General features: G+C 39.1%; 2 protein-coding genes and 1 long non-coding RNA gene across 3 annotated transcripts; 2 read left to right on the forward strand and 1 right to left on the reverse strand.

Moving 5' to 3' along the window:
• Positions 1-14,325: 14,325 nt before the first annotated feature.
• Positions 14,326-16,199, forward strand: LOC138890836 (uncharacterized). Its single transcript, XM_070174028.1, has 3 exons — positions 14,326-14,406; positions 14,569-15,602; positions 15,851-16,199. The coding sequence occupies exons 1-3, from the start codon at positions 14,326-14,328 to the stop codon at positions 16,197-16,199; spliced, it is 1,464 nt and encodes a 487-aa protein (XP_070030129.1).
• Positions 16,200-16,451: 252 nt separating this feature from the next.
• On the forward strand, positions 16,452-17,231 carry LOC138878765 (uncharacterized). Its single transcript, XR_011402549.1, has 2 exons — positions 16,452-16,594; positions 16,678-17,231. It is a non-coding gene; the product is annotated as an uncharacterized lncRNA (long non-coding RNA).
• A 1,536-nt stretch (positions 17,232-18,767) lies between these two features.
• On the reverse strand, positions 18,768-37,595 carry LOC104227980 (uncharacterized). Its single transcript, XM_070174029.1, has 14 exons — positions 37,095-37,595; positions 36,720-37,004; positions 36,487-36,636; positions 36,296-36,394; positions 35,719-35,995; positions 35,453-35,635; positions 35,244-35,387; positions 35,013-35,159; positions 34,478-34,904; positions 34,090-34,219; positions 33,591-33,979; positions 22,455-22,676; positions 18,994-19,119; positions 18,768-18,864 (listed from the first exon to the last, which is right to left on the reverse strand). Exons 1-14 carry the CDS (start codon positions 37,593-37,595, stop codon positions 18,768-18,770), a joined length of 3,177 nt encoding a protein of 1,058 aa, XP_070030130.1.
• Positions 37,596-72,089: the final 34,494 nt, after the last annotated feature.

The following is a 72,089-nucleotide window of genomic DNA, read 5'->3' on the forward strand; positions in this document are numbered from 1 at the left end:
AATAGCTCATCACATCAAAATACCGAATATCGGTCATAAACACACTAAGGTGCATAATATCATTCCCAAGGAAACATATAGCGCTATAGGCTACAAACTCAAGCACAACTGAGGTGCGATACATGATCTAAGTCTCATCCTGCTCATATAACATCACCGCTGAGCGGAACCTCAACACATAAGGAATTTACCAAGCCGTCTCACAACTCATACGGTGCAATATATCTTTACATGAATTAACTGACCACGAAATAAGACTGCGACTATCCTTCCATAAAGAGCGCATTGCTGAAATAAACACAACTGGCCTGACGTAAGGCTCACTTCCACATTTAAATCTATCCACCGACCTCAAGTCGATCCTGATCGTGCCAAGCTAGGCCAATAATCTTTCACAGGTCCATAACCCAATAAACAGAGTGCCCTCCAGGCATAAATTCTCAAATGGATGATATTACCAAAATCCTCATACTTGGTTTAAATTTCTAATTAATCAAGTGACTACATGTCACACTTATACAATATTCCTGTGGGACAAGCTCCCACCATCTTCCGAAATAATTAACGGGTCTGCACATCCAAACCACCGGCTGCACTAACGCTGAAAAGCGATCAAGAATCCCTAACCAGGATGCAAAGCCTTTCTCACAGAACACCGACCTCAGGTGATACTGACGTCAATACCCATCTTACTCAAAACACTGAAACTCATATACTGCTCATCCGAGATCGTGACATCACAGTCATTGACCAAACTGCAACCTTGGTCCTTACTTCAAATTCCATACCACTCACTGCACCTCACGTGCCAATATACGATAGACGCGATTTCCATCACAACTCTGGAACCGCCGATAGGCTAATACTTCATCACATAAGACTTTCCATTTAACTCACTTCAGGAGAACTATAGCAGCATACAGGCGAATCCTCATAATCGTCGAATATGCCAATCTCTAAGTAGTTGTCCAAGCCACCATAACACTTTCTGGGATCCGCCTACTCATAATAGGCCCTAACAAAAGAATGCTTCAGAATAACATCAATCACTGCGGCCGACAAGCCTCACATGCATAACTCGATCACGCTGAACGAACCGATCACTGACACCAGTATACCAACTCAACTATGGCTAATCAATCTACTTCCTTCCAATTTATCCTTGATTGCCTTAGAAATAATAATATCTCCCTTTAACACCTAACTTATTTCAACCAAACTCACCCCGAGTGACCTTAAATCACGAGACCATGCTGTCTCAAATACCATGACCATTTCATGTCTCTCAAATGCTACACCGCAAGTCAAAACATCATAGAACATTCTGTGCCTTTCTTCATAAGCTGCTTCAAAAGCTTGACTCTTAACCGTACTTATAGACTCAAAATCATTAGGCACCACACTTTACCTCTTGAATTAACTAGGACCGCTATTGAGAGCCACCCAGCTCTGACTTGGCCCCGAATGCAACCAACTCTACTGAATTTTATAACATATGAATACCCTCTCGATAAAGCACCTAGAGGGATCACTTCCCTCGAAGCCTGCACCTATACGAGGCATAAATCATGAATCTTCCCTCAAGTCTGAACATGAGCCAATAAGGCTAACCATAGCATGCATCCAACAATTCATTTACTCAAATTACCACTCATGGTCCTTTTCCGTAGCTGCAATAACCCACCAATACGCCAATAACCAGAATTCACGCAGGTAATAAACCGTGCAATCAGCTAATCAACAGCAAGCTCCCCAACTTGGCTCGAAGCCATAGATCACAACACATATACTCTATTGCTGTCGTAATATCATGGTGAGATTAAACTCACTCCATCATAAGCTCATGGAAACATGAATCATCTGGAATTTTAACTCTTCTGCAATTCTTGCATTTACTCACACAACAGCTAAGCCCACTTACTAAGTCCTAAATTTTTCAAAAATTTTGGCAGAGCCTCCTTTGTAATTGGTCCTATCCACCTGCCAGAGAATCACCAAAACCATCCTAACAACACATCCACAACTTGACAAAGCATCACAATGCATATCAATTACATAAATCTAAATTGATACATGGACATGCGTTGCACCTATTTGAATCATAACACATAGAAAATACCCTTCAACCCTCCATTATTGGGCTATTCAACCAAGTAGGAACATATTCTTCCTTTAATATTTTCGACCTTCAAGGTGGTCTCCTTGACTCAACGATTTCGTCATAATACATTTACGGAAGCGATCTCAGCTCCCAGACTTATCTAACTAGGAGACACGAAAAATATTCTTCACGCGCCCATAACTCGGGCTACTCAACAAATCACAATAAGAAACGAATCACTTAACAGTTCATCTACTATCCAGTAGGCTTCTTCGCCACTACCAAGTCGTACAAATACACCTCGCAACACTAACATACTCATCACGTGGATATCCAACCGCCATTCCGGCTAACAAGGACAATAATGAACATATGAGTTCAAAACACTTGCTCACAAAATCAGCACCTCGGTGCTCAAGCCATTGGCAAAGATTTGGCCTCAAGTCCTCCAGACTGGTCTAACATCAAACTCACAGAGATTACACCTCGTCCCTCGATCGGGGAATCAAAAGCCATCGAGACACATCTGATACTGAGTGCCCGTTGGTGCATACGATCACGCGGAAGGAATTTCAAAAGTTTCTTTTCAAGCTGAATCAAGGACGCACAATAAGAATTCAAGAATGTGAAATTTTCCTAAAGGTTCGGCAGCCTCTCGAGGATAAGTACAGACGTCTCCGTACCGATCCGCGAGACTCTACTAAACTGGCTCATGACTCATGAGACCAAGTAACCTAAGCTCTGATACCAACTTTGTCACGACCCAAATCCCGGTCGTGATGGCGCCCAGCACACTACTAGGCAAGCCCGACCATTATTCAACACTTAACCCAATTTATCAAAAACAGCGGAAAGAAATATCAATTAAGCAAGATTCAAGTACTGAAGATTTTAACAAAATACACAATATAATCTCACTAGGACCCGGTGTCACGAATATGAGCCTCTAGAATACAGAATATCATCCTAATACACGGTATATCTAAAGTCCGATAATGCGGAAATAAAGAGATAGGATAGGAGGGAGAAGATCAATGGTTGCGAACGCCGTGCAGCTACCTCGATACTCCCAGAGGCTGGATCTGCTGATCAACTGGATCTACTGAGCCTGATACTGTCATGGATCTGCACACAAGGTGCAGGGAGTAAAGTGAGTACTCCGACCCAGTGAGTAATAAAAGTAACTACAGTCCGAAGATAAGAAAATCCAGTAAATACACAAAGTAAGCTACAATCCGAATATACAGCAACATATGGAACTGAGCAGCTAAACACCAGTATAAATACAAATACATGAATGCAATGCAATGCATATGATGGTACATTCCAGTACCCACTGCGGCGTGCAGCCCGAGCCATCCATATTTATTTATCGTCGACGGCGCTCACTGGGGGTGTGTACAGACTCCGGAGGGGCTCCTACAGCCCAAGCGCAATATCTTGGTCAGTCATTGTTACCTGACCGGTCAGCCATTGTTACCTGACCAATTTATATCATACAGTGCCATTGTTACCACTGTTCAAGTATATCATCCAGTGTCATTGTTACCACTATTTCAAGTATATCACACAGTGTCATTGTTACCACTGTTTCAAGTATATCACATAGTGACATTGTTACCACTGTTTCAAGTATATCACACAGTGTCATTGTTACCACTGTTTCAAGTATATCACACAGTGCCATTGTTACCACTGTTTCAAGTCACTTTATAATCAGTCCAGAAAATAATATAATAAGCCCCTTGGGCATTTACAAAACAGAAGTTCCCAGCCCGGAATACATTTAAAAATATCATTTAAGTTTTCAACACTTAGAATTATGGCTGAGTTTGCAAAACAACATTTAAAACCTTGGACTGAAATTAAATGATATGCAAATCATGCTAAGCAGTAATATCAATCCTCGAAGGATTTTACAAATCGGCACAAGGCCCCAAACATGGCATCAAGCCCAGTAATATCAATGAAGTATGTGTATCAATCACCAGTATAGTATAAACATCACACGGGATGGACCAAGTCACAATCCCCAATAGTATCTGACCCCGCACTCGCCATGGAGTGCGTGTCATGCCTCAATATAGCATTACGATGTGAAAGTCCGGGGTTTCAAACCCTCAGAACATCATTTACATCTATTACTCACCTTTAACCGGCCGTGGACTAGTCCGCAATGCCCTTTCCTCTTGAATCGACCTCTTCGCGCGTCGAATATAGTCAAAACCACAACGAATACGTTACAATATGCTAAGGGAATATAACCCAATCGAAAAGACTCGAAAAATGTCGAAAATCCCGAAATTAGCAAAACCCGAGCCCCGGGCCCACGTCTCAAAATTCAGAATTTTTTATATCAATACGACCCTTATCTCTCCACGAGTTTATACATACCAAATTCACAAAAATCGGAGTTCATTTGACCCCTCAAATCACCATTTAATTCTCTTAAGTTTCAAGCCCTAAACCACCATTTTTGTCCATAAATTACTTGAGTTTTCAGCTCTAATCCATGTATTTAACTTGGAAATAAGTAGAAACAACTCACCTTTGATGCTTGATGAAATCCCCCTTGAAATTCTCTCCAAAATAATCCAAGCCAAATGAAAGAAATGAAAGAAATAAGCCAAATCCGTGTTTAAAAGAATCTGTCCGTGCTTTCGAGTTGTACCTTGCACTTGTGCTATACACGTTGTACATCCTATTAAAATTGTTCCTTGTTGGACACCTTCTGTTTAAACACCCATAACGTCTTGTATAAATATCCAAATGACAAACGGTTTGAAGATTTAGAAACTAGACTCAAAGATCTTTAATTTGATAGGTTGTACACCATATAACTCTTTATATATCCCGAGATATGAGCTTCTAAATCGGCTCCATGAAATCAGAAAATTTCTGGAGAAACTGCTCCACCAGTCATCTTCAATCAATCATAACTTTCCCTACAAATGTCCAAATTACGATTTTAGCTTTCTGGAAACTAGATATGAAGGGTTACAACTTTCGTTTTTAACTCATCTCAAAATTTCTTGTAGATCAAAAGATATAGGTCTCCGAAGTACGCTCCACGACTGCACATTGCTGTCCAAAGACAGCTTAGCAGCAGAAATTGCAGCAGCTTTTATTTTCACTAAAAAGGCTCTAACTCCATCATACGAACTCGGAATTAGACGATTCTTGTTCCTATGAGTCATAAATAATAATAAAAACACAACCCTTCAATCGAAACTCAATTTGGAGCTCGTTTGCCCAGTTCAATACCCATTTCGCTCGTTAAACAATTAACTCACATTTCACGTCAAAAACCCAATCGCGACTTGATGAAATTAAACTAAAATTTCCAGATCAGTCCTATAATTCATGATTTATATTTTGGAAGTCTCAAAATCAAATTTGGATCTCTAAAACTTAAAATGGACCCTTGGATCATTACATGCTTATGCTCAAAACGGCAAAAATCTTCCAAAAACTCTTCCAAAACTTATCCGAGCCTCATGGGACCCTGACCAAAAATGCCAACATAATTCATAACATCATTAAAACCTGCTCAAATCATCAAAACACCTCAAACAACATCAAATTACCCAAAACTCATCGAATTCAAGCCTAAGATTCCAAAAACTTCCGAAAATACACTTTCGATCAAAAACCCGACCAAACGATGTCCGAATGACCTGAAATTTTGCACACACATCACAAATGACATAACAAAGCTACATCAATTCTCGGAATTCCATTTTGACTCCCGTATCAAAATCTCACCTATCAACCGGAATTCGCCAAAATACTAACTTCGCCAATTCAAGCCTAATTCTACATCGGACCTCCAAAATTACTTCTGATCACACTCCTAAGTCACAAATCATCCCCCGAAGCTAACCGAATCATCGGAATTCAAATCTGATCCCTCTAACACATAAGTCAACGTTCGATTGACTTTTCCAACTTAAACCTCCTTAAAAGAGACTAAGTGTCTCAAACCTTACCAAAATCATTCCGGAATGAAATTTTGCACACAAGTCACATTCGACATTACGGACTTGCCCCATCTTTCGGAACCGCATTCCGACCCCGATATCAAAATTTCCACTTCCGATCGAATTTTCTCAAAAACCTTCAAATTTTTATATTTAGCCAAATGACTCCAAAATGACCTACGGACCTCCGAATTCACTTCCGATCGCGCTCCCAAATCCAGAATCACCATACGGAGCTACTCCCAGTCTCGGAATCCCAAACGGACATCAATAACACTGAAATGCATTTTAAACCAAACTGATGCAATTTCTTCTAAAATGCTATCTTCCACAATAGGCGCCAAAACGCTCCCGGGTTATCCAAAACCCGATCCGGGCATACGCCCAAGTCCGAAATCATCATACGAACCTGCTGGAACCTTCGGATCCCAATTCCGAGGTCGTTTACTCAAAATTCCAATCCTAGTTCATTTCTTCAATTTTAAGCTTTCAAAATGAGAATTTCCATTTAGATTTGACTCCAAACTTCCTGAATTTTAATTCTGACCATACACACAAGTCAATATACCTGAGATGAAGCCGCTCATGGCCTCAAACTGCTGAATGATGCGCCGAAGCTCAAAACGATCGGTCGGATTGTTACAAAGACATCATATGGACCTACTCGTGCGAACACATCATTAAAATAACATGTAAAATCATGAATTAAATCTCAAAACTCAACATTTTCATCAAGAACTCTCAAAGTTCATAACTCTTTAACCGAAAGTCCAACTCACATCAAATAAACTCCGGTTTTCACCATACTTCACAGTTATCTTTCAAATACTATAACAAGTTTGTACCAGGCTCCGGAACCAAAATACGGGCCCGATAACATTTGTTTCAAACATTAATTCTTTTCTTTATTTCTTAGATAATTCAATAAAATAATTTCTTTCAAAAATTGATTTCTAAGGCTTGGGACCTTGGAATTCATTTCCGGGCATATGCCCAAGTCTCATATTTTACTGCGGACCTCCCGGGATCGTCGGAACATGGATCCGCGTCCGTTTGCTCAAAATGTTGACCAAAGTCAACCATAATCAAATTTTTAACTCTAGAAATTTCTATTTCTCATATTTTCACATAGCAGGCTTTTCGAATATAGGTCTAGACCACGCACGCAAATCAAGTTGAAGTAAAAGGGAGGTTTTTAGGCCCCAGAACACTAAATTCACTTGCAACACAAGTGATGACCTTTTGGGTCATCACACAAAATGTCAAGAATTTAAAAGAGAAAAATAAAGTAAAATACTTACCTTAAATCCAGAATTTAATCATGAAGGAATTTCATGGAACAATTGACAATCATTATGCTCAATCCAAAGCTTCTACTCAATTGGTTAGAGTCTCGTGCTGATAACGTGTTATAAAACAATAAAAGAAGAAGAAGAGTATTGCAGAGCAAAGTAGAGAAAGAGGATTCTTATTGATATAAGATGATTTACAATAGAATAGAACCCTCTATTTATAGTAAGAGGATGACTTAGCCACTAAGTAATAAACCCTAGAATCTCTCTAAATATAGACATTCACCATAAATAAAATTCGTATTTTCAGTTTTAATTTTACAAGATTTTCATTTCCTTCTCTATTAGAACACCTATGCACCATCCAAAAATCTCTGAGGCTTTCCCCAAGTTTGCTTCTTCTTCGTCAAGTTTTATTTATAATGTATCAGTGTGTGTGTGTGTGTGTGTGTATATATGTAATGACCCAAAATGTCATCTTTAAATTAAATAATCATCTTGGTATTTTAAGACCTTGAAAAGCAGTATCAATAATTCCTCGACTTGCGTGTGCAGTCCATATAATTTTCCGGAAGGTTTTTATGTGAAAAATGGATTAAATTGTGAATTAGAGCTTTAAAACTCAACTGAGTTGACTTCGGTCAACATTTTGAGCAAACGAACTCGGATACAAGTTTTGAACATTCCGGTAGTTCCGTATCGTGATTTGAGACTTGTTCATGTGTCCGAAATCGAATTCGGAGGTCCCTAAATCAAATTATCGGCAATTAATGGAATCTAGAAATCTAAGGCTAAAGATTTCTTAAGTTTGACCGGAGATTTGACTTTTGAGCAAACGACCCCAGATTAGATTTTTGATGATTTCAATAGCTTCGTATGGTGATTTTTGAATTTAGGCGCATGTTCGGATTTAGATTTGGAAGTCTATAGGATAATTTGGCGCATTTTGGCAAAAGTTAGAAAATAGAAGATTTTTGAAAAGTTTGACCGAGGGTTGACTTTTTGATATCGGGGTCAGAATCTAGTTCTAAAAATTTTTATAGCTTCATTATGTCATTTATGACCTGTGTGCAAAATTTGAGGTCAATCGGACTTGATTTGATAGGTTTCGGCATCGAATATAGAAGTTGGAAGTTCTTAGTTTCATTAAGCTTGAATTGGGGTATGATTCACGGTTTTAGCATTGTTTGATGTAATTTGAGGCATCAACTAAGTTTGTATCATATTATGGGACTTGTTAGTACACTTGGTTGGGGTCCCATGAGGCTCGGATAAATTTTGGAAGAGTTTGTGGAAGATTTTGGCGTTTTGAGCATAAACATGTAATGATCCAAAGGTTTATTTTCAGTTATAGTGATCGAAATTTGATTTTGAGACTTCTGGGATTTTGATAATGAATTATTGGAGTGATCTGGAAAGTTTGATCTAATTTCATCAAGTCGCGATTGAGTTTTTAACGCGAAACATGAGTTAATTGTTTAATGAGCGAAATGTGAATCTCACTAAGCAAATGAGCTCCGAATTGAGTTTCTATTGAAGGACTATGTTCGTATTATTATTTGTGACTCATAGGAACAAGAATCATCGAATTCTGAGTTCGTATGATGGAGTTAGAGCCTTTTTAGTGAAATTAAAGACTGCTGGTGCAACAGATCTGGTGTGCACTTTTAGCGACCAGATTTGACCACTTTTAGCGACGGGAGTTGACTTTTAGCGACCAGAATTGGCTTTTTAATGTTGTTTCTATTTTTAGCTCATTTTGACGTTTTTTTGGTGAAAGAACACGGCTTGGGGCGATTTTTGAGCAAGAAATTATGGGAAATCTTGAGGTAATTCAGTTGTGATCATTTCTACTCCATAATATTGAATTATCATCGAATAATCCGACTAGATTACATGTTTTTGAGGTGTAAATTGGGATTTAGACCTAGGGATTTGAAAATAAGATTTGAAGATTTGGAGGTCGTATTGTTATCGGAATTTAGTAATTTTTGTATGGTTGGACTCGTGGCTAAATGTGTTGTCGGATTCCAAGACGTGGGCCCCACGGGCGATTTTGAGTTAAATTTCGGATTTTGTTGGAAAATTAGTATTTTCATACGAAATTAATTCCTATAATTGGTATTGACTGAATTGAATTAACTGTGGCTAGATTCGGGTTGATTGGAGGCCGATTCGAGGGGCAAAGACATTTCAGAGTAGGAGTTTTGCTCGGATTAAGGTAAGTAACGGTTATAAATCTGGTCCTGAGGGTATGAAACCGTGGACATTGTGTCGTATAACTATTTTGGAGGTGACGCACATGCTAGGTGACGGGCGTGTGGGCGTGCACCGTAGGGATTGTGACTTGGTCTGTCCCGCGAGACTGTGGAATTAATTGGCCTACTGTTTAATACATGTTCCCTCAGTTTTTATAGAAATTGACTGTACTTCATATTAGAAATCATGTTTAGGCCTTATGTGATCATTGTTGAGACCTGCAAGGTCGTGTACTTACTTAATTAGCTGTTATTTGCTGTTTTGTACCCAGTTATAGCTTTTCTTGCTTATTATGCCTCTATCTTTTGTTGTTCATTGTTGATACATGACATTACCTCTATTTGGGCTGTTTATATGATTTGAGAGCCCGAGAGACTGGAGAGATTGATGACTGAGTGAGGTCGAGAGCCTGATCTGTGAGGATATTTATGGGATCGGGCTGCATGCCGCAACATGTTGTTACTGATTTATGACTGAGTGAGGCCGAGGGCCTGATCTGTGAGGATATTTATGGGATCGGGCTGCACACCGCAGCATGTTGTTACTGATTTATGATTGAGTAAGGCCGAGGGCCTGAGTGATTTATGCCACGAGGTGGCTTGTTATAACGCTTGGGCTGAAGGAGCCCTTTCGGAGTCTGTACACCCCCAGTGAGCGCAAGTACCTACTGAGTGCGAGTGCTGAGTGCGAGTGTCGAGTTCTAAGCGACTGGGAGGAATAAGTGAATGTGAGGAATGAGTGATTGTGAGGTTGGAGTGAATGGGAGGACAGAGTGACTGTTATTCTGAGAAAATACATTTACTTCATTACTGTTGCATCACAGATGTCACATCACTGTTTTGAAAATTATTGGAAGATATTATTTACTGCTCAGTCAAATTTGATATCTGGTTTATTGAGTACGTACTGATGTGACTTAAACTGTTAAATTGAAAGTGTGACTACTCTTATTTGAAAGTTATTGAGATAACTCTATTGTATAGCTCGTCACTACTTCTCAGTTCCTTATTTATTTCTGTTACTTACTGAGTTGGTGTACTCACGTTACCCCCTGTATCTCGTGTACAGATCTAGACACTTCTGGTCACGGCGGTTGCTGATTGAGGAGTCAGACTCAAGAGACTATTGAGGTAGCTGCATGGCGTTCGCTGACCTTGAATCTCCTTTCCTTTCATGTTGTACTATTCTATATTTCCAGATAGTGTTTTATCACTTGGATGTTGTTATCATTTAGATTCTCATGCACTCAGTGACGCCGGGTTTTGGGGATGGATTGTTTAGTACTTTTGGAGTTATATTCTGTTCTAAAAGGTTTTATTTAATATTAACTGCTTCCGCCTTTATTTAAAAGTTCTACTGTGTTGAGATGTTGAGTTGAGGCTTGCCTTGTACCATGATAGGCGCCATCACGACAGGTCAGATTTTGGGTCGTGACAATATATATATATATATATATATATATATATATATAGTTTTATATTACATAACAATGGTAGTTGCCTACTCAGCAGAGATGGAGTAATATTTTTAAAAATATTACACATACACCAGTATAAACAATAGAAACTGTAACCAGGATAAAGACACGATTGAGCGCAAACCAGAAAAACCTGCAAGAAAATAAGAAAATATGGAATAGAGCAATAAATATGGAATAGAGTCTTTAAAAATTTAAAATAGAGTCTAATAGAGTCTTTAGATTATAATCTTCTTAGTACCAATATGGAATAGAGCAATAAATATGGAATAGAGTCTTTAAAAATTTAAAATAGAGTAGAATAGAGTCTTTAGATTATAATCTTCTTCTTAGATGGTATGATTGATGATATGATAATATTAAAATTATCAGATGCAGTTGTTTTCTATATATATCTGAACAAATACTACTATTCTGTTGTAGATATATAAAATGTTCAGCTAAATCTATTATCGAATAAAATCCGATTTCCACGTCTTGTTTAAACTCTTCTACACTTGAGGTAAGACTTCTAGCAAATATTTCTGGAATATTATTGTTACTTAAATTAATAGACATTAAACATTTGTTTTTTGTTTTTATGGTACGGTAAAATTTGTAAGGTAAAAAGGTAAGGATTTTTTACGGTAAAGAAATTATTTTTTGTGATTAAAAACTTATGTTGTAAAATCCTACTCGGTACTCTCTCTCTTGTTCTATAGACCTGTATTGTTACAGTATTATCTAAATTATGAACTGAAATTACTCCTTCTATACTTTTTTTTTCACTTTACTCTGTTCATCTCTTCTTCCCAATCTTTTAAAGAAATAAATCTATTCTTAACTCTTTTTTCTTTAACCTTACCCTGGCCACAGTTAAACACATATACCCATTATTGGTTATTTTCGGATTTAACTTAACCGGTTTCTCCTAAGAATTTATAGGCTAATCTATCAAAATTGTTTAGAAATTGGAAAGATAACCATATACTAAGAGTGATGTCTGGTTATTTACAAACTAATTAATTGAAGGATAATAAACATAAAGCTATAATAACATAAAACTGTAAAAACCGGAGTAATATCTAGAAACATAATTTAGATAAAGATAAGTAACTTACATGTTTACAGGAGAGAGATTTCCCTTTCGGGAAACTCGAAAGAGTTTACTGGACTTGAGAATTAAAAACGAACATACTTAAGCCTAAGAATTTATTTATTTTACAGGCTTGAAGGAAGAACTACTAAGACATACATAAAGAAATATTTTACAAAGGTATAATACAAAGTGTTTGGAGAATGGTTGGTGATGGAGGAGGGTGTTTTGATGGTTTTATATATATATATATATATATATATATATATCATTGTATATCTTTTTGGGGATTTCCTTTGAATAAGGATTCCTTCAAAGTTTGCTAAAATTTTGGGTCCTCTTAATTCGATTGACTAATTTTGCACAGATGGAGAGAGAGATGAGATTTTTTTGATATATTTGGTAACCAATTACTTGTACCGACTATAATGTAAAATATTATAATAATTTCTGTTATAAGTTATTATAGTGGTAATCAATAATTAAGAAAATGGAGCATTTTTAGGGGCTAATTATATGGGATACGTTTCAGAATGTGATTCCCCTTAATATGTAATCTACCATATTTTTAAGTATATTTTTTGTATATTGTTGTAGAATATGTTATTTTTTTACTAGTTGTAAATTATGGAATATTTTATGAATTCAGAAGTAATTATGAAAATTTCCCTTTTATTTCGGCGACCTACTTGAAAGATTTAATTGGGCTTCAAGGCGGCCCAATTTCAGGCTGCAGCTTAGCCCATTCCCTTTTCCCTTTGTATTCATTTTTTTTTTGGGCTTATGATAGGATCATTTTGTGGGCGAACGGCACAAATAGCCACTAAAAGTTGTGGCTTTTATTTTAAAGCCACTGTTTTCAATGTATTTAGACTTTAGCCACTCCTTTTAAAAAACTTATACCTGACTGGACGAAAATACCCTTCTGGTATAACTTATACCTACGCTATCAACACAAGCAGCAGTTACACAAAGAGAAGAAGCGAGCAACAGCAGCAACGACGATCAACTGAGGACGAACCACCATTTCTCTTCCCGATTTCAAAAATTCAGCAATCTAATCCAAAAAAACAACATAGATAAACAGTAAGTTGTAATTTCATGTGTTTCTATCAATTTTTATTTCGCTATAGTTATACTTTTTTAGATCTGTATTGATTTGATTATATATTAGATAAGAATTTGATTTTTTTGAATTTCTGGATTGATAAATTTATAGACACCGTCTCCTATGATAATTCTGCATTCCGGACATAGTGTCTTCATTTTGGAAATTGAATTCAAAACAATAAGAACACTAGGTCCTTAACTTTGATTCTACTGACCTCATTTTGCAAATTGAATAAAAAAACTTAAGGACAAAATGTCATTCACTTTGTTGTTGTTCTTCTGTATACAAAGTCCTGTAGCTTGAGTTTCAAATTGTATGTTTTAATTTCTGGTTCAAATGTTAAGGACTGACAGTCCTTAACTCTTAAATACATGTTTAAATGTTAGGGACTAGCAGTCCTTAACTTTAAATTCCATGTTTAAATGTTAAAGGACATGCAGTCCTTAGCTTTTAATTTCTGATTCAAAAGTTAAGGACTGGTAGTCCTTAACTTTTAATTCCATGTTTAAAACTTAAGGACTGACAGTCCTTAACTTTTAATTTTAATTCCATGTTTAAATGTTAAAGGACAGACAGTCCTTAGCTTTTAATTTCTGGTTCAAAAGTTAAGGACTAGCAATCCTTAAGTTTTAATTCCATGTTTAAATGTTAAGGACTGACAGTCCTTGGCTTTTAATTTCTGGTTCAAAAGTTAAGGACTGACAGTCCTTAACTTTTAATTCCATCTTTAAAAGTTAAGGACTGGCAGTCCTTAACTTTTAATTCCATGTTTAAATGTTAAGGACTGACAGTCCTTAGCTTTTAATTTCTTGTTCAAAAGTTAAGGACTGATAGTCCTTAACTTTTAATTCCATGTTTAAAACTTAAGGACTAACAGTCCTTAACTTTTAATTCCATGATTAAATGTTAAGGACTGACAGTTCTTAACATTTAATTCCATGTTTAAATGTTAAGGACTGACAGTTCTTAACTTTAATTACATGTTTAAATGTTAAGGACTGGCAGTCCTTAACTTTAATTACATGTTTAAATGTTAAGGACAGACAGTCCTTATCTTGGTCTTGCACTTACAGTACACCTGTTCTTAATTCTACAAGGATTGCTTTATAACGTATGTCCTTTGTTTCCCATTCTCTTGACTTGTAGGATGGAAACAATATGCATAATAGTTGTTTTTAATGGTAGATGGACTGAAGACTATAAATATCTTGATCATCAAACAAAGCTTTTCCTAGCACCTGAGTCAATTTAGTTTGAAGATTTCGTTAAACAGATTTTTGAGCTTATTGAATTGGATAGAGAAAAGTTTGAAATAGTGATATGGTTTGATATCAACCTTGGAACAAGCAAAGGAATGCTTGTATCCAAAGATTTAGATCTTCACACATGTATAGAGTTGCTAAAAACTCATTCACTCTTCAAGAGCTGTCGTTTCATAGTTGATATTTCGGAAAGAGTTTTTGCATCAACAAGCAATGAACATGCCAACACAAAAACTCAACATGACAATCAAGAGCGATGCCAACAGATAGTTGAAGTAGATATGGTTGAAGCTCAACCATTAAATGAAGAGGTGCATCAAACATTTGATTCTATTCAAGTAGAAGGACAAAGCATTATAGAGATTGACAACGAACAAGCTTTGGGTATTCAAGTCTTAGAGAGTGCACCGGTAATCGAAGTAGTTGCTGACAAAACCTGCACTCAAATAACTAAACGAAGATCAAATTTGAAACAAAAAGAATCCCCAACTACGATATTAAGAGAAAATGCTTCTTTGGATCAAATAAAAGTCGGATCAGTATTTGACAAGAAGAAGAGCATAATTAATTGTTTTTCTAATGTAGCAATCAAAGGACATTTTGAATTCAAAGTTGTTAGATCAAGCTCAACAAGATATTCGTTGACATGCAATGATGATAGGTGTCGTTGGTGTGTGCGTGCTTTCAGAATTAAAGACTCAACATTATTCAAGATAGTAAAGCTTGAGAAAAAGCATGACTGCTCTGTTAACACTAGGAAAGTAGATCAAAGGCATGCTACTTCAAAGTTGATTAGTGGTTACATTATCGATAATCTTCGGGACCCAAGATTTGACGTTACACCAGTTTTTGTCATGGCAGAGATGCAAAAATTGCATGAACTAGACATTGGATATCACAAGGCATGGCGTGCTATTCAACATGCTTCCGCTTTAATAAGAGGAAGTCCCGAAGAAAATTATGGATTATTGTGTTCATACTTGTATATGATGACAAGTAAAAACCCGGGAACTTATACTAACATAAAGATAGACGACAACAACAGGTAAACTATTTAGGACATGCTGTCTTTAGCCTTGTTAACTTTTGAGTTATAACCAGAAGTTGAGGACTACCTATCCTTAAGTTTTGAACTTGTAATTAAAAGTTAAGGACTTCCAGTCCTTAAGTTTTGAACTTTGAAATAAAAGTTAAGGACAGCATGTCCTTAACTTTATAACTTGTAAATGTAAGTTAAGGACTGACTGTCCTAAACTTCGGGTATTTTAACCTTGTTTTATATTGTATTTTCAGGTTTCTTTATATGTTTTACGCATATGGATCATCGATAGCTGGTTGGAATCATTGTAGACCAGTGATTGCTATTGATGCGACTTTTTTGAAGTCAAAATATCGTGGTGTTTTAATGATTTCAGTTTCAAAAGATGCAAATAACCAAATTTTCCCATTAGCCTTTGGAATAGCAGAATCTGAAAACAACAATTCCTATGAGTGGTACTTTAGTCAGCTTCGCAATGCAATTGGGAGCCGTGAGAATTTGATTTTTTTCTCAGACATGCATCAAGCTATTGCAAATGGTATTGTAAAGGTATACCTGAAAGTCATCATGGGATTTGCATCTATCATTTGGAGCAGAACCTAAAGCGAAGAAAGGTGAAAAGTGAGGTCATAAAACTTTTTCAAAGTGCTGCAAGAGTATACAAGCGTAAAGAATTTGACATATACATGTTAGATATTGCAAATGTAGATAAGAAAACTTATGAATACTTGATGGAAGAACCACCAGAAAGATGGGCACGTTCTTGTAGTCCACAACGAAGATATGACATGCTCACAACAAATATAGTTGAGTTGATGAATTCAGTGCTATTAGAAGCAAGGGAGCTGCCTATACTAAGAATGATGGATTTCATTCAAGTGAAGCTACAACATTGGTTTTATGAAAGAAGAAATAAAGCAGAAGGAACATTTTATGATGTTTCTTGTTGGGTAGAGGAGGAATTGAAGAACAGAATAGATTTAGCATTTACTTTGAACGTAAGTATTATGTTTTATGTTTATATTATGATTTTGACATTTTTTAACATAATGTACTCACTTATAATTTTTCAACATTGAAGGTCTTCCCTGTTGATTCATGGCGTTCTAGAGTTGAAGAAGAAGGAATAACTTTCTTGGTGGACTTAAACAAAAGAACATGTGATTGTTTTCAATTTCAACTTGATGAATTACCATGCATACATGCAATTGCAGCTATCGAGAAGAGAAACATCAAGAAGTCTGACTTTTGTTCGCACTGGTACTTAAAGGAATCTTGGCTGAAAACATATGAAAGACAAATACATCCTGTAGGACATACTGATTCATGGATTGTACCAGAGAGTGTTAAGTCACAAATTGTTAAACCTCCAGATTTCAAAGTGCCACCAGGTAGAAGGCAAAAGAAAAGGCATATTCCTGCTACCGAGCCATCAAAAATAACATTCAAATGTGGTCGTTGCAGAAGAATTGGTCATAATAGAACAACTTGTATATATTCTCCGGCACTCCATCCATTTTCAAGAAAGCATAGAGAAGAGTAGAAATATACACTTATGTTTATCGACTCTTTTAAGTTTTTGCTATAGATTGTATTCATTATTATTCTAATTTGAGCGGATGCCTAGATTTTCAATATTTATATCTTGTTACGTTCTTTTAATTTCTTTTGAGTTCAACAATTAAAAGTTATTAACAGGAGTCAGTAAGTTCAACTTGCAATTTTGAAAACGTAATGACTGTCTGTCCTTAACTTTGAATTTCAAGTTCAAAAGTTAAGGACATGAGGTCCTTAAGTTATAGTCTCATGTTAAAAACTTAAGGACTGTCTGTCCTTAACTTTGAATTTTAAGTTCAAACGTTAAGGATATGAGGTCCTTAAGTTATAGTCCCATATTAAAAACGTAATGACTGTCTGTCCTTAACTTTGAATTTCAAGTTCAAAAGTTAAGGACATGAGGTCATTAAGTTATAGTCCCATGTTAAAAACTTAAGGACTGTCTATTGTCACACCTCCTTTTTGCGCGCCCGCCCCGAAGGATAAATGCGCGAGGGAGTTTTTCCAATTTAAGTGACAATATTTGAAATGAGATTATTTATTTAATTCAGAGTCGCCACTTGGGAAAGGTTTGGCTTTTGGTGTCCCAAGTCACCGGTTTATCTTGAATCCCAAATCGAGGAAATTTTTGACTTTCCAAATGAAGTCTGCGAACCAGAAATTCTAAGTAAGGAATTCTGTTGACCCGAGGGAAGGTGTTAGGCACCCTCGAATCCCGTGGTTCTAGCACGGTCGCTTAAATTGTTATAATGGCTAAATATCTGATTTTAATACATGTTGTGACTTATGTGCTTTTATTGAATTTAAAACCGCTTTTATTATTATCATTTTATTTTTGATAGAATTGCAACGTCGTGAAAATGCATCTCGAACCACGTCACAATCAATGCATCCGTAGTTGTTAACACACTTCGACTTCGTTGAGATTTGGATTTGGGTCACATAAATGCGCACCCTAATTTAGCAAAGTAATATTATTAAAAACGTGCTTAAAGAGACTAACACGTTATTATCTTTGAGGAAGGCCATGAAATTCGCTTAAACGACCCTTCCCAAATTCTAAGTATTTTTAATATATACATTTATGAGGGCCCCGCAGTTCGTGTCTTTCATTTGGTGAGGCTCGTCTCGTTATTTTCTACTGGATAATCTTGACATGATTACCTTTACTATTTTTTGGTTTTCTAAAAATAGATGAAACAAGTAAATACATTCTAATTAAGTTACATGTATGGCCTAACTAAAACTCTTGTTAGTCATCTGATTAATTATTTACGGGAATTATTTTTATGTCTTATTCCATGGGTAAACATGCTTTAATTTGATAAATATTACATACAAGATTGATGAAATGCTACACTTACTACAAGCGCTCCTCGAATTAAATTTAACTCATTTAAACAGGATTAATAAAACTACTTATTAGAGGATGCTACTAATGATATTTGGAACTAATCCTATAAACTGCCTACTGAAATTGAAACTCCCAAATTTAAAACTGTGTTGTATTCGGCAAGATTTTAAAAGCCATTCGCCATACATGCTCAAAACAACTGAAGAAAAGTTCGAATTAATGATTACATTAAATGGTTGCACATTCCATGAATTATATAGTTACATCCTGTATACCACTAAATGAATCATATATCGCGGTTTTAGATCAGCATAAGCTTCAATTAAGTACAAACTTACTGATGCATTCTCTATTGAACTACAGACTAAAATTTACACAATTTAACAACATTTATAAAAAAACTATAAGTAAAGCAACAGATGATTACAATTCCTTCAGATCTTTCAATTCATGCTTTTCATTGTTACATCAGTATGAGATGTGTACCTGGGACTGCTTACAATGGAAGAAGCAGGAAAGTCAGTAGAGCAGGAGTAGAAGATAGCAACAATGGCAACCAACACAGCAGTAACAAACAAGTAACAGCAGAACAAGTTCCAGTGCAAGATGCATCTATAGCCGATGGAAAAAGTAGCAAATGATAGCAGCAAACAGTGGAGTAGGATCAGAACTCAGATAGAACAAATCCAGAAATAAACCAATGAAACACACAACCAATAACCTCAGTTGGGACTTGAAAAAATCAGTATTGATTAAACAGGTCGAAACAAGTGAAATCAAAACAACAATAGGAAGAACAGTTTCTGATTTTGTCTGTGTGTTTTCTATCTCTCGCCCTCTATCTATCTGTGTGTTTCCTCTAACTGTCTCCTGTATATATGCCTCTCTCAATGTGTATCTGTATATGCCTGTCTATCTCTTTGTATCCTCTCTCCAAATTTTTTTTTCTTAAGTGGCAGCTCCTCTCTACTTATAACCTAGCATCAGGCCATTTTACAGCCTGTTAAACCAATCAGAAATCCCTCCTTTTCTGCTGTTTTTCCACTCAAACATTTAAAAGTAGAAACCCTCCCATGAGATTCCCTGACAGCTTTTTATCACCTTATTAAACTAAAACCAGACATGGGCAGCAAGAATATAATCTGACAGCACATACTGTCCAATTATTTTAATTCCTTAACAGCTGACCATACACATGCTGCCCAAAATCTAAACCAAGTGAACATGCTATCCATTTTAAAAACCAAAGTCTGAATTGCAACCATAACACCACCCTTAAATGTTTTCTGATTCAAATTGAACAAATCACAGGCAACATACTCAGTTCCTAATTGAATTCAACCAAAACATCAGCAGGAAAGCCAATAACATGAATCAAATTATCACCATTCAAAGCTGAACTAATTGACGACATATTGAATCGACTATGCGAATCACAACACATACAATCGAAGCCCAATGATCAGAATCCAACAGTATTAGCAGGGGGTTCAAGTTGTACTGACCAAAACAAAATTGGCCCTGGGAACTAATTAATCGACCCATTTCAATTTCAGTTGGTTGTACAGTTTACACATATATACATTATCAACAAATGAAGAAAGATTTGTCCAAATACAAAGGTCCGGGCAAGGTGGTCAGGAATAGTCGACAAACAATTCAAAAATAAAATCAACTAAACATTTGGGGCAATGAACATACATTCAATTACAACAAACACATGAATTGATAAGAAAAGGAAAGCAAAAATACCTTAAAATCTTGAAAAATCAACAAGCCCTAGCTCGGATTTGAATCGACCTTTCTTGGGGTTGAACGGACTTGAATCGAAGTGTTCCCAACTGAGAACACTTCGATTAAGGTCCATTAGACCCTAATCTTCATGGTTCAAACGGACACAGATCGGGCTTAGGGTTTCTAGGGTTCCTAAGGGGCAGATTTGGGATTTGTGTTTCCCTGGTTAGAGTCGGACCAAACCAAGCATGGTTTTGTCACAAGGGAGGTCAGGGGAGTGCCCGGTAAGAACCTGGGGTGGTTTGGTGTAGATCGAGTTTTGCTCGAATCTTCAAATGAAGATTCGAGAACCTAGGGGTTGATTCGAGGCAAAGGGACAACAAATCCATGTTCAGGGTGGTGAGGCGGTCCTATGGTGTTAAGGTGGTGGTCACCGGCGTCCGTGCCGCCGGGTTTTTGGTGAGGGGAAAGGGGGCGGCTCTAGGGTTCCGTGGTGGCTTGGGTTAGGTGAGGGGGATGAGGACGAAGGAGGGGTGTTTGGATAGGGGGCGGGGTACGAGAGGAAAGCTTATATATGGGGTGGATGGCTTGATCTCGGCCGTTAGATCAATCGAGATCAACGGCCTGGATCTGAAGGTTTAAACGAACGGTGTCGTTTGGTTTAGTATTGTGGTCGGGGTTGGTTCGGGTAACGGGTCGGGTAATGGGGTTATGGGTGAGAGATCTGGACCGTTAGATCAATTTGGTTTGATGGCCGAGATGGATTGGCCTTGAAACGACGTAGTTTTTGTCTCAAACTACGTCGTTTTGGTGGCCTGGGAGATGGGCTGCTTGGACCGGCATGCTTTTGGGCCTCAGGTTTAAAAATGAACACGGGCCCAATCCGACTTTAAACCAATTTGCACCCTTTTCTTTTATTTTCTAATTTTTAAAACACAAAACCTAATTAAACAAAATTAAACCCCATTAGTTAACACTTAATGCAATTATTACACACATATTAAAATATTTAAAATAGGTAAAATCACACAAGTTAAAAACTTAAGGACTGTCTGTCCTTAACTTTAAATTTTAAGTTCAAACGTTAAGGACATGAGGTCCTTAAGTTATAGTCCCATGTTAAAAACTTGAGGACTGTCTGTCCTTAACTTTGAATTTTAAGTTCAAACGTTAAGGACATAGGTCCTTAAGTTATAGTCCCATGTTAAAAACTTGAGGACTGTTTGTCATTAACTACAGGAGTCCTTAAGTTTGAAATACAAGTTAAAAACTTAAGGACTGTCTGTCCTTAACTTTAAATTTTAAGTTCAAACGTTAAGGACATGAGGTCCTTAAGTTATAGTCCCATGTTAAAAACTTGAGGACTGTCTGTCCTTAACTTTGAATTTTAAGTTCAAACGTTAAGGACATGAGGTCCTTAAGTTATAGTCCCATGTTAAAAACTTGAGGACTGTCTGTCCTTAACTTTGAATTTTAAGTTCAAACGTTAAGGACATAGGTCCTTAAGTTATAGTCCCATGTTAAAAACTTGAGGACTGTTTGTCATTAACTACAGGAGTCCTTAAGTTTGAAATACAAGTTAAAAACTTAAGGACTGTCTGTCCTTAACTTTGAATTTTAAGTTCAAACGTTAAGGACATGAGGTCCTTAAGTTATAGTCCCATGTTAAAAACTTGAGGATTGTCTGTCCTTAACTTTGAATTTTAAGTTCAAACGTTAAGGACATAGGTCCTTAAGTTATAGTCCCATGTTAAAAACTTGATGACTGTTTGTCATTAACTACAGGAGTCCTTAAGTTTGAAATACAAGTTCAAAAGTTAAGGACATGAGGTCCTTAAGTTATAGTCCCATGTTCAAAACTTAAGGACTGTCGATCCTTAACTTTGAATTTCAAGTTCAAAAGTTAAGGACATTTGGTCATTAACTTTGAATTTGAAGTTCAGTTGCACTTAGTCATGAACAAATACTAACAAACTCAATGGACAAATCAACAGTTGAGAGAAACAACGAAATAAATAACAAAATGCCTTGACATAACTTTTGAAATTGTAATTTTGCATAGCTGTTACAAAAAATTACGCTATGCCAACAAAACAAAATATAAGTGCCTTTTCACAAATTTACAGAATATTTCAGAACTATCCTAAACTGGCATAATTCAGATGTCACCTTTACAGCAATTTTATACAAAAATAACACCACAATTTCTTTACAACTCCTTTGGACAGAATGTTTCATTTTCACTCTCATAATCATCACCAACATTTTCTGGTGGAGTATCATAACCAGAATTTCTTTTCCATTCACCATGTGCCCAAAGATTTGCAGCAAGTTCTTTTCGAAAGTCTTTTATGTCTTCGGATTGGAATTGCTGCACGTCCTTTCCAATCATCAACAACTCGACAAATTTGATCAGGAATGCACCACAATCAGTCCTAAGAGAAATGTAAGATATGCAGTGAATTAAACAATAAATCTTAAGTACATATAAATAATATAACAAATTGTCACGACCCAAAATCCTAACCCAGTCGTGATGGCGCCTCTCGTGAGGACAAGGCTAGCCAATCAACAAAACAGTACATCTCTTTATAATAACTTAGCAGGAATAAGTCTAAATCATGGGCAATATAATCTTAAATGCGAAATAAACGTGATAGAATAAGGAAAACCATCCCAACTCAGCCCGAAATCGGGGTGTCACAAGTCATGAGCTACTACCGAGTTTACTAATATTTTACAAAGTCTGAAATTATCATAAATAACAAAGATAAGGGAGAAAACGGGGCTGCGGACGTCAACAGCTACCTCGTTACTCCTAGTCACCGCCTGGCCTGGAAAGAATCAGCGCTCAGGAGCGAACTTAGCTCTGCCTGTATCTGCACACATGGTGCAGGGAGTAATGTGAGTACTCCGACCTAGTGAGTAATAAAAGTAACTACAGTCCGAAGATAAGAAAAACCAGTAAATACACAAAGTAAGCTAAAATCCAAATATGCAGCAACATATGGAACTGAGCAGCTAAACAATAGTATAGATACAAATACATGAATACAATGCAATGCATATGATGGTACATTCCCGTACCCACTGCGGCGTGCAGCCCGAGCCATCCCTATTTATTTATCGTCGACGACGCTCACTGGGGGTGTGTACAGACTCCGGAGGGGCTCCTACAGCCCAAGCGCAATATCTTGGTCAGTCATTGTTACCTGACCGGTCAGCCATTGTTACCTGACCAATTTATATCATACAGTGCCATTGTTACCACTGTTCAAGTATATCATCCAGTGTCATTGTTACCACTATTTCAAGTATATCACACAGTGTCATTGTTACCACTGTGTAAAGTATATCACACAGTGTCATGTTACCACTGTTTCAAGTCACTTTATAATCAGTCCAGAAGATAATATAATAATCCCCTTGGGCATTTACAAAACAGAAGTTCCCAGCCCGGAATACATTTAAAAATATCATTTAAGTTTTCAACACTTAGAATTATGGCTGAGTTTACAAAACTGCATTTAAAACCTTGGACTAAAATTAAATGATATGCAAATCATGCTAAGTAGTAATATCAATCCTCGAAGGATTTTACAAATCGGCACAAGGCCCTAAACATGGCATCAAGCCCAGAAATATCAATGAAGTATGTGTATCAATCACCAGTATATGTATAAACATCACACGGGGTGGACCAAGTCACAATCCCCAGTAGTATCCGACCCCGCACTCGCCATGGAGTGCATGTCACGCCTCAATATAGCGTTACGATGTGAAAGTCCGGGAATTCAAACCCTCAAAACAACATTTACATCTATTACTCACCTCTATCTCGCTATGCCCTTGCCTCTCTAATTGGCCTCCTCGTGTGACGAATCTGCCAAAAATCACACAAACCTCGATGAAGTTCGATTTCTAAAAGACGGGGTTTTAACCATACATATCTGAAATTCGCCCCTTAATGATACTATAATGATCCCATACAGTTATGTAACTTCAATCTACCATATAACACTCAATATGGCCAATATTAGTACTAGATCCCATAAATTATGCCATTTAGGCATATTATCAAACATCTTGTAGGTATAAATATTTACACCTCTTAACTATAGCATTGGTTCCTCCAACTATCACCATTAACCAACAATTCATCACACTATTATTCTTTAACAATTTATACTCCTAACATCACATGTGTGATCAACCATTCACACCCAAACCAACAAAAATTCCATCAAATAAACACCTCTAAATCCCTACCATGTTCATGTATTTAAATAAGGAATTTATGGCTTCCAACCACCATACAATAAGTTGTAATACTTGACTCATACTCATATTTCCATAATATATCCATATATGTGAGTCTAAGGTGTAGGATTTACCTTTTGGAAGAAATCTTGCAAAACCCTTCTTTGAGTTCTTGAAGGAATTTCTTGAAAATCTAAGGATTTTTAAGATCAATCCATGTTAATATAAGTGTTTGGGAGTAGTAATCAACTCAAAATACTCCAAAAATCTTACCTTAGGAGTGCAATTGGGTGCCTTGGTCGAATTGGGGGTGTTGGGGAAGCCCTAGGCTTGAGAATGACTCAATTCCTCTCATTTCCGGTCTTTAGAGTACTTAAAAACCTTCAGTCGCGTAGTTCGTGCGTTGTTCGCGCGTTTTGCTGAGCATTCTGCCTCAGACGCGCGAAATGCGTGACTTCGCGCGATACTTCGCGCGATACTTCGCGTGCTCTGACACCTGACCTGCGAAATGGTCATAACTTCCTGTATACATTTCCAAATGACGAACGGTTTGTTGCGTTGAAAACTAGACTCAAAGGGCTTTAATTTAATAGGTTGTAACTCACACAACTCCTTATATAACGAGAGATATTATCGTTCAAAGTGAGGCCTTGTGCGCACTCATTTACAACTTTCGTCTATTATGAAATTTCCAACTTCAAAAGTTCCCGTTAGCCATCCGAAATCATCCCGAGGTCCTCGGGACCTCAACCAAAAATACCAATACATCTTATAATATTATTCAAACTTGTTCCAATTATCAAAACACCTCGACTAATACCAAAATTATCGAATTACACCGAATTCAAGTCTAAGTTCCTTTAAAACTTCCAAAACGCGCTTTCGATCAAAACTCGACCAAAATATGTCCGAATGACTTGAAATTTTGCACACATATCCAAAATGGCATAACGAAGCTACAGAAATTCTCGGAACTCCATTCCGACCGTCGGATCAAAATTTCACCTATCAACCGGAAATCGCCAAAATACTAACTTCGCCAAAATGAGCTAATTTCTTCACCGGACCTCCAAAATTAATTCCGATTGCGCTCCTAGGCCTTAAATCATCCCCCGAAACTAACCGAATCATCGGAATTCAATTCCGAGCCCTCTAACTCACAAGTCAACGTCCGGTTGACTTTTCCAAACTAATTCTTCCTTAAAGAGACTAATTGTCCCATTTCATACCAAACTCGATCCGAATTGACTCAAATTCACCAAGTACACATATTGAAACATGAATAAGAATTTAACCGGGAATACAGGACGAAAATACAGGAAACGACGGTTCGGGTCGTTACATTCTCCCCAACTAAAACAAACGCTCGTCCTCGAGCGTACCCAGAGTTGTCCTAGAAGCCAACCAAAAGCTGAATGACCTTATCAAGCATAAACCCAGAGATGATCCCACGTCACCCTATCTCACATGGGTCCGATAACACGTTGTAACCAAGATCACACAATCTAGTCTAGCCCATAAATCATAGAGCCACATTTCACCTTTTCGGAATCATACACAAGATCAGAACCTCACACCTACATTCAGAATAAATTTGAACCAGCTGTAATAGACCATGCCTGCAACCTTAGGTGCAATTGTATGATATACCAATAAATCAAACAAATGCAGCAATAACTTCCATTCACAGCAGCTGCCCACAACAACCAAATACCCATAGAAATCTCTTATTAGCCAATGTCTCGTTCCAACACTCTCATATACTGCCAATGATAATTGAAACACGCAATAAATCATAACCATTGCTCAAATCAACCATTCATGAGGCCATTTCTCCTCTAGCAATTATAGTAACATTTTTTTTTAAAAACCGAACCTCGATATTTACCCATCAAACATGCTGAAATCAAATCCGTTCGTTTTCATCAATGACCCCAATGATCACCTCGAATCCAACACACCACTCTGGTGATATGACACCTCAATACAGGCCTAAGCCACAACTTTCATAATACGCGCACCAATAAGAAACGGCCTGAACATACTCAAGTCATGAAAAATGACTCAAACGAAAGAGCCGTACCTCAAGCTCATCAGTACCATCAGCGGACCCAACAAGAACATGCCGCAATACTACCGAAATATCATTAGTTTAATAACATTACCTTTTTATGAGACATATACTCTCGTCAAGTCACTTTCAATTAGCAATACTATTTCCCCAATCATCCGAAGATCATTCGCCCTAATCATCTGAAGCCTTTTTTTTAATCACCTAGAAGAAAATCGCTACACATCTCATATTCTGCATGATGTACATAGGTATTGTTATAACTCTTACAATATTGACATGACGGATGAGGTATGCATAAATTCATGACCACTGTCGAGACAACGATTCGTTGATTCTATACTCTTGGCAAGAACTATCACCTCATTTTGAGAAAAATCATGGTCTTAGCTCCTTAATTTACTTTATATACTCAGATTGCACTAATTTCAAATTCAATGATCTCGTCTCACCCGGTACGAACTGCTCAGGCAATAAGCCACCCCAGACATAATCAAAAGTCGCATATGATGCCTCAATATGCCAATAAGCTACCAATTCGAACGCGGTACAAAAGGAAAACAAATTCTGGAAGGAATTACCAATCTCACACACTAATACAGACTTTCCTTAGAAAACAGGAAGCAAGGCATACAAAATAGCATATAGAAAACTATACTCAATATCACACTGTTGCGGCGTGCAACCCGATCCAGATAACATACCCATGGCACCGTGCCACCCGATCCACACATAGATCTCACATAAGGAGATGCACATCGAGCCAAATTTGCTCATTACAACAAAATACCGAGTATCGGTCGTAAGCATGCTAAGTGCATAATAATATCTCTGAGGGACATATAGCGTTATAAGCTACAAAACTCAAGCACAACTGAGGTGCGATGTACAATCTGAATTTCAAGAGCCAAGATGCTCATATAACGTCATTCCTACACAGATTCTCAACACATAGCAATTTCTCAAGTCGTCTCACAACTCACACGGCGCAATGTATCACTACGCGAAATATCTGAACAATGAAACATCAACCTAACTACTCCTCCATGAGGACCGCGTTACTAAAATGCACACATTTGGCCTGATATAGAGCCATTATTCACATTAAATCTATCCATCGACTTCAAGCCGATTCTGATCACACTGAACTAGTCTGATAACCTTTCAAAGGTCCATAATAACTCCCATTTTTCTCATAACACACAAGAACAACCATCACAATCGGGGTAATCCTCCCCAGTTCACAACCCAATATGCCAAGTGCCCTCCAGGCATGAATCTTTAATTTAACGACACCATCACAAACTTCATACTTGGTTTACATCTTTAATCAATCAAGTGATCACATGCCACACTTATATAATCTTCCCGTGGGACACACTCCCACAACCTACCACAACAATATCTGGAGCGTACCTCCAAACCACCGGCTGCACTAACGCTGAAAAGTGATCAAGAATCCCTAACCAGGATGCAAAGCATTTCTCACATAACACCGGTCTCAGGTGATACTGACATCAATACCCATCTTACTCAAAACACTGTAACTCCTTTCCTGCTCATCCGAGCTTGTGACATCACAGTCATTGACCAAACTGCGACCTTGGTCCTTACTTCAAATTCCATACCACTCACTGCACCTCACGTGCCGATATACGATAGACATGATTTCCATCACAACTCTGGAACCGCCGATAGGCTAATATTTCATCACATAAGGCTTTCCATTTAACTTACTTCGGGAGAACTATAGCAACATACAGGTGAATTCTCATAACCGTCGAATATGCCAATATCTAAGTAGTGGTCCAAGCCACCATAACCCTTCCGGGATTTGCCTCCACATAACAAGCCATAACAGAAGAATGCTTCTGAACAAAATCAATTACGGTGGTCGACAAGCCTCACACGTACCACCACAAATCACTTGCATAACTTGCTCACGCTGAAGGAACTGATCACTGACACCAATATGCCAATTCAACTATGGCTAATCAACCTACCTCCTTCCAATTTTCCCTTAATTGCCTTGGAAATAATACTTCTCCATTCAACACCTAACATACTCCATCTGCACTCCTCCGGAGTGACCTTGAATCATGAGACCATGTTGTCTCAAATCCCACGAACCATTTCATATCTCCCAAATGCTACACCACAAGTCAAAATATTATAGAACATTTTGGGCACCTTCTCATAAGCTGCTATAAAACTTGATTCTTATATGTATCTATAATATCGACATCATTAGGCACCACACTTTGCCCTTTGAATTCATGAGGACCGTTACTGAGAGCCACCCGCTCCGGCTTGGCCCCGAATGCAACCACTCCATTGAATTTTATAACATATGAATACCCTCTCTATGAAGCACCCAGCGGGATCACTTCCCTCGAAGCCTACACCTATACGAGGCATAAATCATGAATCTTCCCTCAGGTCTGAACATGAGCCAATAAGGCTAACCATAACATGCATTCAACAATTCATTTACTCAAATTACCACTCATGGTCCTTTTCCGTAGCTGTAATAACCCATCAATACGCTAATAACTAGAATTCACGTAGGTAATTAACCATGCAACCCAATCGTAAGCGGTGGGACTCTCCCACTTAGCTCAAAGCCACTATTACACGACTTTCGAACACATTAGAACCATTCTCTCAAGTCATTTACTCTTATTCAAAATGCAATTCACCTGATCCAAGGAACATAACCACACGTGCCTCATTAGCATTTTGACACCGCAGGGTATGACCTCATTCCACTACAACCAAACATCTTCCTGCTCCATGCACCGAGCATTCTTTACCAACGACAGCTTAAGACATACTGTGATTCTCACACATCTATAAAGCACCATGTAGCCTTTGTCCAAGTTTTCCCTCACTCGTGCCATCTTCGGACCAATTTCCGTAACCAGAGCTGATTCGCCAGCATGCCTCGAACCGGAACCAACATAGCATATGACCGCACAATTATCTAATCAATAGCAAACTCCCCAACTTGGCTCGAAGCCATAGATCACAACACATATACACTATTGCTGTCGTAATACCATGGTGAGATTAAACTCACTCCTTCATTCACTCACACAACAGTTAAGCCCACTATTAGGCGACAATATTTTTTTTTACTAAGTCCCAAATTTTTCAAAAATTTTGGCAGAGTTTCCTTTGTAATTGGGCCTATCCACCTGTCAGAGAATCACCAAAACCATCCTGACAACACATCCACAACTTGACAAAGCATCACAATGAAAAATCAAACATTTAATAGTCCACCTATCATCCAACAGGTCTCCATCATCACTTCCAAGTCATATAGATACATCTCGCAATTGTAACATACTCATCACGTAGCTATCCATCCATCATTCCCACTAATAGGGACAATACCGAACATATAAGTTCAAAACACTTGCTCACATAATCAGCACCCCGGTGCTCAAGCCATAGGCAATGATCCGGCCTCAAGTCCTCCCGACTGGCCTAACATCAAACTCACAGAGACTACACCTCGTCCATCGATCGGGGAATTACAAGCCATCAAGGCACATCTAATACTGAGCATTCGTTCGCGCATACGAATATGTGCAAGGAACTGTAAAAGTTACTTTTTCAAGCTGAATCAAGGAGGCACGATTAAGAATATGAAGTTTTTCCTAAAGGTTCTGCAACCTCTCGAGGATAAATACAGACGTCTCCGTACCGATCCGCGAGACTCTACTAAACCGGCTCATGACTCGCGAGACCAATTAACCTAGGCTCTGATACCAACTTGTCACGACCCAAAATCCCAACCTGGTCGTGATGGCGCCTCTCGTGAGGACAAGGCCATCCAATCAACAAAACAGTACATCTCTTTATAATAACTTAGCAGGAATAAGTCTAAATCATGGGCAATATAATCTTAAATGCGAAATAAACGTGATAGAACAAGGAAAACCATCCCAACTCAGCCCGAAATCGGGGTGTCACAAGTCATGAGCTACTACCGAGTTTACTAATATTTTACAAAGTCTGAAATTATCATAAATAACAAAGATAAGGGAAATAACGGGGCTGCGGACGTCAACAACTACCTCGTTACTCCTAGTCACCGCCTGGCCTGGAAAGAATCAGCGCTCAGGAGCGAACTCAGCTCTGCATGTATCTGCACACATGGTGCAGGGAGTAATGTGAGTATTCCGACCCAGTGAGTAATAAAAGTAACTACAGTCCGAAGATAAGAAAAACCAGTAAATACACAAAGTAAGCTAAAATCCAAATATGCAGCAACATATGGAACTGAGCAGCTAAACAATAGTATAGATTCAAATACATGAATACAATGCAATGCATATGATGGTACATTCCAGTACCCACTGCGGCGTGCAGCCCGAGCCATCCATATTTATTTATCGTCGACGACGCTCACTGGGGGTGTGTACAGACTCCGGAGGGGCTCCTACAGCCCAAGCGCAATATCTTGGTCAGTCATTGTTACCTGACCGGTCAGCCATTGTTACCTGACCAATTTATATCATACAGTGCCATTGTTACCACTGTTCAAGTATATCATCCAGTGTCATTGTTACCACTATTTCAAGTATATCACACAGTGTCATTGTTACCACTGTGTCAAGTATATCACACAGTGTCATTGTTACCACTGTTTCAAGTCACTTTATAATCAGTCCAGAAAATAATATAATAAGCCCCTTGGGCATTTACAAAACAGAAGTTCCCAGCCCGGAATACATTTAAAAATATCATTTAAGTTTTCAACACTTAGAATTATGGCTGAGTTTACAAAACAACATTTAAAACCTTGGACTGAAATTAAATGATATGCAAATCATGCTAAGCAGTAATATCAATCCTCGAAGGATTTTACAAATCGGCACAAGGCCCCAAACATGGCATCAAGCCCAGTAATATCAATGAAGTATGTGTATCAATCACCAGTATAGTATAAACATCACACGGGGTGGACCAAGTCACAATCCCCAGTAGTATCCGACCCCGCACTCGCCATGGAGTGCGTGTCACGCCTCAATATAGCGTTACGATTTGAAAGTCCGGGGTTTCAAACCCTCAGAACAACATTTACATCTATTACTCACCTCTAACTCGCTATGCCCTTGCCTCTCTAATTGGCCTCCTCGTGTGACAAATCTGCCAAAAATCACATAAACCTCGATGAAGTTCGATTTCTAAAAGATGGGGTTTTAACCATACATATATGAAATTCGCCCCTTAATGATACTATAATGATCCCATACAGTTATGTAACTTCAATCTACCATATAACACTCAATATGGCCAATATTAGTACTAGATCCCATAAATTATGCCATTTAGGCATATTATCAAACATCTTGTAGGTATAAATATTTACACCTCTTAACTATAGCATTGGTTCCTCCAACTATCACCATTAACCAACAATTCATCACACTATTATTCTTTAACAATTTATACTCCTAACATCACATGTGTGATCAACCATTCACACCCAAACCAACAAAAATTCCATCAAATAAACACCTCTAAATCCCTACCATGTTCATGTATTTAAATAAGGAATTTATGGCTTCCAACCACCATACAATAAGTTGTAATACTTGACTCATACTCATATTTCCATAATATATCCATATATGTGAGTCTAAGGTGTAGGATTTACCTTTTGGAAGAAATCTTGCAAAACCCTTCTTTGAGTTCTTGAAGGAATTTCTTGAAAATCTAAGGATTTTTAAGATCAATCCATGTTAATATAAGTGTTTGGGAGTAGTAATCAACTCAAAATACTCCAAAAATCTTACCTTAGGAGTGCAATTGGGTGCCTTGGTCGAATTGGGGGTGTTGGGGAAGCCCTAGGCTTGAGAATGACTCAATTCTCTCATTTCCGGTCTTTAGAGTACTTAAAAACCTTCAGTCGCGTAGTTCGCGCATTTGTTCGCGCGTTTTGTTGAGCATTTTGCCTCAGACGCACGAAATGCACGTCTTCACGCGATACTTCGCGCGATACTTCGCGCGCTCTGACACCTGACCAGTGAAATGGTCTTAACTTCCTGTATACACTTCCAAATGACGAACGGTTTGTTGCGTTGGAAACTAGACTCAAAGGGCTTTAATTTAATAGGTTGTAACTCACACAACTCCTTATATAACGAGAGATATTATCGTTCAAAGTGAGGCCTTGTGCGCACTCATTTACAACTTTCGTCTATTATGAAATTTCCAACTTCAAAAGTTCCCGTTAGCCATCCGAAATCATCCCGAGGTCCTCGGGACCTCAACCAAAAATACCAATACATCTTATAATATTATTCAAACTTGTTCCAATTATCAAAACACCTCGACTAATACCAAAATTATCGAATTACACCGAATTCAAGTCTAAGTTCCTTTAAAACTTCCAAAACGCGCTTTCGATCAAAACTCGAACAAATATGTCCGAATGACTTGAAATTTTGCACACATATCCAAAATGGCATAACAAAGCTACAGAAATTCTCGGAACTCCATTCCGACCGTCGGATCAAAATTTCACCTACAAACCGGAAATCGCCAAAATACTAACTTCGCCAAAATGAGCTAATTTCTTCACCGGACCTCCAAAATTAATTCCGATTGCGCTCCTAGGCCTTAAATCATCCCCCGAAACTAACCGAATCATCAGAATTCAATTCCGAGCCCTCTAACTCACAAGTCAACATCCGGTTGACTTTTCCAAACTAATTCTTCCTTAAAGAGACTAATTCTCCCATTTCATACCAAACTCGATCCGAATTGACTCAAATTCACTAAGTACACATATTGAAACATGAATAAGAATTTAACGGGGAATACGGGACGAAAATACAGGAAACGACGGTTCAGGTCGTTAAACAAATAATAACACGTACGATCCAGTTTGGTGTGGTGATCTTTGCCACTGTATATCAAATTTGTTGAAAACATTCCCAAAAGACTTGTGATTTTTGTCAAACTGTGAGAACTTAGCAAATGGGGGATCATGCGTGCATACATTTGCATGTAGTTCATTCCTGCTTCATATGGCTCACTGTATATGGAATCATATACATTAATCTTTTTTTGATTCAAGTCCAATACTCCCAACAAAAAGTGTGTCACAGCTTCATCATTTTCTGAAGGAAGCCGACATGGAAAAAAGATTTTGTCAACCTCAGTCCATGCAATTGCACATCTACGGCTGTCCCCCCACACATATGGTGTCAGAAATAACTGATTATCACCAGTACACCAAAACTCATCACTAGCATCTTCACTGAAATCTTTATACACAAGTGCCATATAATTATCAAAAAGAACATCAGTAGTTGTGCATCGAAAAGGATGATCGTGAGGGTGGTAGCATTCCTTCTTTCTCAGATAATAGAGAGCAATGTCAATATGCTTCATAAAAAGGCAAAAAATAAAACAAATCAATAACAAATCAGTCATAAAATGATGAAAAAATGATAAATTAATAATAGAAAAAATAAATGCCTTGTGAATTATCTAACCTTATCATCAAGAACAAATTTGCTATCTGAAAGCTCAATGAAAAATATTTTGCTACTGATTTTTTGATGATACAATTTGTATGGTGTTTTCCTCAAACTATTATCATCAACATATAAATCAATTTGTCCCCTGAAAATTTTGAAAATGTCACGTTAGAATTTTGAAAACTTTAATCTATAACTTAAGGACCAAGTGTCCTTAGCTTTTGAATTTGATACTCAAACTTAAGGACTGCATGTCCTTAGCTTATGAATTTTGAATTCAAACTTAAGGACAAGAAGTCCTTAAGTTTTAAACTTGAATCTATAAGTTAAGGACAGTTAGTCCTAAAATTAGTCTTACAATCACAGAAGTTAAGGATGTAGTGAAACACATTAAGAGACTTACTCTTTTTTGCGACCTCTCCTTTTCTCCTTGCCCAACCACACAATGAATTTCTTCACTAATTTTTCATCTTCTTTGGCATAATGAAAAATACACCTACGAGTATAGGTTGATTTTATCCAACCTGAACTCTTCAGAGTATTTTGATTGTCTGCCTTGGAACTTACTGCTTTTCCTTCCTTATCAAAAGGAGATTTCAACTGCCAGCTTAACTTCTTGTTCCTTTTACCTCGACCAAGTTCTTCTTCAACATTTCCTTCACCCTCCATAGTCAAAGTCGCATCAATGTCCATTTGTATACTTGGAGGAGTAGGAGTAAGAAGAGAAAATGACGGACCATCATAACCAATACTGTCTCTCTTTCTTTTCCTTGTATATTGGTTAAGATTGTCATCATTGGTGTCCTCTTTGTTTTCCTCTGTTGGCGACACTATATATATATATATATATATACATATTCATATTAGTTTTCTGCAACAGGTCAAATGAAGAGACAAAATTTCAATTGTACATATAATAATTGGGGCACAATCAGTACCTGTCTTCTCCGCAGTACCTTTTTGTATTTTTTCAAGAGACAACTCAGCTAAAATATTGTGTGCAGCATTTTCTTTTTCTTGAAATTCCACATTTTCTTTATCTTGCAGTTGTTCACCATGATCTTTAGATGCTTGTTGACAAGATTCTGGAAAAATATTTACAACAGCTAACATGTTAATAATCTTTAATTAAAACAAATATATATAAAATTAAAAAAGCACTGCCTAACCATTTGCAATATCCAAGATCATTCCAGCTACATCATCATCATCACATGTTGCATCTATAGATTTGGAACCAATCTCACTTCTGCCTATGTCTTGAGATTGTAGTCCAGTTTTCTCTTGATACTGCACTCCAGCTTCTTCGCTTGCTGCTTCAAAAGATACAATATATAATGAAATAAAGATACAATATATAATGAAAATTTTATCTAACCTTGACTGGCACAAGTTTGAACTCCAAATTTTTCTTTGTATGACAGCGGTGTAGAGAGATCATACGTTCCTTCTAAGCATTTGCATACAATCTCGCTGACACTTGTCCCCAATGGACTTGTTAAATCCTCCTGTGATTGCAATCCACAAACTCTACAAATTTTCTCCGGCACTCCACAAACTTCTGCATGCACATGCATAGTTTATATGTATTAATCTATTGAATATACATTTCAACGAAAATAAAAATCAAAATCTATAACTAACCTTTCCCAATATCAGTAACATTTTCAGTTTCATCATCTAGATGTGCATCTCTAAATTCTCTTTCATACTGACCCTCTGCATGCACATCCATATAATCACGTTCAACACCACCTGCATCTTGGTTGAATATGCCAGTACGCTCAGTAGCACGACAATGATCATCAACTCCATATTTTCTAATTGGAACACTAGATTCTCTATCTGTGTTCATCTGATCAGCTTTCCCAAACATGTTCATCAAAGTATCAAGCTTTGATCCTAGAGTTTTCTTTAAATCCTGAGAAAGCAACTAAGTTACAAAGAGAAGGACATGTTTAAAACTTAAGGACAGGCAGTCCTTAAGTTTGAACTTAAAGTTCAAAACTTAAGGAAATGCAATCCTTAAGTTTGAACTCCAAGTTCAAAAGTTAAGGACAAGAAGTCCTTAACTTTGAATTCCAAGTTCAAAACTTAAGGACATGATGTCCTTAAGTTTCATTTCAAAGTTCAAAAGTTAAGGACAAGAAGTTCTTATCTTTCAATTCCAAGTTCAAATTTTAAGGACACAAAATCCTAAAGTTGGACTAACTGAAATTACCTTGATTTCGTTCTCAATCTTTTTTTCTAATACAACAATTTTCTGATTAACTCTGGTAACTTCTGCTTGCAAATCCTTCTTAAAACTCTCTGATAATCTCTGAATCAAAAAACATAATATAAAAAAAGGTGTTCGTAAGCAAGAAATAATCAAATAAAAAACTAATACTATTCAAAGGCAGAAACACATACTCTAACAATTTCCTTAAGTACGCCTTCGTCAAATTGTGTGGAAGAAGACCTTGAGCCTTGATCTTGTGAAACTGGCTCCTCCACACAAAGAGGCTGTGTATCTTCTTCTTCCACGGGAATAAAGGGTGACACCTCAATCAACTTAAACACCTATTATATAAGAAAAACTAAACATAAGTATACATAACTAAAACAAATAAACAAAAAAAGAGATAGTAATTACATTAACTTACTTTTTTATTATGGAAATATTTTCTACAAAGAGCATCAAATTGTGGAGACTTCATTTCAGAATAACATAACATTCGAGGATAACCAACTTCTTTGAAGTTCACAAATTGTTTCTCTTGGAAAATAGGAAGTACTTCCATAATCCAGACACAAAACGCAAAAGGAAAGCCAACTAAAGTGTAGCTATCAATATCTTTTTCTTTCTCTTTCTCCTTCTGAACATCATTCTCATTTGATTTCAAGCAACTCTTCAATGATTTTAATAGCGTCTCATAAGCAAGAGAGCCCTAGTTGAAGGAAGCGCAAAGTGCATCATTGTCAACAATTTTCATTATTTCCTCCGATACATTCCTATTTTTCCTCTTGCCCATCAAAACCGACTCAACAAAATAGAGTGTTGCCAACTTCAAAGCATCATCATCACTGCCAGCAAATGATGAAGTTGTACCATGTGGGCGACTAGAAATAAAACTATACAAATCAGCCAACTCAATTTTGTCCTTTCCAGGGAAATAGACTCTTAAAAGCCTATTCTCTTTCTCATTTAAACCTTTCATGTCAAGCGACGAATAAGACTTCAAACCAGTAATAATATGGAATGCATCACGAGTAAACTTAATATCGCGGTCAAATACCTTGAAGGTCATCGAATCAGGTTCATTACTAACAATTTCAGAAAGCAATACACAGTGCATAAGTTTACCCGAGAACTTCACACTTTGTAATCTGAAGAAGTTGCCAAAAATATTTTCCCTCAATTTCTTCCATTGGCCATTCGACAGAAAACTTTTAATTGTTTCCTTATATTGAAAATCTCCTTTCCAATATACCAGAAAATTACGCCAATCGTCAAAATCAAAAAAATGATCGCCTTCCATTATAACACTAGAAAAGAAGGAAAAACAAACAAAGATTAGGACTTAACTTAAAATTTCAAGTTTAAAAGTTAAGCAAATACAATCCTTAACTTTAAATTTTAAGTGCAAACGTTAAAGAAATACAGTCCTTAACTTATACTTTCAACTTCCAAAGTTAAGGACACTTAGTCCTTAACTTCAAGTTTCATGTGCAAAAGTTAAGGACAATAAGTCCTTAACTTTAAATTGTAAATGCAAAGGTTAAGGAAATACAGTCCTTAACTTATACTTTCAACATCCAAAGTTAAGGACACTTAGTCCTTAACTTCAAGTTTCATGTGCAAAAGTTAAGGACAATCAGTCCTTAACTTTAAATTGTAAGTGCATAGGTTAAGGAAATACAGTCCTTAACATATACTTTCAACATCCAAAGTTAAGGACACTTTGTCCTTAACTTCAAGTTTCATGTGCAAAAGTTAAGGACAATCAGTCCTTAACTTTGAATTCCAACTACAAAATTTAATGTCGTTTCTTCTTTACATTTAATGAACACAGTTAACTGAAAATTCATAATCAGTAAGCTTATGAATTTCTACGACTATTTTTATGAAATATACCTACATAATCAAATATATTGAATCAACCACAAACACATTTCAAATTTCACACACTAAAAATTTATCAAAAACAGAATCACACAAAATATACTACACTGAATCAACATATAATGCTAATTTTTGAAATTTCACACATACTTCACACGGCATTGAACCAACTTACAAATAAAGAAAAACGAAGATGACGGAGAAGATGAAGATGAAGATGACGGAAGATGACGAAGAAGATGAAGGAGCAGAAGTTTAACTGAGATTGTAGTTTGCATACGAGGAAGATGAAGAAACGCAAAACTCTGAACGAATGAAATAAGGGTTTTCGTCGATTTTGGGATTATACAAGAAATAGAGAAAGGGTAATTGTGTCTTTCCCCCCTTAGTAGTGGCTATTTTTGATAAGCATTTTAAATAGTGGATAAAAATTAAATACACTCTTATTTAGTGGCTACTACACGCCATTTTCACCCATTTTGTTTTTGTAAAATAAAGATACAAGATGATTAAAGAACTCAAATTCAATGGTAAAAATATATAAACAATTAAAATAATTTACCAGTTGAAAAAATGTAATGTTATAATATGAGAATAGGACTATATTTTAATTTTGTGAATATTTAGACTAAAATAAGAATATAATTAATTACGAGTTCTTGTTTGGAAAAGTAGGAAGTAATACTAAATAATTTGAATGGAAATAATAATATAGTTAAAGAGGAAGATTAATACATGCCTTCAATATTCGATTTGAAGTAAAAATGTTGATGTATTGAGAAAAAGTTTAAAAAAATTAATCTCATAAGCAACCAAAAACAAATAGCTTTAAAATTTTAATACCTAGAGTTTTTCGACATAGTTTTGACTTATATGATTTTGAGCTAAATATCTTATATGAATGATATGAATTTTAGTTAAGTCCATGGAATTTAAGTAATTGCGAAAAGGAATGAACATAAGCTATCACAAGCACCAATCATGATCTTAGTTTTGGATCGTGACACAATGAATTTGATGTGTTTGAATATATTAGTCGTTTGTGGTCCTTCACTTGGTGATGGTGTAGTTTGAGAAGAACCATCAGATCTCAGGTTTAAATTCTTACGGGCACCAAAAAATGCTAAATAATTTATTTTCATATGCTCAAACTTTGACGGACAAAGTTATTTTATATATATACTGATAGAAGATAATAAATATCCATTAAAATTAATTCAGATATGAACAAAGTGGTTCGAGCACCATCATTAAAAAGTTTGGCGATGATGTGAATTTCTTCATGCATGTTCAAGTTGTCCGCGATAATGAGGCAAGAAATCGAAGATGTAATGACATGTAACCATTGATTCAAACAAACTAATGGGAGTTATAGCTAAATAAACTCGGATTTGAGCATTGGCAATGAGAAATTATGATATGAAGTTTTTTTCTCTTTAATGTGCCTCACGTGGTGAGAATATAAATTATTCGAACCTCAAAGCGGATAATGGACATCCAATGATAAATAGAAGAAAAAAAGAAGAAGAAGGAATTGCAAGGCCACAACAATTATTATTTTGGGAGTATTGTGCATTTGTTCGGCAAGAGAATGAATGATTATTTTGTTGTTTTTTTATTTTTATTTTTTTAACTTTGAAAAAGACAAATCAATAGACAACTGTGATGACTCACTTGTTTTTAAAAGGAATTCTGCCTTTTGAGGCTTTAAAAACCTCTTTGAACATTACCTCGATTTGCGTGCGCAGTTCGGGCGCGTAGCCGGAAAGCCTATATGTGAAAATATGTGAAAATTGACAAATTTTGACTATAAAATGAATCAATTTGACTTCGATCAATGTTTTGGGTAAACGGACCCGGACCCGTAATTTGACGGTCCAGGAGGGTCCGTAGGAAAATATTGGACTTGGGTGTATGCCCAGAAATCGAATTATGAGGTCCCAAGCCCGAGGAATGAATTTTTGAAGGAAATTATTTTCTGAAATTGTTTATAAAGTTTGGAAATGAATTTTTATTAGAATATGTTGGTATCATGCCCGTATTTTGGTTCCGGCACCCGGTACAGGTCTTATATATGATTTAAGATGATTCTGTGAAGTTTAGTAAGAAACGAAATCAGATTGACGTGATTTGGACCTTAAATGCAAAATTTGATGTTTAAGAAGTTTTGATAAATTTCATTGATATTGAGTTTAATTTGATGTTTCTGAATGTTATTTTGGTGATATGAGTACACGAATAAGTCCGTGGGATGTTTTTGAGGTTGTGTGTATATTTGGTTTGAAGCCCCGAGGGCTCGGGTGAGTTTTGGATAGGCCACGGGATGCATTTTGAACTTAGAAAAGTTGCAGATTTCAGTTGTGCATAGCAGGCTCGCAAATGCGATATCGCAAATGCGAGTGGCTGATTGCAAATGCGAAGGAAGCCATGCCAGCTCAGTCTAGCTAATGCGGGATTTCTTTCACAAATGCGAAAATCCCTGTCCCAGCCTTGAGTCGCAAATGTGATGAAGTTGTCGCAATTCCCAAGTCGCAAATGTGACCAGCTGTTCGCAAATGCGAAGATCCTATTTTTCTGAAGAGTTCGCAAATGCGAGCCCTGTTTCGCATTTCCCAGCTTAGCAGAGGTCGCGGTTCGTAATTGCGAACCCCTGTTCGCATTTCCCATACCTGCGACCTGTAACTTTTATACTTAGCCGATTTTAAACCCATTTTTCATATCCTCTCAAAACATAAACACATTAGGGAAATTTTTCAAAAGCTTCTTCTTTTCCAAATCAATTGTAAGTCGTTTTTAACTAGTTTGCTTCAATGATTAACATCTTTTAACATGATTTCAACTTCAAATCATTGATTTTCATGGGGGAAATTGGGTGTTTTGGGTAGAACCTAGTTTTTTCAAAAATTGGGGATTTGGACCTCGATTTGAGGTCTGATTTCAAAACAAATTATATATTTGGATTCGTGGGGAATGAGTAATCGGGTTTTGGTTCGAACCTCGGGTTTTGACCATGTGGACCCGGGGGCGATTTTTTGACTTTTTGGGTAAAACTTTAGAAAATCCATTTTCATGCATTGGGGTTGACTCATTTAGCGTTTATTGATGTAATTAAGTAACTTGTGACTAGATACGAGCGAATTGGTGGTGGAATCAAGGGGTAAAGCTATAGTTGAATCGTGAATTGTGTTTGTGGCATCGAGGTAAGTGTTTGGTGTAACCTTAGCTTGAGGAATTAGAAGTTGTGTCTTAATTGCTACATGTTAATTGTGAAGTACAACGTATAGGCATGGTGACGAGTATCTATACATTGGTGTCAACCATGCCTGTGAGTCTTGTATTATAAGTGTTATGACTCCGTTGTGGTTTATTGCGCTTCATATGTTATTATCATCATTGTTCCCTTGCCGGGATGTTTGTTTGATTTAATGATCCCGTGTCGGGATGTTTGTTTTGACAGTATTGTTCCCTTGCCGGGATGTTTGTTGATATTATTGTTCCCTTGTCGAGATGTTTGTTGATATTATTGTTCCCTTGCCGGGGATGTTGTTGAAATATCATTGTTCCTTTGTCGGGAAGTTGTTATATTGTTCTTGTTCCTTTGCCGGGATTCCTTGTGATTTTTTGTTGGCTTGTAATTGGGAGCGGGTGATACGCCTACCACAAGATATAATGAAATGAGAGCGGGTGGTACGCCTACCACAAGATATAATGAAATGGGAGCGGGTGGTACGCCTGCCACTAGATATAATGAAATGGGAGCGGGTGGTACGCCTACCACAAGATAAATGAAATGGGAGCGGGTGGTACGCCTACCACGAGATAAATGAAATGGGAGTGGGTGACACGCTTGCCATGAGATACATGAAATGGGAGCGGGTGGCACGCCTGCCACGAGATACATGAAATAGGAGCGGGTGGCACACCTGCCACGGGATACAGGAAATGGGATCGGGTTGCACACCTGCAACAAGATGTGAAAAGAAAGTGAAATCTGCCTTTGTTTTCCTTATTCTTGTTAGTGGTTGATTTTGATTCCTTTATAATTCTCTTGATATTTTGTTTACCTGTTAGTCCCCGAAGCATGTTCCCCCCTCCTATCTTTATTTGTTTATTTCTTTTCCGCTGTATATATTTAACTGCACATGTTTATTTGGTAGTCTAGTCCTAGCCTCGTTACTACTTCGCCGAGGTTAGGCTAGGCACTTACCAGCACATGGGGTCGGTTGTGCTGATACTACACTCTACACTCTTTTGTGCAGTCCCCAGTGTTGTGGACTTTGGACAGCATTAAGATTGCTAATTCTTGATCATCAGGCGACCTGAGGTAGTCCCCCAGGCATCCGCAGGCCTTGGCGTCTCCTTCTATCTACTAATCCTTTTTCTTTCTTGCATTTCTAAAGACAGTGTTGTATTTATTCCTTTCAAACCCTTTATTTGTAGTATTCTTAGACCGTCTGTGAAAATGTGATACCAGTTCTGGGTAGTCGAGACTCAAATAGTTGTATTAGATATTCATGTTCAGATAGCTTATTGTTTTTTTCTTCCGCTCGTGTTAAATTCCGTTGTTTAAATGTTATTATTTCGAAATGGTTAATGAATATAAAATTTGTAAAAAGATAAATTGTGCAATTAATTGGCTTGCCTAGCTCGTACTAGTAGGCGCCATCACGGCTCCCGAGGATGGGAATCCGGGTCGTGACAAGTTGGTATCAGAGCTCTAGGTTACATGTGTCTCACAGTTCATAGACAAGCTTAGTAGAGTCTGAGGGATCGGTACAGAGACGTCTATATTTATCCCCCAGAGGCTATAGAGTTAGGAAAAAACTTCACATTTATTCTCTCCTATCGTGCGGTTTGGTTCCTCAATGCTAATTGAATTTCTACTCTGTTCTTTCATAGATGGCGAGAACACACGCTTCCTCATCCACTGATCAACAGCCCGAGCCCCCAGCAGTAGCTCCCACGAGGGGCAGAGCGCGAGTCCGAGGCCGTGCTAGAGGCCGAGGTAGGGGCAGAGCTCAGCCTAGAGCAGGAGCACCCGCACCAGAGCCTCAGGTTGATTTTGATGATGAGGTTCCGGCCCCAGCAGTTCCGGTGGGCCCAACTCAGGTCTTAGAGGGGTTTATTGCTATCCCAGTTCTTCAGGATGCTCTGGTCCTTCTAGTGGGTCTCATGGAGAGTGTCACCCGAGCATGCTTGCTTCCTGTAGCACCAGTTGTCTCTCAGGCCGGAGGAGGAGCCCAGACTCCCGCTACTCGCACTCCGGAGCAGGTAGCTCCCCAGATTCAGACTCCAGCGGTTCAACCAGTTGGAGCATGTCACGCCCCAAAATCCGAGGAGCGCGACCGGCACTCAACCAAGTAAACCCGACTGAGCAAGCCTATTAGGTTTCATTCTACCCAAACTAATTCATGAATAAATATGATATGAACTCCATTAATAATACTTAGTAAGTATTCCATTAACAACTTCCATTTTATTTCCATTAGCAGCTTAAATCATAATTATCAAAATATTACAAGTGTTATAAATCTTTGCCAAACATAAATATTTCTACTTTAATTCCAATACCCGACACTACCCACAACCTGTCTACGAAGTCTCTAAACACAAATGAAGAGTAGTGTAATATTGAAATGCCGGTAACAAGGCTCCGGCTATACCTCAAATACAAAGTACATGATGAACAGATGAAACAGGACCCCGAAACAAAGTGGGGCTCACCAAGTTAGCTGAAAGGATGATGCGGCACTAGCTGCAACCAACACTGCCTGCTATAGAAATACCTATATCCATTTAAAGACGTAGCGCCCCCGGCAAAAGGGACGTTAGTGCCATCGAATAACTCTAATATGTATAATAAACACCATCTAATTAGAAAGAACTTTCACACAAGAATAAGATATCACAAGTATAACTCAAACTTTAAACGATCACCACATTATCAAATAAAAGAATCATACTACTTTCACATCATTTTCCCATAACTTTAGTTTGGGCCATTTCACACTATTCATCATTTGTTCACAATACCACCGCTATCTTGAGCGGAGTACGGTCTCGACCCGATCGGCTAGGTTGCCTCATTTGGGACATATACTTCAATCACAATCTCATTTTCCCTTTTCCCAGAATTCATTCACAATACCACCGCTATCTTGAGCGGAGTCCGATCTCGGCCCGATCGACTAGGCCGTCTTACCAAGGCATTGTTCCCTTCTTATTAATCAATTCGTTTCACATATATCATTTCATAGGCACTTGGGGCAACAACTTATCATATCATTCTTGGCATTAGGCCGCATTTTACATCATTCCCAATTTCAATATTAGCTTTGCCATTTAGGAAAGTAGGTGCACATAAGAGAAATTTAAATTGTAAGCATAGATAAGACTTCACGTATATGGCACAATATATTCAGCTGCAATTTCGATAAGGTCTAAACATTTCAATACATAATTCATACATTTGCCCCTTTTAAGTTGTCAAGATAGCATGTTGATCATGTTGGGACACATTTTTCACACATATAAGGTTACAACACCAACTCATGTAAAATAACAAGAAATACAACATTTCAACTTTAATCTTACCATGTTCACACAATCACCGATGAAGCTCAATTTCTAAAAGATGGGGTTTTAGCCATACATACCTCAATGGAGCTTTCCTTAAATCTCTACAATACACCAACACCTCTAGCAATAACAATCTATAAGGAGATAGCGGAAATCAATTAATAACAAGGAAAATTATCCATGGTATAACTCTCTTAGGAATTTCATCAAACACCTAACATGTGAAGTAGACTACAAGGTCTAGAAATGGCAATTTCTTCCTCCCTCAACCAATTTTAACATGAACTACCCATATTAGTTTTTTAACATCACATACTACAACTTATTCCCACATGCATGACCTATTTCTGACCCCTACAACATATTTGAACCTTTAACCTATTGCATGAAATTTTGGAAGTAGGACTTACCCGGATGGAGGACAATCTATGGTTATCTTCCTTGATTCTTGAAGACTTGAGCAATATTTGGATGATTATGAAGTTAGAACCCTCCTTTATCTCTCTATATGCTCTCATCTCTCTCTAAAATTAGTAGAAAATGATCCCAAAATGAACCCTAAAGCCTATATATTAAAATGGGGTCGGGTTATAAAAATAGGAAAAATAACCCTTCGAAACCGGGTTTGCGATCGCAGAATGAACTGCAAAACAAGAATGTGGGCCGCAGAATGCACTGTAAAATAGATGCCCAAAACTGGGCAACACTGGCCCAATTTGCGACAGATCTGCGATCGCAAAGTCAAAAATGCGACAGATTTGCGATCGCAGATTCGACACAGGATCCCATTTTTCTAGCCTTTGGTAATTTGACCATAACTTTGTGTAGGAATGTCCAAATGATGAATGGTTTAAAGGGTTAGAAACTAGACTCAAAGACCTTTCATTGGATAGGTTGTACATCAAATAAAACCTTATACATATATAGATATGCTTGTTCAAAGTGTGGTCTTGTGCAAACTCAGTTGGAATCTTAGCCTATTATGAAATTTTCCAATGTGACTTAGGCTTAGACCTTTCCTTGGGCCCCTAATTACTTACCATAAGACTTGTAGACTTATTTACCAAATACAATTGATTCCCACCATGTTAATAGCACATAAAATATTATAATTAGTCTGCGTGGCACCGCGAAATCCTAGATTACTTAGCGAAATTTTCTGGGGCCTTACATTCTCCCCCCTTTAGGATCATTCGTCCTCGAATGAGGAGTAGAGCCTGACCCAAATAACTAACATAACATATCTCTTTTCTACCCTTTCTCAAGTCCCTAAATTTTGACTAACTCCCAAATTTTTCAGAAATTTCGGCAGCATCTCCTTTGAAACTAGGCCTATCCACCTGTTAGAGAATCATCCAACACCATCCTAAAACTCATCCATAACTCGACAAAGCACCAAAATGTATATATTAATAATATGAACCTCAACATTACAAGCACTACATTATCATGATGATACATGGACATGGACTGCACATTTTTAAATCATAACACCTAGAAGGTACTTTTCAAATTAAAACCAACTGTTATACAATCAAGAGAAAATACCTTATTTCCACAATACTCTTGGCCTTCAATGTGGCCTCTTATACTTATAGGCTCTTCCATAACACATTCACGGAAACAACCCCAACCTCCAAACTTATCTAACAAGGATGACAGCTAGATACCTCGCATAAGCTAACTATCTATTAACATTCACCTTTAATAATTTTCACCACGATGATACACAAATGATCTCCACCTACCTTCTTAGACATAGACATATGAAAACACAAATTTATGAGGAACAACTATGGGGAAACATCATACTCCTAGTGTGACCTAATGGGAAATGCGTTTACGTACCCTTCATCATCAACTCACACAACCTCTACAGGGGAGAATTTTGAGAATAACCGGTTCACCCTCCTGAATTCTAAATCTCCATGCGAACACCTAAACTAAACTTGTGGTGACCTTCATGATTACTCTAAGATGTGCTATAATAAATTGACCATAAAATTACCTATTGAATATATGTGATCACAGGATGACTTTGACACGTTTGAAACTTCAATACCAAATAGATCTAATATAGTAAGGAGTAACAGAGTTCAAGATTGGGATGGAATTATTCAGGAATCCATTTATGCGCTAAGCAGAGTATTTCATGGGGTTACATACTGAGAGACATGGGGATTTCTATTAATGAGGCTAACATGGTTTAATCCAGGTGACTACATCAATTATCAGATAGATGAAGCATAGTGGTAACTAATATTCTTAGATAAGGTGGATACCATGTATTGTGAACTTGAGATTTTTAAAGAGGTGATCAAGTAGGATGCACCAGTTGTGTCCTTGAGTGTAAGGTAAGTAGTTGAGCTCAAATGGTAAGACTCTTTCAACATGGGTGTGATTGAGGCCGCAAATGAAATACGTAGAATTTGATTTCACTCCTAACAATAAGCGACACAAGGACTTTATGCCACAAGCGCATGAGGATGGAAAAAAAGTCATCTACTTATGAGATTATCATAATTCGAACAATCTAACCATTCCTAAGGCGGTGGAATGCCAGAGGTAGCAAAATTCCCATACATGACAATGGCGATGTCAATACTCCTAAAAGCCGAGTGAGTGAAGAGCCACATAACCTCATCAAATCCGACCCATTCATGACTTTTCTAAAAAGGGGACACACTTTGGTTTGAAATTATGGCAATTTAAGCTTGCACTTTAAGGCAAATCATTAATTTTGAAACCCATGAGACAAGCCCTCGTAGTCCTAGAGAATCGTCAACGATTGGCAAGAAAGTACTTAAAATCATTACGAGATAGTATAGAATAAGGTCTCGAAGCGACTGTATGAATAATTTTGAAAGGGTGAGAAGTCTTGATGCACTTATTGGAGAAGAGTAACCCAAGTTATCTAGTCACATGGACAAGTAGAGCAGGTAGATGCTTGTTTAGGAGAAAATCTCATAAGGAGTGCAAGCAATATCTTTTTATCCTAACAAAAGGAACATACTCCGACCCTTGACACCATAAGGCATAAAATTAGATTCACGAGGAGAGTTACCAGATGAAAATAGATAGTAAGGCAGCACAACTAAGAGCACCGCTTGGAATCGATAAGCTTAAATAGAGTTGAAGACATTAGAAGCCTGTAGAAAAGGGGAAATGTTCCCACTCTCAAGGCGCTTGTAGAATACATAAAAGTGAGGTTAATTAAATCATATCATATAGTTGGATAACTTGTCGATACATTGAGATAATATCACATTGAAGATTACAGGTAAACAACACATGATGCAGGACAAATGGAAAGAAAGTGAGAGAGCTTATAGAAGTGACCTTTACATTGTAACTACTAGGAAAGGTGATAATATAAAGCGATTACGAGAAGCTAAATTTTTGAAAGAAGATCTCTGTATGTAGTCATGTGATGTATAACTCCAGAATTCAAAAATCTAGTTATGTTTAGCAACTCTACTTCAAAATGAAACACTACAACACACTTCTACATAACCAACTATTACCAGCCAAATTGAGAGACGCTACAAGACTTGACTGAGAGAGAAGCTTTGGCATACGAATGTGTTACTAGGTGTGTTGCTCCTTGGTAAACCCAAAACCAAAAGGCGAGAGTTAGACTGATAAGCAAATCATTAGACCAGCACATGTGTAGATAATCCCTTATCGAAAAGAGATCATTCAATCTCAGCAATTGCGGCATGCTGTTAACCTTTGATGAACTTGAAGTGAGGTAGGAACCCCATGAGATAGTATAAAATAATCATGGAAGGTTTGCAGATGTTCATAATGAGTTCTCCATGGATTTTGACTTGAGAACTACCCAGATGCTAATGAAAGATAGCAAAACATGAGAAACATGCGTTGTGCTATAATAACCCCCAAAGGAGTGCTTGGTCTTGATGGAGAGCCTAGTAAGGGTCATTACGAGAAAGGAAGTGTTACAATGACACATAGAAAGATATGTTCTCTCATGGTTATCGAACAAGTGTTGGAAAACTAGCACAATGAATTCACTAACTAAAGAGCACAATTAACACATGTTGTGGAGATGTAAAGAGAAAATAAACATTTATTATAAGCTGGACATGCTTCTGCTATATTAACCCCCAACTGCAATATACGACCATGCCACGAGCAACCACAATACTAGGACAAAGTGATCTACTTACTGCGGGATGTCCCAAGTGGACACGAAAGTTATACTAAGATGGTGACACAAGATCTTCCTATGACGGGAATGTGAGGATCTCAATTTTTAGAGAGTCTTTATGCACACGGTGACCATTTCGATTGACATGCACTCATGTGATAAGTGTTAAGTTATGCTCTTATGTTACTAGACAGTGAGAAGCTTCCATGATGATACTCGCAAAAGAATAGAGTGACTGTTCAAACCATATAAGCCATATACACAAGTGAGTAAAAGAGTGACTCGAGCAGGATCACAAACTGGGATGCTTTACATGGAACTTGACACCACATAGGAAAACTTTACTATGGTGCATGCATAGGCACAAGTTGGTAGATGTTGTCCATTTAGATAAAATATTCTATAAGAAATTCATCAGGTATAGTCCCTTGTTAAGAATTTAGGAAAAGTAAGTGGGAAGTATTAATCCTAGAGTCATAACTCCATTCGAGGACACAATTATAGAACTTAATTCCACAAGAATGTAAATAAGAGGATTTGTAATAGAGTGGATTCACGAATATTGCGTCTCGTTCAAAGAGTCGATACATGCAATGTTTTATTATTCAACACCTTATTAAGACCATGTTTATGAGAATTCTTCAATAAGGATGTACACATGCAATGAGTAAAATTTTTGTGTTGTTCATAATGATGTACTAGGGAGTGAATTACTTGGTGACTTTAGGTTGATAGGGCAATAACATAATCGATGCCCCTCGACTCCACATCCCTAACACATGTCGGTAACATACGAATATACTACATTATCTGGTGGTGCAGTGAGATTAATAGGAATAAGGGCACTCCCCTATTAGCGTTAGGTTATACCAATCCCTCCACAACTCAATACATTCTCCTAATAAGTCCTTGGGCAATCCACTCAAACTCAATTGTGGGATCACTACCCTCTCATGACCTCAAATTTGCGTATTACGGTATCATGATTACTAATTTTGAGAGTAAGGCTTGGAGAGAAAACTAACTCCCTAACTTGAGCTCTATCACACGATTGGAGTATCAAGGAAAGGTGAAATTCCTAAATGTCCGAATAGCCTCCAACTTATAGATGTGGTCGACTACACACCGATTAGAAGGACTCTACTAGACACGGCTCCGAGACATCCTAGGACACTTTAAAACCTTAGGCTCTGATATCAAGTTTGTCACGCCCCAAAATCTGAGGAGCACGACCAACGCTCAATCGAGTAAACCTGACTGAGCAAGCCTGTTAGGTTTCATTCTACCCAAACTAATTCATGAATAGATAGGAGATGGACTACATTAATAATACTTAGTAAGTATTCCACTAACAACTTCCATTTTATTTCTATTAGCAGCTTAAATCATAATTATCAAAATATTACAAATGTTATAAAACTTTGCCAAACATCAATATTTCTACTTTAATCCCAATACCCGACACTACCTACAGCCTGTCTACGGAGCCTCTAAACACAAAATGTAATATGGAAATGCCAGTAACAAGGCTCCGGCTATACCTCAAATACAAAGTACATTATGAACAGATGAAACAGGACCCCGAAACGAAGTGGAGCTCACCAAGTTAGCTGAATGGATGATGCGACACTAGCTGAAACCAACACTGCCTGCTATAGAAACACCTACATCTATTTAAAGACGTAGCGCCCCCGGCAAAAGGGACGTTAGTGCCATTGAATAGCACTAGTATGTATAACTAAACACCATCTACTTAGAAAGAACTTTCATACAAAAATAAGAAATCACAAGTATAACTCAAACTTTAAACGATCACCACATTATCAAATAAAAGAATCATACTACTTTCACATCATTTTCCCATAACTTTTAGTTTGGGGAATTTCACAATATTTATCATTTGTTCACAATACCACCAATATCTTGAGCGGAGTCTGATCTCGACCCGATCGGCTAGGTTGCCTCATTTGAGATATATACTTCAATCACAATCTCATTTTCCCTTTTTCCCGGAATTCATTCACAATACCACCGCTATCTTGAGCGGAGTCCGATCTCGGCCTGATCAGCTAGGCCGCCTTACCAAGGCATTGTTCCCTTCTCATTAATCAATTCGTTTCACATATATTATTTCATAGGCACTTGGGCCCACAACTTATCATATCATTCTTGGCACTAGGCCGCATTTTACATCGTTCCCAATTTCAATATTAGCTTTGCCATTTAGGACAGTAGGTGCACACAAGAGTAATTTAAATTGTAAGCATAGATAAGACTTTACGTAGATGGCACAATATATTCAGCTGCAATCTCGATTTAAGGTTTAAACATTTCAATACATAATTCATACCTTTTCCCCTTTCAACTTGTGAAGATAGCACGTTGATCATGTTGGGACACATTTTTCACACATATAAGGTTACAACACCAACTCATGTAAAATAACAAGCAATACAACAATTCAACTTTAATCTTACCATGTTCACACAATCACCGGTGAAGCTCAATTTCTAAAAGACGGGGTTTTAGCCATACATACCTCAATGGAGCTTTCCTTAAATCTCTACAATACACCAACACCTCTAACAATAACAATCTATAAGGCGATAGCGGAAATCGATTAATAACTAGGAAAATTATCCATGGTATAACTCTCTTAGGAATTTCATCAAACACCTAACATGTGAAGTAGACTACAAGGTTTAGAAATGGTAATTCCTTCCTCCCTCAACCAATTTTAATATGAACTACCCATATTAGTTTTTTAACATCACATACTACAACTTAGTCCCACATACATGGCCTATTTCTGACCCCCACAATATATTTGAACCTTTAACCTATTGCATGAAGTTTTGGAAGTAGGACTTACCCGGATAGAGGACAATCTATGGTTATCTTTCTTGATTCTTGAAGACTTGAGCAAGATTTGGATGATTATGAAGTTAGGCCCCTCCTTTATCTCTCTATATGCTCTCATCTCTCTCTAAAATCAGTAGAAAATGACCCCAAAATGAACCCCAAAGCCTATATATTAAAATGGGGTCGGGTTATAAAAATAGGAAAAATAACCCTCCAAAACTGGGTTTGGGATCGCAGAATAGACCGAAAAACAAGAATGTGGGCTGCAAAATGCACCGTAAAATAGGTGACCAAAGCTGGGCAACACTGGCCCAATTTGCGACAGATCTGCGATCGCAAAGTCAAAAATGCGACATATTTGCGATCGCAGATTCGACACAGGATCACATTTTTCCAGCCTTTGGCAATTTGATCATAACTTTGTATATGAATGTTCAAATGACAAACAGTTTGAAGAGTTGAAAACTAGACTTAAAGACCTTTCATTTGATAGGTTGTTCATAAAATAAAACCTTACAAATATATATATATGCTTGTTCAAAGTGTGGTCTTGTGCAAACTCAGTTGGAATCTTAGCCTATTATGAAATTTTCCAATGTGACTTAGGCTTAGGCCTTTCCTTGGGCCCCAAATTACTTACCATAAGACTTGTAGACTTATTTACCAAATTAAATTGATGCCCACCATGTTAATAGCACATAAAATATTATAATTAGCCTATGTAGTACCGCAAAATCCTAGATTACTTAGCGAAATTTTCCGGGGCCTTACAGAGCCGTTCAGCCGGGTGTGGTAGCTCAGACCGGTGATGGAGCGACTATGTCTGCCTATGCTTTGTGGTGGTTGGATAGGTTCACCAAGCTCTTCACTACTACTTTCAGTGGTGCATCTACCGAGGATCCCTAGGATTATCTCGACCGTTTCCACGAGGTTCTCAGGAATATGGGGATAGTTGAGACCAATGGGGTCATTTTTTCTACATTTCGCTTGTCTGGATCCGCCAAAACTTGGTGGAGAGATTATTGCTTGGCTAGACCAGCCGGATCACCAGCTTTGACTTGGGAGCAGTTTACTCAGCTATTTTTGTAGAAGTTTCTCCCCATTACTCAAAGAGAGGCCTATCGGAGGTTGTTTGAGCGTCTCCAGTAGGGTTCTATGACTGTTACCCAGTATGAGACTAGATTCATCGACTTGGCTCGTCATGCTCTTATCATACTTCCCATCGAGAGAGAGAGGGTGGGGAGGTTCATTGATGGTCTTATTCAGCCGATTCATCTTCAGATGGCTAGGGAGGCAGGGAGTGAGATATCTTTCTAGGAGGCGGCCAATGTGGCCAGGAGAGTTGAGATGGTTCTATCACAGGGAGGTGGTCATGGGTCGGACAAGAGGCCCCGTCATTCAGGCAGATTCAGTGGTACCTCATCTAGCGGCAGGGATTCGTATGGTAGAGGCCATCCTCTTGGCCTTTTCAGTCAGCACTTCAGGTTTCTCACGGTGCTTCAGGTGGCCGTGGTTCTCAGATGCTGTATTCTGATCAGCAGTCCTATAATGCACTATCAGTGCCTATCAGTGCACCGCCACTTTAGAGTTTCCATGGTCGTCAGCCCCAGCAGCCGAGGGCTTGTTTTACTTGTGGCGACACGAGGCACATTTCTAGGTATTGCTCTCGAGCACCGAGCAGTTCTCAACAGTAGGGTTCTCGTGCCATGGTTCAGGCACCAGGTGTTCCACAGCCCACCCAACCAGCTAGAGGTGGGGATAGAGGTGCTAGAGGTGGAGGTAGAGGTACTAGAGGTGGAGCTCAGGCCGCTAGAGGTGGAGGCCAGCCAGCAACAGGCCGTCCCAGAGATGTAGTTCACGGTGGTAGGGCCCAACCCTAATGTTATGCTCTTCCAGCCAAGCCCGAGGCTAAGGCTTCCGATGCAGTTATTACAGGTACGGTTCTGGTTTGTGATAGAGATGCTTTAGTGTTATTTGATCCAGGGTCTATGTACTCGTATGTGTCATCCTATTTTGCACCGTATCTGGTTATGCCTAGTGATTCTTTGAGTGATCCTGTTTATGTGTCTATACCGGTGGGTGATTCTATTATGGTAGATCGAGTCCATCGCTCATGTATAGTTGTGATTGGAGGTCTTGAGACTCGTGTAGATTTGCTTCTTTTGGACATAGTCAATTTTGATGTCATATTAGGGATGGATTGGTTATCACCTTACCACGCTATCTTGGACTGTCATGCCAAGAGTGTTACCTTAGCTTTGTCGGGTTTACCTCGTTTAGAGTGGAGGGGGATTCGTGGTCATTCTACCTGTAGTGTTATTTCTTTTGTGAAGGCTCGACGTATGATTGACAAGGGGTGTTTGGCCTACTTGGGATATGTTCGTGATTCTAGTACTGAGGTTCCTCCTATCGATTCTGTGCCCGTTGTTCGTGAGTTTCCTGAGGTTTTCCCTTCAGACCTGCCAGGTATGCCACCCGACAGGGATATTGATTTTTGCATTAATTTGGCTTCGGGCACTCAGCCCATTTCTATTCCGCCGTATCGAATGGCCCCGCCTGAGTTGAAAGAGTTGAAGGAGCAGTTGCAAGACTTGCTTGAGAAGGGTTTCATTAAACCCAGTGTTTCGCCTTGGGGTGCGCCAGTGTTATTTGTTAAGAAGAAGGATGGGTCCATGAGAATGTGTATTGATTACTGGCAGTTGAACAAGGTTACAATCAAGAATAAGTATCCATTACCAAGGATTGATGATTTGTTTGATCAGCTTTATGGTGCCAAGGTATTTTCGAAGATTGACTTGAGATCTGGCTACCATCAGTTGAGGATTAGGGCATCCGATGTCCCTAAGATAGCTTTCCGCACTCGGTACAGGCATTATGAGTTCTTGGTTATGTCATTCGGGTTGACAAATGCCCCAACAACTTTTATGGATTTGATGAACCGAGTGTTCAGGCCTTATTTGGAATCGTTCATGATAGTCTTCATTGATGATGTTTTGATTTATTCCCGCAGCTGGGAGGAGCACGAGCATCATCTTAGAGTGGTTCTTCAGACCTTGAGGGATAATCAGTTATATGCTAAGTTCTCGAAGTGTGAGTTCTAGTTGAGTTCAGTTGCATTTCTAGGTCATGTTTTGTCAGTAGAGGGTATTCAGGTTGACCCAAAGAAGATTGAGGCAGTCAAGAATCGGCCTAGACTAGCATCAGCTACAGAGATTCAGAGTTTTTTGGGATTGGCAGGCTACTACCGTCGATTCGTGGAGGGGTTTTCATCTATCGCAACCCCGATGACCAGGTTGACCCAGAAGGGTGCCTTGTTCAAATGGTCGGATGAGTGTGCGGCGAGCTTTTAGAAGCTCAATACAGCTCTGACTACGGCACTGGTGTTGGTTTTGCCCACAGGTTCAGGGCCTTATATAGTTTATTGTGATGCATCTCGTATTGGACTTGGTGTAGTGTTGATGCAGGATGGCAATGTCATTGCCTATGCTTCGCGGCAACTGAAGATTCATGAGAAGAACTATCCGGTTCATGATTTGGAGTTGGCAGCCATTGTTCATGCGTTGAAGATTTGGAGGCATTATCTATATGGCGTGGCATGTGAAGTGTTCACGGATCACAAGAGTCTTCAGTATTTGTTCAAGCAAAAGTAGTTGAATTTGAGGCAGAGGAGGTGGTTGGAGTTGTTGAAAGACTATGATATCACTATCTTATATCATCCGGAAAAGGCCAATGTGGTGGCCGATGCTTTGAGTAGGATGTCAGCCAGTATGAGCAGTCTTGCTTATATTCCGGTCAGTGAGAGACCGTTTTCTTTAGATATTAAAACTTTGGCCAATCAGTTTGTGAGGTTAGATGTCTCTGAGACTAGCCATGTGTTAGCTTGCACAGTCACTCGTTCATCTTTATTGGAGCGTATCCGTGATCGGCAGTATGATGATCCTTATTTGTGTGTCCTAAGAGACACGGTGCAGCACGGAGGTGCCAAGAAGGTTACCTTAGGTGATGATGGAGTTTTGATATTACGGGGTCGAGTTTGTGTGCCTAATGTGGATGGACTCCGAGAGTTGATTTTAAAGGAGACCCATAGCTTTCGGTGCTCTATTCATTTAGGCGCCGTAAAGATGTATCAGGATTTACGGCAACATTATTGGTAGCAGAGAATGAAGAAGGATATCGTTGCATATGTGGCTCGATGTTTGAATTGTCAGCAGGTTAAGTACGAGCATCAGAGGCTCGATGATTCATTTCAAAAGATTGAGATTCCTGAGTGGAAATGGGAGTGTATCATTATGGAATTTGTTGTTGGTCTCCCACGGACTCAGAGAAAGTTCGATGCAGTGTGGGTTATTGTTGATAGGCTGACCAAGTTAGCGCATTTCATTCCCGTGGTAGTCTCTTATTCTTCCGAGAGGTTAGCTGAGATATATATCCGGGAGATTGTTCGTCTTCATGGTGTGCCCGAGTCTATTATTTCTTACTGAGGTACGCAGTTTACCTAGCATTTCGGGAGGGCAGTTCAGCGAGAGTTGGGCACACAGTTTGAGTTGAGCACAACATTTCATCCTCAGACAGATGGGCAGTCCGAGCGGACCATTCAGATTTTGGAGGATATGCTCCGAGCTTGTGTCATTGACTTTGGAGGCTCGTGGGATCAGTTTTTGCCTTTAGCATAGTTTGCCTACGACAACAGCTACTAGTCGAGTATCCAGATGGCCCCTTATGAGGCTTTATATGGTAGGCGGTGTGGGTCTCCGGTTGGATGGTTTGAGCTGGGAGAGGCTCGATTGTTGGGTATGGATCTGGTTCAGGAGGCCTTGGACAAGGTCAGGATCATTTAGGATAGGCTTCGTACAGCTCAGTCCAGGCAAAAGAGTTATGCCGACCGCAAGGTACGAGATTTGGCTTTCATGGTTGGTGAGCGGGTATTGCTTCGAGTGTCGCCTATGAAAGGCGTGATGAGATTTGGGAAGAGGGCAAGCTTAGCCCTAGGTTCATTGGCCCATTTGAGATTCTTGATCGAGTGGGAGAGGTGGCTTATAGACTTGCATTGCCGCCGAGCTTATCAGCCGTGCATCCACTGTTTCATGTGTCCATGCTTCGAAAATATCATGGCGATCCATCTCATGTGTTAGATTTCAGCACTGTCCAGTTGGACAAGGACTTGTCTTATGAGGAGGAGCCGATGGCTATTCTAGACCGGCAGGTTCGTCAGTTGAGATCGAAGAGTTTTCCTTCTGTTCATGTTTAGTGGAGAGGTCAGCCTCCTGAGGCATCGACCTGGGAGTCCGAGTCTGATATGTGGAGCCGTTATCCCCATCTTTTCCCCGACTCAGGTACTTCCTTCTTCTGTCCGTTTGAGGACGAACGGTTGTTTTAGAGGTGGAGAATGTGATGACCCAAGAGGTCATCACTTGTTTTTAAAAGGAATTCTGCATTTCGAGGCTTAAAAAACTTCTTTTAGCATCACCTAGATTTGCGTGCGCAGTCAGAGCGCGTAGCCGGAAAGCCTATATGTGAAAATTTATGAAAAATGATAATTATGACTATAAAATGAATCAATTTGATTTCGGTCAACATTTTGGGTAAACGGATCCGGACCTGTGATTTGACGGTCCCGGAGGGTCCATAGGAAAATATGGGACTTGGGCGTATGCCCGGAATCGAATTCCGAGGTCCCAAGCCCGAGGAATGAATTTTTGAAAGAAATTGTTTTCTGAAATTGTTTATAAAGTTTGGAAATGAATTTTGATTAGAACATGTTGGTATCGGGCCCGTATTTTGGTTCCGGCGCCTGATAGAGGTCTTATATATGATTTAAGATGATTCTGTGAAGTTTGGTAAGAACGGAATCTGATTCACATGATTCGGACCTTAAATGGAAACTTTGATGTTTAAGAAGTTCTGATAAATTTCATTGATATTGAGGTTTAATTCGATGTTTCTGAATGTTATTTTGGTGATATGAGTACACAAATAAGTCCGTGAGATTTTTTGAGGTATGTCTATATTTGGTTTGGAGCCCCGAGGGCTCGGGTGAGTTTTGGATAGGCCACGGGCTGCATTTTAAACTTAGAAAAGTTGCAGATTTCAGCTGTGCATAGCAGGCCTGCGCGAATGCGAGATTTCATTTGCAAATACGAAAATCCCTGTCCCAGCATTGAGTCACAAATGCGATGAAGTTGTCGCAATTCCCAAGTCGCAAATGCGACCAACTGTTCATAAATGTGACGATCCTATTTTTCTGAAGGGCTCGCAAATGCGAGCCCTGTTTCGCATTTCCCAGCTTAGCAGAGGTCGAGGTTCGCAATTGCGAACCCCTGTTCTCATTTCCCATACCTACAATCTGCAACTTTTATACTTAGCCGATTTTAAACCCATTTTTTATATCCTCTCAAAACATAAACACATTAGGGCGATTTTTCAAAGCCTTTTTCTTCTCCAAATCAATTGTAAGTCATTTTTAACTAGTTTTCTTCAATCATTAACATCTTTTAAGGTTTGAGGTCCGATTACAAAAAATTTATATATTTGGGTTCGTGGGGGAATGGGTAATCGGATTTTAATTCAAACCTTGGGTTTTGACCATGTAGGCCTGGGGGCGATTTTTGACTTTTTGGGCAAAACTTTAGAAAATCCATTTTCATGCATTGGGGTTGACTCATTTAGCGTTTATTGATGTAATTATGTAACTTGTGACTAGATACGAGCAAATTGGTGGTGGAATCAAGGGGTAAAGCTATAGTTGAATCGTGAATTGTGTTCATGGCATCGAGGTAAGTGTTTGGTCTAACCTTAGCTTGAGGAATTAGGAGTTGCGTCTTAATTGCTACATGTTAATTGTGGAGTACGACGTATAGGTATGGTGACGAGTATCTATGCGTTGGTGTCAAGCATGCCCGTGAGTCTTGTATTATAAGTGTTATGACTCCGTTGTAGTTTATTGCGCTTCATATGTTATTATCACCATTGTTCAATTGTCGGGATGTTTGTTTGATTTTAATGATCCCGTTTCGGGATGTTTGTTTTGATAGTATTGTTCCCTTGCCGGGATGTTTGTTGATATTATTGTTCCCTTGCTGGGGATGTTGTTGATATATCATTGTTCCCTTGCCGGAAAGTTATTATATTGTTCTTGTTCCCTTGTCGGGATTCCTTGTAATTTTTTGTTGGCTTGTAATTGGGAGCGGGTGATACACCTACCACAAGATATAATGAAATGGGAGCAGGTGGTACGCCTACCACGAGATAAATAAAATGGGAGCGGGTGGTATGCCTACCACAAGATAAATGAAATGGGAGCGGGTAGTACGCCTACCACGAGATAAATGAAATGGGAGCGGGTGGCACGCCTGCCACGAGATACATGAAATGGGAGCGGGTGGAACGCCTGCCACGAGATACAGGAAATGGGATCGGGTTGCACGCCTGCAACAAGATGTGAAAAAAGTGAAATCTGCCTTTGTTTTCCTTATTCTTGTTAGTGGTTGATTTTGATTCCTTTATATTTCTCTTGATATTCTGTTTTACCTGTTAGTCTCCGAAGCATGTTTCCCCCCTCCTATCTTTAATTGTTTATTTCTTTTCCGCTGTATATATTTGAACTGCACCGGTTTATTTGGTAGTCTGGTCCTAGCCTCGTCACTACTCCGCCGAGGTTAGGCTAGGCACTTACCAACACATGGGGTCAGTTGTCCCGATACTACACTCTGCACTCTTTTGTGCAAACCCCAGTGTTGTGGACTTCGGACTGCAGTGAGATTGCTGATTCTTGATCATCAGGCAACCCGAGATAGTCCTGCAGGCGTCCGCAGGCCTGACGTTTCCTTCTATCTACTAATCCTGTTTCTTTCTTGCATTTCTAGAGATAGTGTTGTATTTATTCCTTTCAAACCCTTTATTTGTAGTATTCTTAGATCGTCTGTGAAACTGTGACATCAGTTCTAGGTAGTCGAGACTCAAACAGTTGTATTAGATATTCATGTTCAGATAGCTTATTGTTTCTTTCTTCCGCTCGTGTTAAATTCCGTTGTTTAAATGTTATTATTTCGAAATAGTTAATGAATATAAAATGGGTAAAAAGGTAAATTGTGCAATTAATTGGCTTACCTAGCTCGTACTAGTAGGCGCCATCATGACTTCCGAGGGTAAGAATCCGGGTCGTGACAACAACGACTACGAAAAATAAAAGAACACAATCCGCTTTAGATTTCTTTAATTTTTTTTGCCTTTCTTTTTCCTTTTGCTTTACTACTTTGAGATAATATTTTAATTCTACGCAATCAAGATGAGTGTTGAGGTAGACTTGTGTCTAAAATAAATTCTGATCCCCCGGAATGTTCTTTAATGTTCCCTTTGATTATTTTAATTTTTACATTTTCTTTGGAAAACAAAAATGGAAATACAAAAAGAAAAATAATGAAAGTGAATGGACCACAATAATTAGATAATTCTATCACATGTCCAAAAAGAGAAAATTAAGAAACCACATATCGGTGGCAAGGGCGAAACCACCTTTTACAAAGGATGATCAACTGACCACCCTTCACAAAAATATTACGAAAAATTATATTGTGTATATAAGTAAAATACTGATTTTAGATGTATAAAATATATATTGAACACCATTTGTTGGGAATTTCTTCTTAGTTCTTTTAAGTTTGAACACCCTTGGAAACAATTCTGGTTTCGCCACTGTCCGGTGAGCCAAAAAAACCACATGTCCAAATAAAATAGGTTGAACTTTCTAGTTTTAGGAACGGAAAGGGCTAAATATAGCTTTGTACTATCAGAAAAGGTTTAAATGTATCCCTCATTATACTTTGAGTTTATATATGTTATTGAATCTGTATTGCTGTAAAATTAATAAAACAATAAACTTTCTGAAAAAGAAACAGAAACAGAAAGTTAGTAGAAATAAATTCTGAAAACAGTATTGTAACTTCAAAATAAATTTTGAAAAATAGTATAGGAACAAATCGAACCCACTAAATATACAGTGTGTCATTAAGGAAATTATTCCCCTCAAGTACCCGAGGTTCTGGAATACATCTGTCACGACCCGGATTTTCCACCCTCAGGAGTCGTGATGGCGCCTACTAATGTGAGCTAGGCAAGCCAATCCTTTAAACTAATTACTTCATTATCCATTTTTTTCTTTTTAACCAACATAAAGCGATAACGTATAAACAACGGAAATTTAAATTTGAGCGAAAGAAAACGATAAAATATCTGAAATCTGTATCTATTACAACTGCTTAAGCCTTAATCATCCAAAACCTAGTGTCACAGTACCACAGACGGTCTAAGACTGCTAAATACAAGGTCTGAAAATAAAGACACATTGTTTCTGAAGCAGAAAAATGAAACAGGAAATAAAAGATAGAGGAGACACCAGGACCTGCGAACGCCTGCAGGTCTACCTTGGATCTCCGCGTGGACGGAAGGTAGCCTCCAAACTACGGTCGAAGAGCTGCTCCGGGATCTGCACATACTACAGAGTGTAGTATCAATACAACCAACCCCATGTGCTGGTAAGTGCCTAGCCTAACCTTGGCGAAATAGGACGAGGCTAGGACCGGACTACCAATTAAACCTGTGCAGTTATATAATATACAACGGAAAGTAAAACATGCATAAATAAGTAAAGGTGGGAGGGGGAAAGCATGCTTTGGGGAATAATAGGTAAAAACAGAATATATCAAGAGAATTATGAAGGAACCAAAATCCAACTGCTAACAAGGATAAGAGAAACAAAGGAAGAATTCACTTTCATTTCACATCTTGTTGCAGGCGTGCAACCCGCTCCCATTTTATGTATCTCGTTGCAGGCGTGCAACCCGATCCCATTTCATGTATCTCGTGGCAGGCGTGCCACCCGCTCCCATTTCATGTATCTCGTGGTAGGCGTGCCACCTGCTCCCATTTCATTTATCTCGTGGCAGGCGTGTCACCCGCTCCCATTTCATTTATCTCGTGGCAGGCATGCCACCCGCTCCCATTTCATTTATCTCGTGGCAGGCATGCCACCCGCTCCTATTTCATTTATCTTGTGGCAGGCGTGCCACCAACTTCCATTTTATTTATCTCGTGGTAGGCGTGCCACTCGCTTCTATTTCATTTATCTTGTTGCAGGCGTGCCACCAACTCCCATTTCATTTATCTTGTGGCAGGTGTCCCACCCGATCCCAGTTACAAATCAACAACAATCACAACGAATCCCGGCAAGGAAACAAGAGCAATATAACAACATCCCGGCAAGGGAACAATAATATTTCAATAACATGTGAAGTGCAATAATTCACAACGGAGTCATAACAATTACAATACAAGACTCACGGGCATGCTTGATACCAATGCATAGATACTCGTCACCATGCCTATACGTCGTACTCCACAATTAACACGTAGCAATTACGACACAACTCCTAATCCCTCAAGCTAAGGTTAGACCAAACACTTACCTCGATGCCATGAACACAATTCATGTTTCAATTATAGCTTTACCCCTTGATTCTATCACCAATTCGCTCGTATCTAGTCACAAGTTGCTTAATTACATCAATAAACGCTAAATAAATCAATTTGAATGCATGAAAATGAATTTTCCAAAGTTTTGCCCAAAAAGTCAAATATAGCCCCTGGGCCCACATGGTCAAAACCCGAGGTTCGAACCAAAACCCGATTACCCATTTCCCACGAACCCAAATCTATAATTTGTTTTGAAATCGGACCTCAAATCGAGGTCCAAATCCCCAATTTTTAAAAAATCTAGGTTCTACCCAAAACACCCAAATTCCCTCATGAAAATCATTGATTTTGAGTTAAAATCATGCCAAAAGATGTTAATGACTGAAGGAAACTAGTTAAAAACGACTTACAATTGATTTGGAAGAAGAGTTGTTCTTGAAAAATTTCCCTAGGGAGTTTGTGTTTTGAAAAGATGTGAAAAATGGTTGGTTTTCGGCTAAGTATAAAAGTTGCAGGTCGCAGATGTGGGAATTGCGAACAGGGGTTCGCAATTGCGAACCCCGACCCCTACTAAGTTGGGAATTGCGAAAACAGGGCTCACATTTGCGAACCCTTCAGGAAATTTGGACTTTCGCATTTGCGAAGAGACACTCTCATTTGCGAGGTCAGAATTGCGAAGAATTATCTCGCATTTGCGAGGAAGGGCAGGCCTGGGCTGGTTCGCATTTGCGATTTGCGATATCGCATTTGCGAGCCAAATGCTAAGCCTGCAGACCTAATCACACCAGCAAAATCCTGCAATTTTTTATGTCTAAAAATCCACCCCGTGGCCTATCCAAAACTCACCCGAGCCCTCCGGGCTCCAAATCAAACATGCACACAACCTCAAAAACATCATACGGACTTATTCGTGTAATCAAATCACCAAAATAACATCATGAACATCGAATTAAACCTCAAAATCAATGAAATTTTTCAAAACTTCTTTAAACATCCAATTTTGCATTTAAGGTCCGAATCACGTCAAATGGATTCCGTTTCTTACCAAACTTTACCGACAACACATATAAATCATATTGAACCTGTACCGGGCTCCGGAGCCATAACACGGGCCCGATACCACATGTTTCACATAACATTTCACTTTCATAAACCTTTATATTTTTCAGAAAACAATTTCTTTCAAAAATTTATTTCTCGTACTTGGGACCTCGGAATTCGATTCCGAGCATACGCCCAAGTCCCATATTTTTCCACGGACCCTCCAGGACCATCAAATCATGGGTCTGGGTCCGTTTACCCAAATTGTTGACCGAAGTCAACTTAAATGCATTTTAAGTCAAAATTTCAATACGTTTCACAGATTTTCACATAATAGCTTTCCGGTTACGCGCCCGGACCATGCACACAAATCGAGGTGATGCTGAAAGAGGTTTCTAAGGCCTCGAAATGCAGAATTCATTTTAAAAACAAGTGATGACCTTTTGGGTCATCATATTCTCCACCTCTAAAACAACCGTTCGTCCTCGAACATGCATAAGAAGGAAGTACCTGAGTCGGGGAAAAAATGGGGATAACAGCTCCGCATATCGGACTTAGACTCCTAAGTCGATGCCTCAACAGGCTGATCTCTCCACTCTAAATGAGGTAAACCCGGCAAGGCTAAGGTCACAGTCTTGGCATGACATCCAAGATAGCGTAGTAAGGTGATAACCAGTCCATCCCTAATATGACATCGAAATTGACCATGTCCAGAAGTAGCAAATCTACACGAGTCTGAAGACCTCCAATCACAACTATACATTAACAATGGACTCGATATACCATAATAGAATTACCCACCGGTGTAGACACATAAACAGGAACACTGAAAGAATCACTAAGCATGACCAGATACGGTGCAAAATAAGAGGACACATACGAGTATGTAGACCCTGGATCAAATAACACCGAAGTATCTCTATCACAAACCATAACAGTACCTGTGATAATTGCATCGGAAGCCTCAGCCTCGGGCCTGGTTGGAAGAGCATAACATCGGGGCTAGGCCCCACCACCATAAACTACATCTCTAGGATGGCCTGCTGCTGGCTGGCCTCCACCTCTAGCGGCCTGAGCTCCACCTCTAATACCTCTACCTCCACCTTTAGCACTACTACCCCCAACTCTAGCTGGATGGGCAGGCTGTGGAACACCTGGTGCCTGAAGCATGGCACAGGAACCCTGATGGTGAGAGCTACTTGGTGCTTGAGGGCAATACCTAGCAATGTGCCTCGTGTCGCCACAAGTAAAACAAGCCGTCGACCACTGGGGATGACAACCCTGGAAACTCTAAAGCGGCGGTGCACTGATAGGAGTTGGTAGTGCACTATAGGTCTGCTGATCAGAATACTGCGTATGAGAACCACAGCCACCTGAAGCATCATGAGAAACCTGAAGTGCTGACTGAAAAGGCCTAGGAGGATGGCCTCTACTATATGAATCTTTGCCTCCAGATGAGGTACCACTGAATCGGCCTGAATGACGAGGCCTATTGTCAGACCCCTGACCACCTCCCTACGATAGAACCATCTCAACTCTCCTAGCTACATTGGCCGCCTCCAGGAAAGAAATCTCACTCCTAGTCTCCCTAGCCATCTGAAGACGAATAGGCTGAATAAGTCCATCAATGAACCTCCTCCTCTCTCTCTCTATCTCTCTCTTTCGGTGGGAAGTATGATAAGACCATGACGAGCCAAGCCGATGAATCTAGTCTCATACTGGGTAACAGTCATAGAACCCTGCTGAAGACGCTCAAACTGCCTCCGATAGGCCTCTCTTTGAGTGACGGGGAGAAACTTCTCCAAAAATAGCTGAGTAAACTGCTCCCAAGTCAAAGCTGGTGATTTGGCTGGTCTAGCCAAACAATAATCTCTCCACCATGTCTTGGCGGATCCAGACAAGTAAAAAGTAGCAAAATCGACCCCATTGGTCTCAACTATCCCCATGTTCATGAGATCCTCATGACAGCTGTCTAGATAATCCTGGGGGTCCTCAAAAGATGCACCGCTGAAAGTAGTAGTGAAGAGCTTGGTGAACCTGTCCAATCTCCACAAAGCATCGACATACATAACTGCTCCATCTTCGGTCTGAGCTACCATACCCGGCTGAACTGCTCCAACTGGCTGAACTTCTGGATTCTGAAACTGAGGAGCTACCTGCTCTAGAGTGCGAGTAGCAAGAGTCTGGGCTCCTCCTCCATCCTGAGAGACAGTTGGTGCTACATGAAGCAAACCTACCCGGGTGACACTCTCCATAAGGCCCACTAGACGGACCAGAGCATCCTGGAGTACTAGGGTAGCAATAAACCCTCTGGGACTTGAGCTGGGCCCACCATAACTGTCTGGGCCGGAACCTCATCATCAAAGTCAACCTGAGCCTCCGCCGCTGGTGCTGCTGCTTTGGGCTGAGCTCTACCCCTACCTTGGCCTCTAGCACGGCCTCGGCCTTACCCTCTGCCCCTCGTGGGAGCTGCTATTGGGGGCTCGGGCTGCTGGTCAGTGGATAAGGAAGCGTGTGTTCTCGCCATCTGCGAATGAACAGAGTTGAAATTCGATTAGCATTGAGAAACCAAACCGTACAATAGGAAGGAATAAATGTGAAGATTTTCCTAACTCTGTAGCCTCTGCGGGATAAATACAGACGTTTCCGTACCGATCTCTCAGACTCTACTAAGTTTGTCTGTGAACTGTGAGACCCATGTAACCTAGAGATCTGATACCAACTTGTCACGACCTAGATTTCCCACCCTCGGGAGTCGTGATGGCGCCTACTAATGTGAGCTAGGCAATCCAATCCTTTAAACTAATTACTTCATTATCCATTTACTTTTTTTAACCAACATAAAGCGATAACGTATAAACAACAAATTTATATTTAAGCGGAAGAAAACAATAAAATATCTGAAATCTATATCTATTACAACTACTTAAGCCTTAATCACCCAAAACCTGGTGTCACAGTACCACAGACAGTCTAAGACTACTAAATACAAGGTCTGAAAATAAAAGACACATTGTTTCTGAAGCAAAAAGATGAAACAGGAAACAAAAGATAGAGGAGATGACAGGGCCTGCGAACGCCTGCAGTCTACCTTGGATCTCCATGTGGATGGAAGGTTGCCTCCAAAATACGGTCCAAGAGCTGCTCCGGGATCTGCACATAGTGCAGAGTGTAGTATACACACAACTGACCCCATGTGCTGGTAAATGCCTAACCTAACCTTGGCGAAGTAGTGAGAGGCTAGGACCAGACTACCAATTAAACCTGTGCAGTTATATAATATGCAACGGAAAGTAAAACAGGAATAAACAAGTAAAGGTGGGAGGGGGAAAGCATACTTCGAGGAATAATAGGTAAAAACAGAATATCAAGAGAATTATAAAGGAACCAAAATCCAACTGCTAACAAAGATAAGGGAAACAAAGGCAGAATTCACTTTCATTTCACATCTTGTTGTAGGCGTGCAACCCACTCCCATTTCACGTATCTCGTTGTAGGCATGCAACCCGCTCCCATTTCATGTATCTCGTGGCTGGCGTGCCACCCGCTTCCATTTCATGTATCTCGTGGAAGGCGTGCCACACGCTCCTATTTCATTTATCTCGTGGCAGGCGTGTCTCCCGCTCCCATTTCATTTATCTCATGGCAAGCATGTCACCCGCTTCCATTTCTTTTATCTTGTGGCAGGCGTGCCACCCGATCCCAGTTACAAATCAACAACAATCACAACGAATCCCGGCAAGGGAACAAGATCAATATAACAACATCCCGGTAAGGGAACAATAATATTTCAATAACATGTGAAGTGCAATAATTTACAACGGAGTTATAACAATTATAATACAAGACTCACGGGCATGCTTGACACTGACTATAGATACTCGTCACCATGCCTATACATCGTACTCCACAATTAACACGTAGCAAATAAGACACAACTCCTAATCTCTCAAGCTAAGGTTAGACCAAACACTTACCTCGATGCCACGAACACAATTCACGTTTCAATTATAGCTTACTGTCATGACCCTAAACCCGATCCCGGTTGTGATGGCGCCTCTCGTGAAAACCAGGCCAGCCAATTAAACCCAATTCACTTTTTAAACAGTTAAATAACATAAAAGAAGTCTAAAACATGATATAGCAATACTAAGTAGCGGATAATGCCAATAAAGTACGGAAGTACAACCCAACACAATCCTAACCGGGGTGTCACAAATCACGAGCATCTATGGGCCATAATATAAATCTGCTAAAATCATAAACTACTACAAATGTTTGAAAAGGAACAAAAGTGCTAGAGGGGTAGAGACACGGGGCTGCGGACGTCAACAACTACCTTCTAATCTCCGAAAGACCCGCCTGGGACTAGAGGAAATCAGCACTCCAGAGCAGAACCAGCAACGCCAGAATCTGCACACAGGGGTGCAGGGAGTAAAGTGAGTACTCCAACTCAGTGAGTAACAAATGTAAATAACGACTGAAAGTAAGAGAACACGTAAGGCACAAGGCATTCTACAATGAAGCAGTAAAACCATTTCAAAGCAGTACAATAGTGGAAAGTCAAGTAAAATCCTCTTTCAACAAATAAACAAGTAACTGACAGGTAACTAAGGTAGAGTAAGCAAATAGAAGTTCGCCTCTCAGGCACAGTATCACCACATCTGCCCCTCCGGCAATATCTCAGAACAATAGCAGCCCCTCGGGCTCAATTTTACATCACAATGGGTATTCGCGCTCACTGGGGGTGTGCAGACTCCTGGAGGGGGCCCTTACGGCCCAAGCGCAATAACAAGCCATCTCGTGGCATCAAATCTAGGCTCTCGGCCTCATATCAATCAAGCCACCTCGTGGCGTATATATCTCAGGCCCTCGGCCTCAAATCAGTATCAGTGTTTCCTCACAACTAGGCCCTTAGCCTTACTCAGTCAAAATTACTCACAAGCCCCTCGGGCAATAGTAAAACAATGTTTCTCAGCCCAAACATCATTAAAATATCATTTAAGTCTTAAAACTGAGTAAACATGACTGAGTATGAAAACAATGGAAAATAACATGACTGAGTTCAAGTATATAGTCAAAATAGTGAGGAAATAGTAATGAAAATCCCCGAAGGGTTCAAACAGTTGGCACGAAGCCTAAATATGGCATTCAACCCAAATCATGATGATATCAAATAAGATTCAGTCAAATACGCAGTAAAATCATCAACTGGGATGGATCAATTCACAATGCCCAATAGTACATGACCCCACGCTCGTCATCAAGCGTGTGTCTCGCCTCAATATAGCACTACGATGTGCAAATCTGGGGTTTCAAACCCTCAGGACATCATTTACAATCATTACTCACCTCAAACCGGCTAAATCTCTAGCTCGCGACGCCTTTGCCCCTCGAATCGGCCTCTACGCGCATCGAATCTATCCAAAATCAGAACAAGGACGTCAAAATATGTTAAGGAAACAAAGCCCAAGCGAAAACAATCAATAAAGAGCACAAATTTCAAAATTAACAAAACCCGAGCCCCGGGCCCACTTCTCGAAACTCAGAAATTTTCGCATCATTAGATTCTTTATCTCCCCACGAGTTTATACATGTCAAAAGTTCTTAAATCCGACCTCAAATGGTCCTCCAAATCCCCAATCGAAAGCCCAATTTCTCAAGCCCTAGTTCTTCAATTTTAGGCTTAGTTTTCATGATTTTCTAGGTAGATTTCGCAATAGAATCGAGTTTTAAGTCCAAATTTCTTACCTCCAAACGTTTTTCCTTGAATCCCTCTTTAATCTCCTTCAAAAAGCTCTAAAAATGATCAACTATGGAGGAAAATAGACCCACATTCGCGGACAAGACGACCTTTTAAACTTCTGCCCAGGCCTGGAAATCCTTCTTCGCGAACGTGGTCAAAGCCTCGCGTTCGCGAAGCACAAACTTATTTTGACAAAATTTCCTTCTGCGTGATCATGACCAAGCCCTCGTGAATGGGATGCTTTACCCAGGTGACCCTTCGCGAACGTGCTCCATTTCCCGCGAACGCGAAGATCAACTTGTCTTCCAACCCAGCTGGCCCAGTTCTTCTACGCGATCGCGAACACCTTCTCGCGAATGCGATGCACAGCCTCACAGCCCTTCACGAACGCGAAGGCTAAATATTCACCTCCCTCAGCAGACTCTTCACGAACATGAGGGTCCTCCCGCAAATGCGAAGACCAAAATGTCTGCAACTGCTGGAACTGTTTTTTTCTGCAATTTTCCAAACTCCAAAATGGTCCGATTGACCACCCAAAACTCACCCGAGGCCTCCGGGACCTCAACCAAAAGCACCAACATATCCTAAAACCTTATTCAAACTTGTTCCAATCATCAAAACACCTCAAACAACATCAAATCAACCAAAACACATCGGATTCAAGTCTAAGTGTCTAAAATCTTCCGAAATACGCTTTTGATCAAAAACCCAACCAAACCACGTCCGAATGACCTGAAATTTTGCGCACACATCCCAAATGACATAACGAAGCTACTGCAACTCTCAGAATTCCATTATGAACCCTATATCAAAATCTCGCCTATCAACCGGAAATCGCCAAAATATCAACTTCGCCAATTCAATCCTAAATCTACTACGGACCTCCAAAATTCATTCCAATCGCGCTCCTAAGCCACAAATCACCTCCCGAAGATAACCGCACCATCGGAACTCGCATCCGATCCCTCTAACACATAAGTCAACATCCAGTTGACTTTTCCAAGTCAAACATCCTTAAAAGAGACTAAGTGTCTCAAACCTTACCAAAATCATTCCGGATCGATCCGACCAACCCGATACCATACAATACAGATAATGAAGCATAAATAAGCAGAAATGGGGGAAATAGAGTGGTAACTCATGAGACGATTGGTCGGGTCGTCACATCCTCCTCAACTTAAACAAACGTTCGTCCTCGAACGAGTCAAGAAACATACCTAAAGCCTCAAACAGGTGAGGATATCTACTCTGTATCTCCCGCTCGGTCTTCCAGGTACCCTCCTCCATGGGCCGACCTCTCCACTGCACTTTCACTGAAGCTATATCCTTTGACCTCAACTTTCGAACCTGACGACCCAAAATAGCTACTGGCTCCACATCATAGGTCAAATCATCATCCAATTGAACCGTACTGAAATCCAAAACATGAGACGGATCCTCAATATACTTTCGGATCATAGAAACATGAAATACCGGATGCACACGTGACAAGTTGGGTGGAAAAGCAAGCTCATAAACCACCTCCCCAATCCTCCGAAGCACCTCAAAAGGTCCAATGAACCACAGACTCAATTTCCCTTTCTTCCCAAATCTCATAACACCCTTCATAGGTGAAACCTTCAGTAGAACCTTCTCGCCCACCATGTAAGACACATCTCGAACCTTCCTGTCAGCATAACTCTTTTTCTTCGATTGCGCTGTATGAAGCCTCTCCTGAATCACTTTCATCTTCTCCAAAGCATCCTGCACCAAATCTGTCCCCAATAGCCTAGCCTCACCAGGCTCGAACCAACCAACTGGAGATCTACACCGCCTACCATACAAAGCCTCATATGGAGCCATCCGAATACTCGATTGGTAGATGTTGTTATAAGCAAACTATACAAGCGGCAGAAACTGATCCTATGACCCTCCGAAATCAATGACACAAGCACGCAACATATCCTCTAATGTCTGAATAGTGCGTTCAGACTGCCCATCCGTCTGAGGGTGAAAAACTGTTCTCAACTCAACCTCAGTACACAGCTCTAGCTGCACAGACCTTAAAAACTGCGATGTAAACTAAGTGCCTCTATCTGAAATGATAGAAACTGGGACACCATACAAACGAACAATCTACCATATACAGATCTCTGCCAACCGCTCTAAAGAATAGGTAGTACACAGAGGAATGAAGTGCGCAGACTTGGTTAGCCGATCCATAATCACCCAAATAGCATCGAACTTTCTCAAAGTCCGTGGAAGTCCAACAATTAAGTCCAAAGTGATCCTCTCCTATTTCCACTCAGGAATATCCATTTGCTATAGCAAACCACCCGGTCTCTGATGCTCATATTTCACCTATTGACAATTGAGACACCAAGCTACAAATCCCATAATATCTTTCTTCATTCTTCTCCACCAGTAGTGCTACCTCAAATCCTGATACATCTTCGCGGCACCCGGATGATTGGAATACCGCGAGCTATGGGCCTCCTCAAGAATCAACTCCCGAAGCCCATCTACATTGGGCACACAAATCTGGCCCTGCATCCTCAACACCCCATCATCACCAATGGTCACATCTCTAGCATCATCATGCTGAACTCTGTCCCTAAGGACTAGCAAATGTGGATCATCATACTAGCGCTCTCTGATGCGATCATATAAGGAAGACCGAGAAACTACACAAGCCAATACCCGACTAGGCTCCGAAATATCTAACCTCATGAACCGATTGGCCAAGGCTTGAACATCAACTGCAAGAGGTCTCTCCCAACTAGGATATATGCCAAACTCCCCATACTCACTGCCTTTCGGCTTAAAGCATCGCCACCACGTTGGCCTTTCCCGGATGAAACAATATAGTGATATCATAATCCTTATGCAACTCCAACCATCTCCGCTGCCTCAAATTAAGATCCCTTTGCTTGAACAAATGCTGAAGACTGCGATGATCAGTGAACACCTCACAAGCTACGCCATACAAGTAATGCCTCCAAATCTTCAATGCGTGAACTATGGCAGTCAACTCCAAATCATGAATGGGGTAGTTCTTCTTATGG

This window comes from Nicotiana sylvestris, chromosome 1, assembly GCF_000393655.2.
Source record: "Nicotiana sylvestris chromosome 1, ASM39365v2, whole genome shotgun sequence".
NCBI classification, from domain to species: Eukaryota; Viridiplantae; Streptophyta; class Magnoliopsida; order Solanales; family Solanaceae; genus Nicotiana; species Nicotiana sylvestris.

What these genes read in the sequence shown, in the direction of transcription:
- LOC138890836 (XM_070174028.1), top strand. Translation starts at nt 14,326, where the DNA reads ATGTTAAGGACAGACAGTCCTTATCTTGGTCTTGCACTTACAGTACAC. An exon ending in TACAAGGATTGCTTTATAAC is followed by an intron (nt 14,407 to 14,568) that starts GTATGTCCTTTG and finishes TTCGTTAAACAG; the next exon opens with ATTTTTGAGCTTATTGAATT. An exon ending in AAGATAGACGACAACAACAG is followed by an intron (nt 15,603 to 15,850) that starts GTAAACTATTTA and finishes TTGTATTTTCAG; the next exon opens with GTTTCTTTATATGTTTTACG.
- LOC104227980 (XM_070174029.1), bottom strand. Translation starts at nt 37,595, where the DNA reads ATGGAAGGCGATCATTTTTTTGATTTTGACGATTGGCGTAATTTTCTG. An exon ending in GATCTTGGATATTGCAAATG is followed by an intron (nt 35,160 to 35,243) that starts GTTAGGCAGTGC and finishes ATATTTTTCCAG; the next exon opens with AATCTTGTCAACAAGCATCT. An exon ending in AGGAGAGGTCGCAAAAAAGA is followed by an intron (nt 34,220 to 34,477) that starts GTAAGTCTCTTA and finishes CAAAATTTTCAG; the next exon opens with GGGACAAATTGATTTATATG.